The sequence below is a fragment of the Pleurodeles waltl genome, chromosome 9 (genome assembly GCF_031143425.1).
Source record: "Pleurodeles waltl isolate 20211129_DDA chromosome 9, aPleWal1.hap1.20221129, whole genome shotgun sequence".
NCBI lineage: Eukaryota > Metazoa > Chordata > Amphibia > Caudata > Salamandridae > Pleurodeles > Pleurodeles waltl.
This window is the reverse complement of record NC_090448.1, coordinates 585,693,452-585,765,540: the sequence shown is the minus strand read 5'-3', so window position 1 is coordinate 585,765,540 and position 72,089 is coordinate 585,693,452. Positions and strand designations below refer to the sequence as shown.

General features: G+C 47.2%; 1 pseudogene; it reads left to right on the top strand.

Moving 5' to 3' along the window:
- Positions 1-38,643: 38,643 nt before the first annotated feature.
- LOC138259707 (glutathione S-transferase P 1-like) lies at positions 38,644-40,833 on the top strand (annotated as a pseudogene).
- Positions 40,834-72,089: the final 31,256 nt, after the last annotated feature.

The window sequence follows — 72,089 nt, the reverse complement described above, 5'->3', positions numbered from 1 at the left end:
AGGAATCCTTGGAGAAGTGCACCGAAGCTGGAGCAGCTGCAAATCACACAGTAAACAGTTTGCAGTCTAGCGTGGGCAGGCAAGGACTTACCTCCACCAAACTTGAACTGAAGGATCACTGAACTGTGGGAGTCACTTGGACATAGCTCCTGTGTTCCAGGGACCACGCTCGTTGAGATGAGAGGGGACCCAGAGGACTGGTGATGCAGAAGTTTGGTGCCTGCGTTAGCAGGGGGAGACTTCGTCAACCCACAGGAGATTTCTTCGGGATTTCCAGTGCAGGGTGAAAGCAGACAGCCCTCAGAGCATGCACCACCAGGAAGCAGTCGAGAAAGCCGGCAGGATTAGGCGCTACAATGTTGCTAGTAGTCGTCTTGCTACTTTGTTGCGGTTTTGCAGGCGTCCTGGAGCAGTCAGTGGTCGATCCTTGGCAGAAGTCAAAGAGAGAAGTACAGAGCAACTCTGGTGAGCTCTTGAATTTGTTATCTGAAGAATACCCCAGAGGAGAGACCCTAAATAGCCAGAAAAAGAGGTTTGGCTACCAAGAAAGGAGGATTGGCTACCAAGAGAGGTAAGAGCCTATCAGAGGGGGGTCTCTGACGTCACCTGCTGGCACTGGCCACTCAGAGCAGTCCAGTGTGCCCGCAACACCTCTGTTTCCAAGATGGCAGAGGTCTGGGACACACTGGAGGAGCTCTGGGCACCTCCCCTGGGAGGTACTGGTCACGGGAATGGTCACTCCCCTTTCCTTTCTCCAGTTTCACACCAGAGCAGGGCTGGGGGATCCCTGAACCGGTGTAGACTGGCTTATGCAGAGTGTTGGAAAATGGGTTATTGGTAGGGCAGGTAGGTACCTACACCTAGCAACAAGCCACTAACCTCCACATAGGTACAGTTAGGTCTCAGTAAATTAATCCCAGCTCTACCCTTGGTAGCTTGGCATTGAGCGTCAAGGCTTAACTTAGGAGACAAAGTGTAAAGCATTCAAATATCACAAAACAGTAATTAAATAAAACACAGGAAACAGTTTAAAAATCCAAAACCAATTTATAAAAATAGTTTATATTTTTATCTTTAAAATGACACAAAAATGATTAAAATCGGTTCAGGGGAACCGGAGATATGAATTTTTAAAGTATTATTATTTTCTAGCGCTTAGAAACAAAAAGCGCCAATCGGGTCATATGGTTGCACCAGGACCGGGGCAAAGTCAAACTTTCAGGCCGACCGCGATGGAGCCCTGCTCGGCTACAAGTCGCGGGAGGCCTCGGTTAAAAAGTTACCTTCTGACTTAGTCTCTTTTTTGATGTTTTTCTTCCCCGGGACGAACCTGCCAGTTGGATCCGACCTCCTGGAGCCCTTGTCCGGATACGCGAAGTCGGTTTCCTCGGTGGTGATTTTTACCTTCGGACTTAGTCGTTTTTTCGAGATGAAAATCCTTCGACCGGGGTAAACCTGGATCTTGATCCGACGTCCGTGGAGCCCTTCTCGGATACGATGGCTGGAAGGTCCCGGTCAACTTTTTACGTTCGGACTTAGTCTCTTTTTTGGATGTTTTTCTTTACCGGGACGAACCACGAAGTCAGGCCGGGTCGCGGTTGAGGCAAGCCGGCTAGAATTTCCGCGGCGGGTCGGTCCCTCTCTGGAGCTTTTTTCCAAAAATTCTCAAATCTTTTCCAAACTTCTGGGGCTTCACCCAGATGTTCTTTTAAGGTTCTTTTGGGGTCCACAGCTCACCCCAAGGGTCCAGAAGTTCTGTGATGGTCCTTGGGAAGTGCGGACTTCAAATCCCAGAATGCACCTGGCGCAAACTCCTTTTTGGCCACTGGACAGTGGTCAGCTGGTCACTTTTTCAGGAGTTGGTGCAGGGGACTCTGGATAGCAATTTTTCACCTGTAGCAAACAGGGAGTCCCTCCTTGAACCAGTTGAAGCCAGGCAAAGTCCTTCTTGTGGTGAAGCCCAAGTGTGCAGCTGGTGCAGTCTTTCTGAGTGCAGGGTCCAGGTGCAGGCCAGGGGTCCAGCAGGGCAGTCCTTCTTCTCCTTGTAGTTCCTTCTTCTTGAAATTTGGTGGGGATCTGAGGCGTGGGTGCAGGTCTGCCAGTTTTATCCTTGCTCCTGGGTGAAAAGCAGGGGGGCCCTGGTTCTCCAATCAGGGACAGGGTCGTCCCCCTGTGATGACCACTTCCTGGGAAGTGTGGCAAAAATCCATCCCAGAAGGCAACAGTCTCTAAAAATCCAAAATGGATGAATCTGATTTTTGGAGGAGAGATCTGGCTGAGCCCACCCACTGGTGTGGCTAAAAATCATAAACACACCCCTCTCCTGCCCTCTCATAATCTAATCAAGGGGGCACCTAGCTGTCTGGGGTTGCAGGATGTGGGGGTGTTGCTGGGTGCTCCAGATGTCCTTCTCTGCCTTTGAAGACCAGTTTGGCAGCCCTCCCCCTTCCTGCCTCACCATCTGCTGAGGGGAGATTCTCTCCCCCAAGCACATTCCTTTGTGTGAAGCCAGGCCACTTCACACCTCATTAAAGTAGCCTGGCAGAAGCTTCTGCAGGCTGGCCAATCAGAGCACAGCAGCAAAAACAATGCAGAGCTGAAATTGGCAACTTTTTAGGTAAAGTCTAAACTTTTTACCTGAACTAGTTATATTAAATCCAACAACTGGAAGTTGTGGGATTTATTATAACAATCAATTTGATACCAAATTCTTGGTATGTAACATTTAAGGAGACTTTAAAATTTAAAATAAAGTCTGCCCATTCTAGCCTATGAAGGCCATTTACTTCAATGAGGGAAAAACAAATTTGGCTGTTTTTACCTCACCAGGGCTTATAAATCTATTTTTATAAAGTCCCTGCTTATAGTTACATGGCACCCAGCCCTAGGGGCACATAGGGCACACCTTAGGGGTGACTTATATGTAAAAAATAAGGTAGTTTAAAACTTTGGAAGTACCTTTAATTCCAAAGTCGAATTTGCATATAACTTTAATTTAAAAGCAGCCAGCAAGGCAGGCTTGCTTTTAAAATGACACTGGGCACCTCAGCAATGCACCTAGGTGTGCACCACCTATGCTGTGGTCCCTAAACCTACATGCCCTACCATATACTAGGGACTTATAGGTAGGTTAACTTAGCCAATTATAATTAGCCTAATTTGCATATTCATTTTACACAGAGCACAGGCCCTGGGACTGGTTAGCAGTACCCAGGGCACCATCAGAGTCAGGAAAACACCAGCATAAAGTGGAAAATGGGGGCAAAAAGTTATGGGGCCTCTGCAATCAGCCCCAGTTTCTCACACAACCCCCCCCAGCCCACACGCCCAGGAGACTCAGCCCAACCCTGGGAGAGTCTTCCTGGCTTGTTAGGCGAGGAAGACAGTGAAGAAAACTGGCTGTTCCTTTGCAGGGCCTACTCTGCCTTACATCCTCCTGTCAGGGTCTCTCCCTCTGGGTAGTGAACCCACCCCAACAATGAAAGGACCCATTTCAAACTGAAACTTCCCTCTAGGGGGGTCTTCCTCCTCTCTCTCTGCCAACTTGGGTAGTGAGGTGCCCACCTCCCCTACTCCAAACTTTGCTAGGGCAACACCTAGCTTACCCAAAGAGGTCACCCAACACTTGAGCAACCCCACCATGACCAATAGGGTCAGGGGGCCTACTTTGCTATTGGCCCTGGGGTCTGCCTCCCAGGCCAAGTACAGTGCTGCCAGGAAGGCTAGCACCCAGCAGAGGCTACTGACAGCTGTCAGTACCCAGAACCACACCCTAAGCTCTCCACTGACAGGTGGCTGAGCTGCTTTAGGGGCAACTTTGGGGTCCTGGCACCCCTCTTGCTGTCTAGAGTGGGGGGCTACCACCTCCTGTGGCAGACACCCTCCTTCCACTCTCCCTTTTGTCAGTGCAGGGGCAACACCTTGCATCTGGACAGCTGCCTGACTAATCAGGACTCCCTTGGGGTCAGGTGAGGCCTCACCAGTGCCAACTCTGGGCTTCCCCCCTACTGGGGCAGAAGGCCCTTGGCTCCCTGGAACTCTCTTTAAGAGTGGCCTACCCTTCCTTTTCTTCTTTCCTTTTCTTGGGGACCCCTGTCTCCTAACTGTAGGGACTGACTCCCCAGGACTTTGGCTTGGGGGGGCGCCCTGGGCGACCACCCCATCTGGGACCAGACTCACCTCTGGGAGGTCATTTCCCAGGATACAATCTAGGGGAAGGTCAGCACTGACTACCACCCTAATCCAGTCAAGGATACCCTCCCTCTCTAGGGGCACTATAGCTACAGGTTTGGAGGTGACCTCCCCTGTGGCTATCCTGACTTTCTTTGTCTTTCCTGGGACATACATGTCTGGGGTCACTAACCGGTCACTCACTACAGTGTGACTGGCACAGGTGTCTCTCAGGCCAGTGGTAGGGATCCCATTCACTTGAATGTGGTGGAAGTGCCTACTCCCACCCTCAGGGATCACCAGCTTACCATCTGGTCCTGTCTCCCAGCACAATGCTAGGAGGACTTCATCATCTGAGGAATCCTCCTCTATGGCTACACTGGACAGCCCAGTGTTAACCACCTTCTTTGGACAGGCTGCATCTCCTCTGAAGTGACCTGTCTGCTGCAAGTCAAAGCAAGCCCCACTGTCCAAGAGCTTTTTTAACCCTGGGTCTCCCTGTCTCTGCATGTCAGAGTGGGAGTGGGATTTACTCTCCTCCTTCTTAGGGTTCTGGGGTACAGAGGGAGTCTCTGTGGTGGGCTTACCACCTCCCTCCTTAGGTTTTTGGGGACCTGTCCCCCCCTTCTTGGAGTCTCCCCCCTGGGACTTGACAACCACCCTGGTTCTCAACCACTCATCAGCTGCCTCCCCTAGCTCTCTAGGGTTGGTCAGCTTAGAGTCCACTAGATGCTGGCGTAACCTTTCTTGGATACAATTGGTCAAGATGTGCTCTCTCATGATCAGATTGTATAACCCCTCATAAGTATTTACTTTGTTGCCAATAATCCAGCCCTCTAGTGCCTTTAGTGAGGTGTCTACAAAGTCAACCCAAGACTGGGTACTGACCTTCTGGGTGTCCCAGAACTTCATTCTATATTGCTCTGGGGTCAGACCAAACTTCTTGGCTAAGCACCTTTTCATACTAGGGTATGAATCTGCCTCCTCCCCCCTTAAGGTCAGAAGCCTATCCCTCCCTGAGTTGGGGACCAACTCCCACAAAAGGGAACCCCAGTATTGAGGCCTAACCCTTCTCATTTGGAGTGCCCTCTCAAAGGCCTCCAGCCACTTATCTATGTCATCCCCCTCTACATAAGCAGGAACCACCCCCTTGGGTAATCTGGGGCAAACTCCCCCACCCATGGACACCTCAGCTTCTTTATCGCTGCTTCCATCTCTTTTTTCTTTGTATGCCCACTTTTTCTTTTCTAGGGCCAGCTTCTCTGCTTCCAAAGCTATGTATGCTAGCTGGGCCTCCAGCTCTCTTTCTCTGATGGATGGGTTCTCTCCTCCTGAAAGGACCCCCTTCCTACCACTAGCTTTGGGTCTGCCCCTAGTGACTGTATCTACTGAGGACCGTTCTTCCTCTTCCTCACTTAGGCTCGGATGCCTTCCCTCCCCTGAGTGGTTAGAGTTAGCATCTTCCCCTTTTTCTTCCCCCTCTGGAGCTTCCTCTGTCTCTACCTCTTGGGCCTCAGCCCATGCTGTCAGGGATTTAATCAGGATTTGCTTCCTGAGATCAGGGGTTGCAGGCAACCCTCTCTCAATACACAACCCCCTAAACTGGACTACTGTCAGTGTGGGTAGGCTAGCCAGATCAAGCTCCATGGTTCCCTAGTTTTGTGTCAACAAAAACTTTTTGCAAAAATTGGTAACAAGAATTTAGAAAAATTACAAAAATTCAATAATTGAAATTAATCCAAATTAATAAAAAAAAAATTAAAATTAAAAACAATTTTTGCACTAGGACAATTTAAAGGATTTTTAATTTGTTTTACTCAAAACTGTAACGTGATATTGAACACAAGTACAGGATCCCGTCGCTGCTTCCAATTATGTTGGAAAATGGGTTATTGGTAGGGCAGGTAGGTACCTACACCTAGCAACAAGCCACTAACCTCCACATAGGTACAGTTAGGTCTCAGTAAATTAATCCCAGCTCTACCCTTGGTAGCTTGGCATCGAGCGTCAAGGCTTAACTTAGGAGACAAAGTGTAAAGCATTCAAATATCACAAAACAGTAATTAAATAAAACACAGGAAACAGTTTAAAAATCCAAAACCAATTTATAAAAATAGTTTATATTTTTATCTTTAAAATGACACAAAAACGATTAAAATCGGTTCAGGGGAACCGGAGATATGAATTTTTAAAGTATTATTATTTTCTAGCGCTTAGAAACAAAAAGCGCCAATCGGGTCATCTGGTTGCACCAGGACCGGGGCAAAGTCAAACTTTCAGGCCGACCGCGATGGAGCCCTGCTCGGCTACAAGTCGCGGGAGGCCTCGGTTAAAAAGTTACCTTCTGACTTAGTCTCTTTTTTGATGTTTTTCTTCCCCGGGACGAACCTGCCAGTTGGATCCGACCTCCTGGAGCCCTTGTCCGGATACGCGAAGTCGGTTTCCTCGGTGGTGATTTTTACCTTCGGACTTAGTCGTTTTTTCGAGATGAAAATCCTTTGACCGGGGTAAACCTGGATCTTGATCCGACGTCCGTGGAGCCCTTCTCGGATACGATGGCTGGAAGGTCCCGGTCAACTTTTTACGTTCGGACTTAGTCTCTTTTTTGGATGTTTTTCTTTACCGGGACGAACCACGAAGTCAGGCCGGGTCGCGGTTGAGGCAAGCCGGCTAGAATTTCCGCGGCGGGTCGGTCCCTCTCTGGAGCTTTTTTCCAAATATTCTCAAATCTTTTCCAAACTTCTGGGGCTTCACCCAGATGTTCTTTTAAGGTTCTTTTGGGGTCCACAGCTCACCCCAAGGGTCCAGAAGTTCTGTGATGGTCCTTGGGAAGTACGGACTTCAACTCCCAGAATGCACCTGGCGCAAACTCCTTTTTGGCCACTGGACAGTGGTCAGCTGGTCACTTTTTCAGGAGTTGGTGCAGGGGACTCTGGATAGCAATTTTTCACCTGTAGCAAACAGGGAGTCCCTCCTTGAACCAGTTGAAGCCAGGCAAAGTCCTTCTTGTGGTGAAGCCCAAGTGTGCAGCTGGTGCAGTCTTTCTGAGTGCAGGGTCCAGGTGCAGGCCAGGGGTCCAGCAGGGCAGTCCTTCTTCTCCTTGTAGTTCCTTCTTCTTGAAATTTGGTGGGGATCTGAGGCGTGGGTGCAGGTCTGCCAGTTTTATCCTTGCTCCTGGGTGAAAAGCAGGGGGGCCCTGGTTCTCCAATCAGGGACAGGGTCGTCCCCCTGTGATGACCACTTCCTGGGAAGTGTGGCAAAAATCCATCCCAGAAGGCAACAGTCTCTAAAAATCCAAAATGGATGAATCTGATTTTTGGAGGAGAGATCTGGCTGAGCACACCCACTGGTGTGGCTAAAAATCATAAACACACCCCTCTCCTGCCCTCTCCTAATCTAATCAAGGGGGCACCTAGCTGTCTGGGGTTGCAGGATGTGGGGGTGTTGCTGGGTGCTCCAGATGTCCTTCTCTGCCTTTGAAGACCAGTTTGGCAGCCCTCCCCCTTCCTGCCTCACCATCTGCTGAGGGGAGATTCTCTCCCCCAAGCACATTCCTTTGTGTGAAGCCAGGCCACTTCACACCTCATTAAAGTAGCCTGGCAGAAGCTTCTGCAGGCTGGCCAATCAGAGCACAGCAGCAAAAACAATGCAGAGCTGAAATTGGCAACTTTTTAGGTAAAGTCTAAACTTTTTACCTGAACTAGTTATATTAAATCCAACAACTGGAAGTTGTGGGATTTATTATAACAATCAATTTGATACCAAATTCTTGGTATGTAACATTTAAGGAGACTTTAAAATTTAAAATAAAGTCTGCCCATTCTAGCCTATGAAGGCCATTTACTTCAATGAGGGAAAAACGAATTTGGCTGTTTTTACCTCACCAGGGCTTATAAATCTATTTTTATAAAGTCCCTGCTTATAGTTACATGGCACCCAGCCCTAGGGGCACATAGGGCACACCTTAGGGGTGACTTATATGTAAAAATAAGGTAGTTTAAGACTTTGGAAGTACCTTTAATTCCAAAGTCGAATTTGCATATAACTTTAATTTAAAAGCAGCCAGCAAGGCAGGCTTGCTTTTAAAATGACACTGGGCACCTCAGCAATGCACCTAGGTGTGCACCACCTATGCTGTGGTCCCTAAACCTACATGCCCTACCATATACTAGGGACTTATAGGTAGGTTAACTTAGCCAATTATAATTAGCCTAATTTGCATATTCATTTTACACAGAGCACAGGCCCTGGGACTGGTTAGCAGTACCCAGGGCACCATCAGAGTCAGGAAAACACCAGCATAAAGTGGAAAATGGGGGCAAAAAGTTATGGGGCCTCTGCAATCAGCCCCAGTTTCTCACACAGAGATGGGGACCATCTGTGCCCATCAAAGCATTTCCAGAGGCTGGGGGAGGCTACTCCTCCCCAGCCCTTCACACCTATTTCTAAAGGGAGAGGGTGTAACACCCTCTCTCAGAAGACATCCTTTGTTCTGCCTTCCTGGGCTGGGGCTGCCCAGGCCCCAGGAGGGCAGAATCCTGTCTGGAGCTTCCTCTGTCTCTACCTCTTGGGCCTCAGCCCATGCTGTCAGGGATTTAATCAGGATTTGCTTCCTGAGATCAGGGGTTGCAGGCAACCCTCTCTCAATACACAACCCCCTAAACTGGACTACTGTCAGTGTGGGTAGGCTAGCCAGATCAAGCTCCATGGTTCCCTAGTTTTGTGTCAACAAAAACTTTTTGCAAAAATTGGTAACAAGAATTTAGAAAAATTACAAAAATTCAATAATTGAAATTAATCCAAATTAATAAAAAAAAAATTAAAATTAAAAACAATTTTTGCACTAGGACAATTTAAAGGATTTTTAATTTGTTTTACTCAAAACTGTAACGTGATATTGAACACAAGTACAGGATCCCGTCGCTGCTTCCAATTATGTTGGAAAATGGGTTATTGGTAGGGCAGGTAGGTACCTACACCTAGCAACAAGCCACTAACCTCCACATAGGTACAGTTAGGTCTCAGTAAATTAATCCCAGCTCTACCCTTGGTAGCTTGGCATCGAGCGTCAAGGCTTAACTTAGGAGACAAAGTGTAAAGCATTCAAATATCACAAAACAGTAATTAAATAAAACACAGGAAACAGTTTAAAAATCCAAAACCAATTTATAAAAATAGTTTATATTTTTATCTTTAAAATGACACAAAAACGATTAAAATCGGTTCAGGGGAACCGGAGATATGAATTTTTAAAGTATTATTATTTTCTAGCGCTTAGAAACAAAAAGCGCCAATCGGGTCATCTGGTTGCACCAGGACCGGGCAAAGTCAAACTTTCAGGCCGACCGCGATGGAGCCCTGCTCGGCTACAAGTCGCGGGAGGCCTCGGTTAAAAAGTTACCTTCTGACTTAGTCTCTTTTTTGATGTTTTTCTTCCCCGGGACGAACCTGCCAGTTGGATCCGACCTCCTGGAGCCCTTGTCCGGATACGCGAAGTCGGTTTCCTCGGTGGTGATTTTTACCTTCGGACTTAGTCGTTTTTTCGAGATGAAAATCCTTTGACCGGGGTAAACCTGGATCTTGATCCGACGTCCGTGGAGCCCTTCTCGGATACGATGGCTGGAAGGTCCCGGTCAACTTTTTACGTTCGGACTTAGTCTCTTTTTTGGATGTTTTTCTTTACCGGGACGAACCACGAAGTCAGGCCGGGTCGCGGTTGAGGCAAGCCGGCTAGAATTTCCGCGGCGGGTCGGTCCCTCTCTGGAGCTTTTTTCCAAATATTCTCAAATCTTTTCCAAACTTCTGGGGCTTCACCCAGATGTTCTTTTAAGGTTCTTTTGGGGTCCACAGCTCACCCCAAGGGTCCAGAAGTTCTGTGATGGTCCTTGGGAAGTACGGACTTCAACTCCCAGAATGCACCTGGCGCAAACTCCTTTTTGGCCACTGGACAGTGGTCAGCTGGTCACTTTTTCAGGAGTTGGTGCAGGGGACTCTGGATAGCAATTTTTCACCTGTAGCAAACAGGGAGTCCCTCCTTGAACCAGTTGAAGCCAGGCAAAGTCCTTCTTGTGGTGAAGCCCAAGTGTGCAGCTGGTGCAGTCTTTCTGAGTGCAGGGTCCAGGTGCAGGCCAGGGGTCCAGCAGGGCAGTCCTTCTTCTCCTTGTAGTTCCTTCTTCTTGAAATTTGGTGGGGATCTGAGGCGTGGGTGCAGGTCTGCCAGTTTTATCCTTGCTCCTGGGTGAAAAGCAGGGGGGCCCTGGTTCTCCAATCAGGGACAGGGTCGTCCCCCTGTGATGACCACTTCCTGGGAAGTGTGGCAAAAATCCATCCCAGAAGGCAACAGTCTCTAAAAATCCAAAATGGATGAATCTGATTTTTGGAGGAGAGATCTGGCTGAGCACACCCACTGGTGTGGCTAAAAATCATAAACACACCCCTCTCCTGCCCTCTCCTAATCTAATCAAGGGGGCACCTAGCTGTCTGGGGTTGCAGGATGTGGGGGTGTTGCTGGGTGCTCCAGATGTCCTTCTCTGCCTTTGAAGACCAGTTTGGCAGCCCTCCCCCTTCCTGCCTCACCATCTGCTGAGGGGAGATTCTCTCCCCCAAGCACATTCCTTTGTGTGAAGCCAGGCCACTTCACACCTCATTAAAGTAGCCTGGCAGAAGCTTCTGCAGGCTGGCCAATCAGAGCACAGCAGCAAAAACAATGCAGAGCTGAAATTGGCAACTTTTTAGGTAAAGTCTAAACTTTTTACCTGAACTAGTTATATTAAATCCAACAACTGGAAGTTGTGGGATTTATTATAACAATCAATTTGATACCAAATTCTTGGTATGTAACATTTAAGGAGACTTTAAAATTTAAAATAAAGTCTGCCCATTCTAGCCTATGAAGGCCATTTACTTCAATGAGGGAAAAACGAATTTGGCTGTTTTTACCTCACCAGGGCTTATAAATCTATTTTTATAAAGTCCCTGCTTATAGTTACATGGCACCCAGCCCTAGGGGCACATAGGGCACACCTTAGGGGTGACTTATATGTAAAAATAAGGTAGTTTAAGACTTTGGAAGTACCTTTAATTCCAAAGTCGAATTTGCATATAACTTTAATTTAAAAGCAGCCAGCAAGGCAGGCTTGCTTTTAAAATGACACTGGGCACCTCAGCAATGCACCTAGGTGTGCACCACCTATGCTGTGGTCCCTAAACCTACATGCCCTACCATATACTAGGGACTTATAGGTAGGTTAACTTAGCCAATTATAATTAGCCTAATTTGCATATTCATTTTACACAGAGCACAGGCCCTGGGACTGGTTAGCAGTACCCAGGGCACCATCAGAGTCAGGAAAACACCAGCATAAAGTGGAAAATGGGGGCAAAAAGTTATGGGGCCTCTGCAATCAGCCCCAGTTTCTCACACAGAGATGGGGACCATCTGTGCCCATCAAAGCATTTCCAGAGGCTGGGGGAGGCTACTCCTCCCCAGCCCTTCACACCTATTTCTAAAGGGAGAGGGTGTAACACCCTCTCTCAGAAGACATCCTTTGTTCTGCCTTCCTGGGCTGGGGCTGCCCAGGCCCCAGGAGGGCAGAATCCTGTCTGAGGGGTTAGCAGCAGCTGCAGTGGAAACCACCGAAAGCCAGTTTGGCAGTACCCGGGTCCTGTGCTAGAGAACCGGGGGATCATGGAATTTTCCCCCCAATACCAGAATAGTATTGGGGTGACAATTCCATGATCTTAGACATGTTACATGGCCATGTTTGGCGTTACCATTGTGACGCTATACATAAGTAGTGACCTATGTATAGTGCACGCGTGTAATGGTGTCCCCGCACTCACAAAGTCCGGGGTATTTGCCCTGAACGATGTGGGGGCACCTTGGCTAGTGCCAGGGTGCCCACACACTAAGTAACTTGGCACCCAACCTTCACCAAGTGAGGGTTAGACATATAGGTGACTTATAAGTTACTTAGGTGCAGTGAAAAATGGCTGTGAAATAACATGGACGTTATTTCACTCAGGCTGCAGTGGCAGGCCTGTGTAAGAAGTGCATGAGCTCTCTATGGGTGGCAAAAGAAATGCTGCAGTCCATAGGGATCTCCTGGAACCCCAATAGCCTGGGTACCTAAGTACCATATACAAGGGAATTATAGGGGTGTACCAGTGTGCCAATGAGAATTGGTAAATGTAGTCGCTAGCCTGCAGTGACAAATTTAGAAAGCAGAGAGAACATAAAGACTGAGGTTCTGGTTAGCAGAGCCTCAGTGATACAGTTAGGCACCACACAGGTAACAGTTACAGGACACATACTATGAGCACTGGGGTCCTGCCTAGCAGGATCCCAGTGACACAAGAGCTAAAACAAACATACATACAGTGAAAATGGGGGTAACATGCCAGGCAAGATGGTACTTTCCTACATAGGGACGCTGTGCACTTTAAAGGCATGTCTTTGAAGTCTCCCCCCTACTTCAAAGGTCCAAGTGGGTATACGTACTGGACCTCTGACACTACTGCTTCAGTACACTTCTGGTCCTGTGGATGCTCGGCCAGGAAAAAGAACTCCTATGCTACTGAAGGACTGCCACTCTGCTGGACTGCTACCCTGCTGGACTCCTGCTTTGCTGTGCTGACCTGCTGCCCTCTTGCCTGAGAGTGAGAAGGACGGGATCAGCATCTCTTCAGCCCAGTACCCAGACTGGCTCCAAGCGCTAATTGGCTGGCCTCCTGATCTAAAGTGTCAGAGACTTAAAAAATGTCCACCTACCCTTGTCCTGCACGTGGACTCTGCTATCTGTCGACGCATCGCAGCTACTGCGTGAGCCGGAAACAACACAACAGACTCATATCTTTGCACCTTGGGACCGACACATTGCCTTTCCCAGCGCAAACTGCTCACATCCCTTATCAACTGCAGTCTCAATGACAATACTACAGCTCCACACCTCATCCTCAGTTCTCATTGGAACTGATGCATCGCCTCTGCTAAGCAACACATCATTGGCCTTCGCATCAGAAGCTCTATCGATGGAATCCTTGATGATGGCACAACAGGACCTCGTACGGCAGCCTTGCGGCATCTTGCGTATCTCATCGGCTGCATGACACATCTTTGTTTTGGGAGCATACAATGCTCCCCAACCAAGATTTAAGGTCCTTTGGTTCAGCGGGCCAAACTGGGTCGCTGTAGTCAGCCCACGATCCATCGCGGTCAGCCTGCACTTTCGACTTTGTCCTGGTCTGGCGCAATCAGATATTTCCAGTTGGCACTTTTTGTTTTTAAGTGCTATTTTACAGGTTTTTCTTTAAAAATTTATAGCTCAAGTTCTTTTTATTTTTTATTTTTTTCATTTTGGTCTTTTTTTTAAATTAAGTTAAGTTTTAGTTTTCTTTGAAATGTGGGGTGGGATTCTTTTTAGGGTCGAGCCTGCGTTGCATGCGCTTGCGCATGCGTTTCGCAGCGAGACTCTTTTGTATTTAGAAAAGGGCTGGGAGCCCTGTCAACTTCACGTCAGTGTTTTTTATTGGTTTGTGGGCTTCCCTTATAAAATCTGCTTGCTTTCATTAGTCAAAGGCACGCATATGTCATGCCTTTTCCGGTGGCTAGCCCTCCTCCAGCACAGCAACCAAGTATAGAAAAAATGCGAGGCTCGCTGTTTTCCATCGGGCTCGTGGACTTTTTTTTCTCTAATTTAGGAGCCCGATCTCGCTTGGCAGAAGTCGAGCGCTTTACATACTTGATTTCACTTTTTAGGGTTATGTACATAAATGCACTTTTGCTGCATAGATGAAAAGTCGGGTTAGGAGTTTACAACGCGATCAGCTCTAACATGAGCAAACGCGAGACCCGTTGCATTGTAAATGCTCACATTAGCGAAGATGATGCGAGGTGAGTGTACGCCCCTGAACTTGCAGATATGGACACAGAAGGTGTAGCTCGAACCTGGCCCGAGGGCGTTGGACAACGGGAGAAAGCGTTGCGGATGTGCTCTCACAGCTCTGTTTTTTCTGTGTCTTTTCCTTGTTTTCCGGCATTGTTTTCTAACTTAAACACAGGCCCCATGGTGGAAAGTGGGACGGGTGAGCGTTCACATTAAAATGTGAAAATGTAGCGCAAACTCACATTTCCTCTTGCTGTCATTAGTTAAATCACAGCAGGGCCAGTTGTTTTGCAGAGTCCTAATTCTGTGCTGTAGCCTCAATCATGCGACACGGTAGGATATAAAGAACAGAAACTTCCTTTCAGGTTTATCACATCAAGTCGCTGGGAGGAGGTTTATTTAATGAAACCATTATTTTGCACTAGTTTCGTTTACACAACTCAGAAATTGAGACAATTTTAATGCTGTAATACATTTTAGCAATGTACCGTTTGTATTTTTAACTTCTTATTGTAGGAAAATTAGATAATTATTTGTATACATCCATGTGCATCTCTCTATCACATTCTCCTCTCCCTTGCCGAAATATTGATGCTTACCCAGTCCCCATCTCATACTTTGCTTTCTGGTACTTGTCTTTATACACTGCATGACTGACCACTAGAACCAGAATGCCAAGAAAATCTAAATAATAAGCTCCTTACTTCATGTCTGTCTAATGTTTTTCTTTGGACATACAAAGTTTTAGCTATGGTTCAAAGGTCAAAATCTCTAAAACACCAATCTTTTTGAGTTTCTCTTACATCTCTTAGGTCTTTGAGATGTGCCAGTGTAATCAGGCTAGGTCATGTTCACAGCAGTACTCCTAGCTCTATGACTATCGCCTGTCACACTTTTTTAGGTCTAGCGCAAGCGCTCTGGCCTGTCGCAATCTATCTGTGTCCTTTTAACCACGCCCATCACTATCACTCATTTATGGGGCTGCATTTCAAAAATCCTTTGTTATCATTGGTAAATGCTTTATGTTTGTCCCTCCTTGGGGCAGTTTTGTTACCGCCTTGGCCATCAACCCTGTTACATGGATAATTGCTAGTTTGCCGATACGTTTGACTGCAAGCAAACTTCTTTTTCCTTTTGTGTCTCTCATTCGCGCTCATGCTCATGACGGCCTTGGCACTTTGAAACAGCTTGCTTATATCAACTGTTTTTCTTTCCTTTTCATTTTATGTGGCAAAAAAAGTCCAGTTAGGAATTTACAACTCTAATAGCTCTAACTCGTTCCGATTTGCCAATACTTGTTTTATTAAAGCAGCTGATGCAGCCTTATTGGCTTCAAGTACAAAACACACTGGCTCATTCATTGTCTCGGAAACAATATCAATGAGCAGCGAGCATGCTTTGAGTTAGGCATATAAAAATCCTCTTCTTGGGTGCCACCGGTCCTCACAAAAGCCCGTCTGAGACTCCATTCAAAAAGTGCAGAATTAAAGGAGCCGACATTCTGGTGTGACCAGGGAAACTATTGTGGTGCAGCTTTTCCTGTCATGTGACCTAGGACTGAATTTACATACCCATAGTTCTGTGTAACTTTTGACTCCTCCAGTTGTTTCTTTTTGTGGCAAAAAGTGTTTTATCAATGTACCGGATTACAATAATTTTTAGGGTCGAGCCTGTGTTACATGCGCTTGCACATACGTATCGCTAGCAAGACGCTTTAGGAATTAGAAAAGGGCTTGGATCCCCGTCCACGTCACGTCAGTGTCTTTCATTGGTTCATGGACTTGCCTGTTAGAATCTGGTTGCTTTCATTAGTTTAAGGCACGCATATGTCATGCCTTTTCTGGTGGTTAGCCCTCCTCGAGCTCAGCGACCAAGTACAGAAAACATGCGAGGCTCGCTGTTTCCCAGCAGGTTTGTGGACTACTTGTTCTCTATTTTCGCAGCGCGATGTCGCTTGGCAGAAGTCGAGCGCTTTGCATAATATCGACCCTGTTACACAGTTAATTGCACTTTTGCTGGTTACGTACACATTTGCCGATAGGTTTCATTACAAGTGAACTGTAGCAGCGTGATCGCGCTGTTTTTTTCTTTCAACGTGGCAAGAAAAATCCGGTTGGGAGTTTACAACTGGTAATAGCTGTAACTTGGACAAATGTGAGACCCTAGTGCACAGCGTCACCTTTGGCTGAGGGTATAAGCCTGGCTCTTGGTGTTCAGGGCCTGTCGCTTCTGACATGGAGCGGTCTGAGGCTGTGCTCCAAGACACACATGTCTGCTCACACGTCTCTCTTCTCTCTCTCTCCCTCTGCAGACAGCCCAGCCCGCTTCAGCAACAAGGAACTCAAAGGGATGCTGGTTTGGTCTCCCACCCCTTGTGTCTCTGATAGAAAGCGTGAGTTTGCACTCCTCCCGCCCTCCCTGTCCCTGCATCATCTTCCCTCGGTGTGTGACTGATACTGTGGCTGCACTCCTGCCGGCCATCTCATCTGATATCTCACGTTACCTCCACCTCTCACCTGGTGATCTTGCGTCCTCGTTTTGTGTCTCTCGTTTCCTCCCCCCGCATCTTCGCCACTACTCCTTCACCCTCCCTTCTCCGCCACGGCTACCTCTGCTGGTTTGTACTTTCCAGACACTCGCATCTCTCCGGCTGCTCTTCTTCTCCGACTCCCCTTTATTCTTCTCTTGTCCCCTTATTTCCCTTATCCTGGGCGCCCTCGCGTTTCTTACTTAACTGGCGATGTATCGAAAAGGGGGTCAGGTTTCAGCGGGCACCTTCTTTTACTCCATGGATGCCGACTGAGGTAACGGTCTCTACCGCCTTTCTTCTACTAAAACAAGGCAAGATTTGGGCATCATGAGTTGAAGCCATGGCAGTGTCCCGTGCCCATGCGTGACTAGCTGCTCCAGCCCAAGTTTTTTTTCTTCCACTTCATTGGCCTTGTAGTCGTATTCGTTCATTTATAAAACAAGGACTACAAGTTACAGAATTCAAAATAAAAAAAAATACAAAACTTGGCCTGGGGTACCGCAACACGTATGGACCTGGGAAATTTGGCTATTACAGGGATTGCCTACTGTCTCAACTGGTTTCTGTACTAAGGTGGTCATTACAACCCTGGCGGACGGTGTTAAAGGTGCGGTAATACCGCAAACAGGCCGGCGGACAAAAAAAGGGAATTATGACCCTGGCGGAAACCACCAACAAACACAGCCACTTTAACACACCGCCCGCCACGCCGGTACAGACAAGCATCGCGGCGGTCACCGCCAACAGACAGGCGGAAGACAATGTACCGCCCATAGTATTACAACCCGCCAATCCGCCACCTTTTCCGAGGCGGATTCACCGTGGATAAAAACACGGCGGAAACAGTTGCTGCAATGGGAAAACGCTCACCTGAACACATCCCACGAGGAACGAGGACTCCTTGGAGCCGGAACTCCAAATACTCCCTGCGCTTGTCTTCCTGCTCCTCTACGAACACCATCTACGTAGGCGCCGAAGACAACGGTGAGTACTGCACTTACGACATGGGGGAGGCAAAAGTTAGGGGGGCACCCACGAAACACCCCCACCACCACCCTTGCATATTACAACATACACACCAATGCATTTCCAAACATCACAGTAACAACCCACAATCCCCCCGGAAGAATGCAAAGACAAAGCGAGATCCGTTCAAACATTGTAATGTTGCAATAAACAAGTTATGCAAAAATATACAGATATATACGAAATTCTTGCAGAAATATATACAGTACGAGAAGTAGTGCAGATATGAACATATCAATGTCCGTGCACAACTAATCCAAAAATGCATGGGCGAGGCCCACAAAAGATACCTGACCACAATCGGAGAGAACACTGCTGGGGCATCAGATAGAAATACAACAGGCACCTGAGGGGGAAGGGAAGGGGGGGCACCTCAGCCGGATGACTGCAAAGCCAGATCCACGACGGGGCTCCATGCCCACTGTGCCATCCTGGGGAGTGCAAAGCCACAGTCTCACAAGTTCCTACAGTGGGTGGTTTGCCCACTGTGCCATCCTGGGGAGTGCAAAGCCACAGTCTCTCAAGTCTCTACAGTGGGTGGTTTGCCCACTGTTACATCCTGGGGAGTGTAAAGGCTCAATTTCGCAAGTCTCTACAGTGGGTGGGTTGCCCACTGTTCCTTCCTGGGGAGTGCAAAGCCACAGTCTCTCAAGTCTCTACAGTGGGTGGTTTGCCCACTGTGACATCCTGGGGAGTGCAAAGGCTCAATTTCGCAAGTCTCTACAGTGGGTGGGTTGCCCACTGTTCCTTCCTGGGGAGTGCAAAGCCACAGTCTCTCAAGTCTCTACAGTGGGTGGTTTGCCCACTGTGCCATCCTGGGGAGTACAAAGGCTCAATTTCGCAAGTCTCTACAGTGGGTGGGTTGCCCACTGTTCCTTCCTGGGGAGTGCAAAGCCACAGTCTCTCAAGTCTCTACAGTGGGTGGTTTGCCCACTGTGCCATCCTTGGGGAGTGCAAAGGCTCAATTTCGCAAGTCTCTACAGTGGGTGGGTTGCCCACTGTTCCTTCCTGGGGAGTGCAAAGCCACAGTCTCTCAAGTCTCTACAGTGGGTGGTTTGCCCACTGTGCCATCCTTGGGGAGTGCAAAGGCTCAATTTCGCAAGTCTCTACAGTGGGTGGGTTGCCCACTGTTCCTTCCTGGGGAGTGCAAAGCCACAGTCTCTCAAGTCTCTACAGTGGGTGGTTTGCCCACTGTGACATCCTGGGGAGTGCAAAGGCTCAATTTCGCAAGTCTCTACAGTGGGTGGGTTGCCCACTGTTCCTTCCTGGGGAGTGCAAAGCCACAGTCTCTCAAGTCTCTACAGTGGGTGGTTTGCCCACTGTTACATCCTGGGGAGTGTAAAGGCTCAATTTCGCAAGTCTCTACAGTGGGTGGGTTGCCCACTGTTCCTTCCTGGGGAGTGCAAAGCCACAGTCTCTCAAGTCTCTACAGTGGGTGGTTTGCCCACTGTGACATCCTGGGGAGTGCAAAGGCTCAATTTCGCAAGTCTCTACAGTGGGTGGGTTGCCCACTGTTCCTTCCTGGGGAGTGCAAAGCCACAGTCTCTCAAGTCTCTACAGTGGGTGGTTTGCCCACTGTGCCATCCTGGGGAGTACAAAGGCTCAATTTCGCAAGTCTCTACAGTGGGTGGGTTGCCCACTGTTCCTTCCTGGGGAGTGCAAAGCCACAGTCTCTCAAGTCTCTACAGTGGGTGGTTTGCCCACTGTGCCATCCTTGGGGAGTGCAAAGGCTCAATTTCGCAAGTCTCTACAGTGGGTGGGTTGCCCACTGTTCCTTCCTGGGGAGTGCAAAGCCACAGTCTCTCAAGTCTCTACAGTGGGTGGTTTGCCCACTGTGCCATCCTGGGGAGTACAAAGGCTCAATTTCGCAAGTAGATAACATCCTCCAGTGGCTCATGAGGGGGACTGGTGCCCAGGCTGGATTAGTCTCCCCGTGAAAGTTCCTGTCCCGTCACTGTCCCAGCTGCACATGGGATAAGGATGCTTGATGTGGCGGTCTATTCATTCTTACCCGGTGCATGCCCTGTTCAGTGGTCTTCACCATGGCGGTTCGGGACTGTTCAGCGGTCTTCGCTATGGCGGTTCGGGACTGTGCAGCGGTGCTTCACCATGGCGGTTCGGGACTGTTTAGTGGTGCTTTGCCATGGCGGTTCTGGACTGTTCAGCGGTGCTTTGCCATGGCGGTACTGGACTGTTCAGCGGTGCTTTGCCATGGCGGTTTGGGACTGTTCAGCGGTGCTTTGCCATGGCGGTTCAGGTACGGACATTGGTGTGTGGCATGACGTTCCCTAGAATGGGCATTGGTGTGTGGCATGATGTTTCCTCATAGCCCACCTGGGCTGTGGCATTCTGGGCCCTCCTGACCAGTTACGATACTTGGGCCCTCCTGGGCTATGACTCCGGCGGTGGCGGTGGTCTCCTGACCAGTGACGATACTTGGGCCCTCCTGGGCTATGACTCCGGCAGTGGCGGTGGTCTCCAGACCAGTGACGATACTTGGGCCCTCCTGGACTATGACTTCGGCGGTGGCGGTGGTCTCCTGACCAGTGACGATACTTGGGCCCTCCTGGGCAATGACTCCAGCGGTGGTCTCCTGACCAGTGACGATACTTGGGCCCTCCTGGGCTATGACTCTGGCGGTGGTCTCCTGACCAGTGACGACGGTGCTGGCGGTTGGGTCTCGACCGCCGTGAATGATGGCGCCCTTCTCCGCCGTGATACACACAACATGCTGGCCAGACTTCCTCTGGGCCTTCCCCACCTTTGGTGGAGACACAGCTGACTCTCCAATCCTCTTGGAACCCATGTGAGTTGTTTTCCCACCAGGAGGCTTCACACGGTCCCGTCGTCCACTCTCCAATTTCAGAGCCTTTACAGGGGGTGGGCTGCCAGTGCCTTGGCTCCGGGTCACACTGCCTGCCCTGGTGGCTGGTGTACTCCACATACCTTGAACAGGCACCACTGGTATTGGAGGCTTTTTGGCTGAGGCGCTACGACAGGACTGATGAATTGGAGGGGGGGGTGGGGGCAAAAAGGTCAACTTTACAGAGGGACAGTTTCTGACGAACACTGGGATGGGTAGTTGGAGGGGGTCTGGGAGTGGAGGAAGAGGAGGTGGTTGTAGGAGGTGTAACTTTAGGTGATTTGGGTGCAGGTGCAGGTACTGGAGGCTGTCGTGAGGTGGATGGATGTTGGGTGTGTGATTGCCGGCGTTTGTGTACTTTGGGAGGGGGCGTCACAGACACACTGGGAGAGGACACAGGGGACGTGAAAATGGCAGTGGAGGTGTTGAGTGCAGGTGAGCGGCGTGTGGTGCTGGGTGTCCTTGTGCGATTCCTGGTGCCTGTAGATGTGGTGCATACAGGTGTGTGTTAAGACGAGACTGGGAGGGAGGAGGGAGAAGAGGAGGAGGGGGTCACAGTGGAGGCAGTGGATGTTGCTGTGTCTGTATGTGGGTAAGGCTTGCGTGAGTGCCTGTGGGTTGTGTGGTGCCTATGTTTGCTTGAGCTACTTGTGTGTGCTGACTTGTGCGCATGCTGGTCTGTAGGTATGCTTGGGATGGGCTGGGGTACAGGGGATTGGGTCTGGGTGGAGGAGGTTGGAGGGGGGAGGCTGGACACAGGGACAATGGCTGCCATCAGTGCTGAGGCCAGAGATTGCAGGGTTCGCTGAAGGACAGCCTGACCAGAATGAATGCCCTCCAGGAATGCATTACCGTGTTGCAACTCTCGTTCTACACCCTGGATGGCATTCACAATGGTAGACTGCCCAACAGTGAGTGACCTGAGGAGGTCAAAGGCCTCCTCACTGAGGGCAGCAGGGGTGACTGGGGCAGGGCCTGAGATGCCTGGGGCGAAGGTGATGCCCACCCTCCTGGGTGAGCGGGCACGGGGCGAACGCTGAGGGGCTGCTGGGAGGGCGGTGCTGGTAGGGGAGGTGGCGGCTGTACCTGTAGAAGTGGGGCACACAGATGGTGCCACCACCACACGGGAGCCCCCATCGGCGGACGAGTCCATGTCGCTGCTTGGTGATCCGGTGGCCGATGTGAAGCTCCCCTCGCCCTCCGTCCCACTGGTGCATTCTGAGTCTGTGGTGTGGCCCTCCATGGCCATGTGGGATGCAGCTCCCTCGTGCTCCGGTGCCACTGTACCTCCGCCTGATGATGCTGATGCACAAAAGAACAAGGAGAGCAGAAAAAGGGGGGGGGGGAGACCGAAGAAAGACAAATTGAGTGCATGGCATACCGCTACCGTTGGAAGACAAGACAGACACAGCAGCCCCCTGCATTACGCCGTGCTCCTGCCCTCTGCATATGCAATTTCTGGGATATGGCCTACATGGCAATGGTGGACATCTGCACACATGGATGCCACAGGGGCAACTATACCTCGACTTGCCACTCTACTGAGGTGGGCTAGAGTGCCACATGGGCTGCATTACAGAGGGGCCTAGTCTTCGTGTTTCTGCCTGGCGTAGGTACACCCACAGGCCTCCTCCCCCACCCAGACCCCTCTACTGCGCGCAAAGTCAGCAGAATGAGGTTGTACTCACCCCCTTGTGGCTGCTGTGATGCCCTCAAGTGCCCTTCCAACTCCGGGTAGGCCACCGGCAGGATCCGGAACATCAGGGGGGTCATGGTGCGACGGGCACCCCTCCCACGTTGGGAGGCCATCCCCAGCTGAGCCTCCGCCGTCTTCTTGCTGCAGCGCCGAATGTCCTCCCATCTTTTACGGCAGTGGGTGCCCCGTCTCTGGTGGGCCCCCGGGGTCCGGACCTCCTTGGCGATGGCACGCCAAATGTCCCTCTTCTGGTGGGCGCTGACCTACATGACATGCACAAAGGGAAGAGTAACAGTCATTACCAACTGCACCGTCGATGTGAGTGGCCCCCTCCCTACTCTGGCCATGTGGCCCATTCATTTAAATGCATTAATGTTCTATGAACTCTGCCCCCTTCCCTCTTACAGCCAGCCCTCTCCACCCAGGCCTAGCCCATACAACGTGCTCCCTGTGTACTAACCTGTTGGTCTGCAGGACCGTAGAGTAGCGTGTACTGGGGGAGGACCCCATCAACCAGTTTCTCCAACTCCTGAGCCGTGAAGGCAGGGGCCCTTTCCCCAGACGCAGCAGCCATTGTCGCTTCCAGACCGAGGTCACAGCAGCACCTGCAGTGTAGGTCCTCTCCTGTCGAAGGTCAGGTATCTAGTGATTGAACAGACAAAAAATGGCGGTGACGTCCGCGGCGGTGACGTCCGCGGCGGTGCGCATCATCACCGCCAGCGCACCTGTTCATTGTCTCCTGGGACCCATAGGGTCCAATGTTAACCAATAATACAAATTTAACAAATCACAGACTGACTCCAGATTGTTTTTTGTTTCAAGGGTGTTTATTGAAGTGCTCAGAAATGGGAGTGGGTTGTAATATGAGGATGGGTGATGGTGGAGGAATGTCCATGGCAGAGTCCAGTCTATTAGTCTCACTGGTGCAATGCCCATCTGGGCATAGGAAGTGGAGCTGGGGCAGTTCATGTATGGACAGGGTAACAAAGTGGGTCAGTGGGGGGACAATCAGGGTGGTGTCATTTCCTGGCGGGGGTCTTGCCATCTTGCTCTGTCCTGTTCCTGGCTCTCAGGGACCGCTTGCGTGGTGGTTTTCCGTCTGCAGGGGGTGGGGTGCTGGTGTGGTGGTCCTGTGGCGGGGCGTCCTGTCCACTAGCGCCGGCGGAGGTGGTGGGCAGTTCATCGTCCTGGCTAGTGTCAGGGGCCCCTTGGAGTGCTGCGGTGTCCCGCATGGTGTGCTGTATGTCCTTCAGCACCCCTACGATGGTGCCCACGGCGGAGCTGATGGTCCTGAGCTCCTCCCTGAACCCCAAATACTGTTCCTCCTGCAGGCGCTGGGTCTCCTGAAACTTGACCAGGACCGTCGCCATCGTCTCCTGGGAGTGGTGGTATGCTCCCATGATGGAGGTGAGGGCCTCGTGGAGAGTGGGTTCCCTTGGCCTGTCCGCCCCCTGTCGCACAGCAGCCCTCCCAGTTCCCCTGTGTTCCTGTGCCTCCGTCCCCTGGACCGTGTGCCCACTACCACTGCCCCCAGGTCCCTGTTGTTGTTGGGGTGGTGGGTTATCCTGGGTTCCCTGTAGTGGTGGACACACAGCTGATTGACCTGTCATGGGTACAGAGGTTTGGGCCCGCTGGGTGGGTGCTGCGCTGGTGTTACCAGAGGGTGGAAGGTCTGTGGTGGGCTGTGCCTGTGCAAGGGGAACCGACTGTCCCGAGGCCCACGATGGTCCGGGCTGGTCATCAGGATCCAGTAGGGCAGAGCTGCTATTGTCACTGTGGGCCTCTTCTGGGGGTGGAGTGGTGTTGTCTGGACCCTCTGGTGTGGTGACGGTCCTTCGGGTTCCTGGAGGGGCATAAGAGCATAATTATAGCATGTGTGTGTGTGATGGTGTGCAATGGTTGGGTGTCTGTGTACCCCAGTGCTAGCATTCCTGTGTGGGGGCTTGTGTGATTATGGTTAGGGGGTGTTCTGGGTATGTGCAGTGGGCATGCTTTAGTGAGGGGTGACCATGCTTAGTTGTGTCATGCAGGGCTTGGTGTTGGGATGAGTGGTTTGTGTTATTAGTACATTAATGAGGATTTGTGGTGATAGGGGAGGGTGTGAGGGTGGGGGTGTGTGATAGCATGCAGGTAGGGTGGGGGATATGATAGTTAAGATTTGACTTACCAGTGTCCCATCCTCCACCAACTCCTCCGAGGCCCTCTGGATGCATGATGGTCAAGACTTGCTCCTCCCATGTTGTTAGTTGTGGGGGAGGAGGTGGGGGTCCGCCGCCAGTCCGCTGAACTGCGATGTTGTGCCTGGAGACCGTTGAACGCACCTTCCCCCGTAGGTCGTTCCACCTCTTCCTGATGTCCTCCCTATTTCTTGGGTGCTGTCCCACAGCGTTGATCCTGTCCACGATTCTGCGCCATAGCTCCATCTTCCTGGCTATGGAGGTGTGCTGTACCTGTGAGCCAAATAGCTGTGGCTCTACCCGGATGATTTCCTCCACCATGACCCTGAGCTCCTCCTCGGAGAAGCGGGGGTGTTTTTGGCGTGACATGGGGTGGTGTGTGTGATGTGTGGGGCGGTGTGAGTGTTGATGTGTGTGGTGATGTGTAGTGGTGTGTGGTGTTTTGTGCGCGGATGTGGAGTGGATGATGGTGTTGTGTGCCTCTGTATGGTGGTGTTGTCTTGGCTGTGCTGTCTCTTTGGCCTTCGTCCGTGAATTGTGGTCGTAGGGGTTTGTGGGTGATGTGGGTGTGTGTTTTATATTGTGTTGGGTGTGTGGGAGTGGTGTTTGTATGTGTATCAGGTGTGTGTATTTGGAATTGTCCAATGTGGCGGTGTTTTGGAGATATGTATGTATTTTGAGCGCGGCGGTGTGTACCGCCAATGGAATACCGCGGTTGAAAGACCGCCACGTGGATTCGTGGGTCGTAATAGCATGGGCGTGTTTCTGTTGGCGTGGAGGTGGAGGTTTTGTTTTCGCCACTTTAACACTGACCTTTGGTGTGGCGGAGTTGTGTGTGTATCTGTATTTCGGCGTATTCCGGGATGTGTGTCATAATAGCTGTGGCGGACTACCGCCGCCGCCGCGGTGTATTGGCGGTCTTCTGCACGGCGGTAAGCGCCTTTTACCGCCAATGTTTTAATGACCCCCTAAGTGTCTAATGCGATCCATTTTTTTGGATAGAGTTTGTAAAGAAGTATTTTGCTGTAAGGATTCTTAAGACTGAGTCCATGCATGCCCCTATCCGGCACTTTCCTTTCCCCCAAATCAACCTACTTCTTGTAACTCCACAGTGGCAATGGGCTGGTACAATCCGTGCCATTACAAGCAATAAGATAAAATGGCAAGCGGCAGTGCATCTTGAGTCTTAATTGCCCAATAACACAATTTTCTTTCGGGCCTGGTTTTCCGTTTGCTTGGCAGTTATGCGACGGGCTGGTGCATTTCAGACTACAATCAGCGCAGGCTCTAGGTCTGGAAATCACGTACAATTATATAATGTAAATTTGATTTCCAGGGTTCCAGCAGGTCCGTGCCATTTCACAGGTGCACTACAGCACTGATTGCTCGCTAAGGCCTTAGACTGGAGTATCAACATCCCTTTCTTATTGTAAGACTCGCTTCCGCGCTCTTACTGCTCATGCCCTGGATTCATGCCATTGTGGATGCCCCAAAACCTGCAGAAGCCTACTTTCTGCCTTTGTCTGCCTGGTTTGTGCCATTGACTCTTCCTCACATTTAAACAACAAGAGGGCCTGTTTCATCCGAGGCCTCAGTCATATATATTTAGAATATCTGCATGCCGGGATATTTGAGTCCATATTTAAAATGTTAACATCGAAACTACACGTCATAGCAAACAATGTACAATTTGCTAAACACCATGGCCAGTCAAATGTCACTCAAAGGAAGTGGTAACTGTCCAGCTATAGATTGTCTTTTGTCTATTGCCGAGGTGCGCGTCTAATAACCCTACATTTCTACTGTCTGGTTTTGAGGTGCATGGGCTTGTCTCCCTCAAGCTGACATTGACACCTAGGGGCATATTTATACTCCGTTTGCGCCAAATTTGCGTCGTTTTTTTCGACGCAAATTCGGCGCAAAACTAACGCCATATTTATACTTTGGCGTTAGACGCGTCTAGCGCCAAAGTATGAGTAAAGAGCGTCATTTTTTTGCGTGAACGCCTTCCTTGCGTTAATGAGATGCAAGGTAGGCGTTCCCGTCCCAAAAAATGACTGCGACGCAAATGCGTCGTATTTATACTCCCGGGCAAAAATCACGCCCGGGAGTGGGCGGGCCAAAAAACCCTGCATTTGCGCCTCTTTTTAACGCCTGGGTCAGGGCAGGCGTTAAGGGACCTGTGGGCTCAAAATGAGCCCACAGCTGCCCTCCCATGCCCCCCTGCCACCCTTGCCCACCCCAGGAGGACACCCAAGGATGGAGGGACCCACCCCAGGGACATTCAGGTAAGTTCAGGTAAGTATACATTTTTTTTTTTTTATATATTTTTTTTGGCATAGGGGGGCCTGATTTGTGCCACCCTACATGCCTCAATGCCCAATGACCATGCCCAGGGGACATAAGTCCCCTGGGCATGGCCATTGGGCAAGGGGGCATGACTCCTGTCTTTACTAAGACAGGAGTCATGTAAATGGCATCTGGGCGTCGTTAAAAATGGCGCAAATCGGGTGGAGGCGATTTTTTTGCATCAACCTGACTTGCACCATTTTTAAGACGCCCTAACGCCATTTTTCCCTACGCCGGCGCTGCCTGGTGTACGTGTTTTTTTTCCACGCACACCAGGCAGCGCCGGTCTGCTAGCGCCGGCTAACGCCATTCAATAAATACGGCGCCCGCATGGCGCTTCAGAATGGCGTTAGCCGGTGCAAAACTTTTTGACGCTAAACTGCGTTAGCGCAGTTTAGCGTCAAAAAGTATAAATACGGGCCCTAGTGTCTTTTTAGGCGCGAGCGCAAAACGCTCCGTCCCATGCTGTAATCTCTCTTTGGGCTTCTAACAACGCCCATGTCACATCAGTCACTTTCATTGGTTTGTGGGCTTGCCTTTTAAAATCCGCTTGCTTTCATTTGTGAAAGGCATGCATACGTCTTGCCTTTTCCGGTGCTTAGCCCACCTACACAGCACCGGTAAACTACTGAAACCATTTGAGGCTCGATGTTTTCAGCATGGATTCCGGACTACTTTATCTTTTTATTTTCAATGCAGCGCGATCGCGATGTGGTTTACATAGCACAATCGCATTCGGTTTTCCCTTTTTCAATTTCAGCACGATCGCGCTGCATTTTACATAGAATGATCCCGCTGCATTTTACATAACGCGATCGCGCTGTTTTTTTTTCTTGTAATTTGTGTGGCAAGAAAAGTCCGGTTAGGAGTATACAACGCTAATAGCTCTAACTCGAGCAAATGCGAGACCCGTTGCATTGCAAATGCTTGTTATGTGGTGCATTCACTGTTTTACTTTCTAAAGTGTTGCACAAATACTTTACACATTGCCTTCGAGTTAAGTCTGACTGCTCTGTGTCAAGCTACGAGAGGGTAAGCACAGGCTAATTTGGGGGTTGCTTGTTCTTCATGCTGCCAAGAATCATGGTTGCTGCTTGTTAGATCTGACATGCTGAGGTAGTAATTCCCCAGAATGTATGCTCTTTCCTATAGGCTTTGCTGATTCTCTTTTGGTGGCCTTAGAGCCCTGGGCACATTCTCACTGTAAGTACATTGAGAAAGTGTGCATGCCCTTCCTAATTTTGGTAGTAAAGGGCGCTAACCGGCGTGTGCTGAGTAGTGGCAGCTGCCACAGAACAGAGGAGGCGGGCGCGAGAGGGGGATATATATATATATTTTTTAAAACACTCACCTGCTCCGAACAGAGACAGGTTTGTCTCCTCCGTCCTCTTCTGGAAGCACACAGGCTCCCATACTCCCCTAAGCCAATCACAACGCTGCTGTCATCAGCATGACAGCAGTATTGTGATTGGTGTGAGCAGCCTGCTTTGGTGCTCACACATGGAGTGGGACCCTGTACACCTTCTGCTCATGGCTGTGCAATACAGCCAGGAGGAGAAATTCAAAGTGTGCTTGTCTGTTTGGTCTCACTCCTCCTCCAGCCACCTACAGCCCTGCCCCACCCTAACCTGGCTTAGCTAAACATAAAATTATAATAACGCTCCTTTATTATCTTTTTATTTTTCCTTCTGCTGAAAGTAGTGGGGCGACACTCCTCTGCCTTTGTGAAGGAGCTGCCGCTGGTGCTGAGCCTGTCATTGCAGGCCAGAGTGTGCACAATAGTGTTTTAACATGGGTCCAACCTGCCACTGCAGGCCAGTGTGTGCACGCTTGCACACTGCTGTTCTAACAGGTATCCAGCCTCCCATTCCAGGCCAGTGTGTTCGTGCTTGAACAATGGTGCTTTAATATGTCCAGCCTGCCATTGCAGGCCGTAAGTGCGCGCTTACACAATGGTATTATAACATGTGTCTAGCCTGCCATTGCAGGCCAGTCTGTGCACACATGCACCAAGGGTGTTTCTAAACATAGTGAAGAATACCCATGTGTGTCCTCACTACCTCAGAGGATTGCGCTCCCCATAGGCTAACATGGGGAAATTATTGAAATCACTCACAACTACTGAATTTGCATCTTTTTGATTGTGTGTGATTGGTAACTGCCTGGTGCGACTCATATCAACACACACCAGGCATTGTGCCTAACTACTCGGGAGGAATGGGATTGGTAACTCTTCATCGTAAGTGATCAGAACTGTGTGGTGCAACCCGTATCAATGTTTACCAGGTATTGTGCCCCATTCCCAGGGAGGCAAAGGATTTATAACTCTTCGTGATGTGTGACCGGAACTGTCTAGTATGACTCATATCAATGCGCACAGGGTGTTGTGCCTCATTTTTCAGGGAGGCCCGTAATTTGCAACTCATCATTGTGGATGAAGCCAGAATTGTCTGGTGCAGCTTGGATCATCGCGTATCAGACATTGTCTGCGGTTTGCCTGGTGCACCTCTGATCAACGTGTACCTGATAGGGCAGCTCTGCCTTCTGAGAGGCTCCATTGCTACTTTACCCTCTTCATCGATCATTCCCTTTGAGCCTTCTGAGCAGCAAACTACCTGCCCTCGCCTCACCCAGCCCCAACAACAGTATATGCCAAATAGTATTGCCCGGACCAGGCCTGGGTTGTGAAAGTAATTGACTGGGCTGGAGGATTGCTTCCAAAAGCGATCAGAAGCAGGTCAAGATATTGTGTAACCTCTTCTGCTCTGCATCCTGTGGGTGAACGTCCTAAGTGGTGGCCAACACCTTTTTGTTGGCGACAGCCTCCTAATCAGTTCTGCTACATACCCCCCACAGTCTTCCCTGGGACTTCAACTATGTATAAAGGTGGCTGAGGGCGGCCTAATCTGGGGGTGGAGTGATCTCTTGCTAATCCGTGGGTGTGGGGTAGTCAGGGTGAGACAGAAGGTGGAGGAGGGTTTGGACATTGTGCTACCAATTGACCTGCCAGATATCAGTTGCACTGCATTACGGTGCTGCATGCGTGTGTGGGTGCAACTGTGCTCCATATGGAGCTGCCTGATATCTGTAGCACTGGGTAGTAGTGTTGAGTGAACGTGTACGTGTGGGATTGCCCTGAATGAAGCCTGCCTGCTTGTGACTGCATCGACTGTAAGACCTGCTTATATGTTGATTTCTCACCAACTAGATACTACATTTGTCATTGGTTCTGCCCATATGGCCTTGGCCCACAGTGCTAATAAAAGTGTTCTTATTATCTGTGTATACAAAGTCTTGATATCATTGAGATCTGAGATGCATCCTATAACTGTGTGTGGTATTGCATTATATTAATTCCCAGGATGGGCCTACTTTTGTCAACATTGCGCACCACATGAGGATACTGGGGGTGGGGTAACGTAGGATTTCTTCCAAGTGTACGTGCTACTTATGTCATTTTATTGTGGTTGGGCTAGTAATATTACCAAGTATGATTTATTCCCAACAGTTCATGATTTTTGTGCTGTGTTAATTAATGTGTGAAGTCTCTTTTGTGATTCTCAGTATATTTATTGCGTGAGAGTGCTGTGCCAATGCCTTACACATTGCCTCTGTGATAAGCCTGGCTGCTCAATGCCAAGCTAACAAAGGGTGAGAGCAAGTTATACAGTGAATGTAATCAACCGCCCCGATGGAAGTTATAGGTTCTGTTTGGCTGGGGCCCCGTCACAGCCAATCAGAACGTACTGCCTCCAACACTCCTTGACCACAGCTCACACCACAGTTAACCAACAGCCCAATTTCTCACAATCATTAACTCCCCCACCATTAAACCTCCCTTCATGTCTAGCAACTGTCCAAACAATTAACAGTCCACTTAGCATCTGTCTGACACTATCCTTTCATAGGACCTTCATCTTCTTACACGCTGTCAGAGTCTCATGGCTCAATACTACCCCCAACCTAATCAAAACCAATCAATCAAAACATTCCACCTCACAAAGAACTTGCATCTCCCATTAATCTTCCTAGGTACATGGTCTATGGCCTCCAGTCTCCCATTCTGCACATGTGTTTCTCGGCCCCATCTCTCAGACTCAAGTCACCACTAAACTGTAGATCTCAATGTTGCTGCATGATGAACCTGGACCACACCAGTCTTCTTTACCACCAAAAGTACTGAACACATCCAAGGCTGTGTTTGGTGCTGATAGTGATGAGGTGATGGGGAATGGATGAGAGAGAAGGCACTCAAGAGATGTCATTGGTTCATGCAGTTTGTCTCGTCGGATGGATGTTTTCTTGGATTTTCTACAATCTAAGTGACACCGTTTTTAGCTAAACAGATTTCAAGACTGCTGTTACTGTCTGGTCTTTCATCAACTTGAAATATACACCTATTTTCCTGTAAATGAGCATTAAATGAATGGTATCATAAACCAGATTTACTCTAGTAAATGACACACTATGATAAACATTCAACATATCAATGGGACAGTACCTTTATCTTGTTGGAGCCAAAAGATTATTATCATTAAATATAACCTGGTCCAATATGGGGACAAATATAAATAAATACAAACAGTAGCCCAATATAGTTGCACTTTTCTATTAGACAATAACTTATTTACAAACTATCAATTCCAAATCTTCACCCACCCATCCCAGCACAGATTTAAGCCACTCATGCATATTTATTTTACAAAGAACTGGTGCATTGTATACATATTCATTTATATCAATCTTTTCATCTCTTTTCTTCATTCATTTTAATTCATACCACTACATACATGTTTATACATAGGAATAGGATATCTACATATATATTTGTGACAAAATGGTAAACATTTCTTAACAAACCTTGATTTTACATGAAACAGAATATATGACTTTTGTCTCTCACTGAGCAATTTCCAAGATATGGTGTGAGTACCATCTTTCTTGGCATGTTACCCCCAATTTCTGCCTGTTTGTCAGTATGTTTTGCCTGTCTCACTGGGATCCTGCTAGCCAGTACCACAGTGCTCATAGTTTGTGGCCTAATGTGTGTGTTGTCAGTATGCTTAACTGTATCACTGACGTTCTGCTACCAAAACTCCAGTGCTTATGCTCGCTCTACTTACCAAATTAGTCACTATAGTTTAGTGACTCAATATTCCAATTCCAATTGGCACACTGGACCCCCTTTATAAGTCCCTAGTATATGGTACCTAGGTACCCAGGGCATTGGAGTTCCAGGAGATCCTTATGGGCTGCAGCATTTCTTTTTCCCACCCATAAGGAGCTCATACAAACCTTTCTCCATGACTGTCGCTGCAGCCTGAGTGAAATAGTGCCTACACTATTTCACAGCCATTTTCACTGCACTTAAGTAACTTATAAGTAACCTATATGTGTAACCTTCATTTACTGAAGGCTAGGTGCAAAGTTACTAAATGTGAGGGCACCCTTGCACTAGCAAAGGTGCCTCCACGCTGTCCAGGGCCAATTTCCCAGACTTTATGAGTGTGGGGATACCATTACATGCATGCACTACATATATGTCAATACATATATGTAGCTTCACAATGGTAACTCCGAAAATGGCCATGTGAGGTGTCTAAGATCAGTCATTCAGTCAAAATAACTTTATTTCGGCTACAAGAGCCACAAAAGCACAGCAACAATAAATAATTACACAGGATTAAATAAAATATATACAGTACATGTGATTAGATAAAATAATAAAATTAAATTAAATTAAATGCACTCCCAGAGTGAATTAATTCATTTTTACTATAACCATTATACAGATAAAAGTTTCCCTCTGACAATCCAACTTGCCCCAAGGAATTTGGCAACAGCAATCACTAGCATCGGGCGAGTGTCTGATCTGAGAATTCGGAGGGCTGAGTCGGACCTGCAACCTCCCAGCAGTCTACAAGCCGGGGCCAGCCATTTCCTGCATGAAGCAGTGTATGAAGGGCTAACAAATAGGACGTGAGGGAGGTTTTCAATGGGTGCTTTGCAAGCTGGGCAGATGGTTGTTTTATCATGTGACCAGAGACTGGTAAGTAGTCTTAATGGCAAGGTGCCAATGCGGAACTGGAAGTACAACTTCCTTTCTCTTGGCACCATGATTCTGTCCCAGAAAACCTCGTATTTGCACGTCTCTTTTAGGTTGGCGAAGTCACATGATAGTGTAGAGTGAAGTGCAACCCTTATGTCTTCAAAGTCTACCATGTGCCAATATAATTTTTTGAGGTCACTTTTTGAAGGGAAGGTGGTAGTGGTTGGAAAATCCCAGAGTTCTCTAAGCCCAAGCGTGTAAAGTAGCCCCTTGATGTGTCTGAACAAGGGGGTACTATGAGAGGGGTCTGCTTCTAAGATGACCTGCAGGGCTATAGTAAAGGAGGCAAGCTCTGGGGTGGTCCAAAGACACCACCAATTCAAAAGGGGAAGTAGGCGGGCTTTGTGGTCAATGCGTTTCATGCCTAGGCCTTTAAAAAGGGGGAACAGTGGAGTACTTGGCGGGAGGGACACTAGATTTCTTAAGAAATTATTTTCAGAAATCTTTATTTCTTGGTCTTTGGCATAGCCCCAAAGTTCAGCCCCGTAAAGGACTGAGCTCACTGCCTTGGTTTCATATATATCTGGATTGCAGGGCTTATTGGTTTAGTATGTGACAGGTTAAAATCCTTTATTAAAACCCCCATTGTTTGCTTCAATTTTAATGCTTGCTTTGCAATATGTGATTTCCAAGACATTTTTTCAATTAACGTTATGCCCAGGTTACTAAAGGTGGCAACCTTTTCAAGTGGGGTTCCCTCGAGAATAAACTTTCCTCTAAAGGGTCTGTGGGGATTAAGCGTCATCAATTTCATTTTAGAAGCATTGATTTCAAGTGCCCGTGTGGAGCAAAATTCCTCAAAACACATGAGGAGTTTACATAATCCACTTGGGGTCTTGGATATCAGGAGTGTGTTATCTGCAAAGAGAAAGACAGGAATTTTCTGTGTGCCTAGCAATGGTGAATCAGCCTCCAGTCTGTGTAAAGAGGGGACGATATCATTAATGTACAGGGAGAACAGGGTGGGGGCAAAAACACACCCTTGCCGCACACCCCTTGACACCTGAGTTCTGTCAGTTAGCTGCCCCCTGTCGTCCCACCTGACACGTGCATAGTTACCCCCATGCAGCAGAGTTAGTAGTACAAGAATGTGCTCGGGGATTCCCATTAGGAAAAGGACTTCCCACAACTTGTTACGGGGTACTAGGTGAATGCGGATTTCAAGTCCACAAAAGCAACATGCAGGTTCCCTTTACCAATAAAAACGGGGTTCCAATATAAAAGCAGAAACCTGAGGGCTTGCTCAATGGTAGATATTTTTTTACGAAAACCTGCCCGGAGGGGACTAAAGATGTTGCGTTCCGTCATCCAGTCTTGAATCTTGCTCAGAAGGCAATGACAGAACACTTTCTGCACACAATCTATTAAGCTAATTGGCCTATAGTTACAGGGGAGGCTTCTGTCACCCTTTTAAAAAATTGGGACAACAATGGCCCCCTTCCAAGACTCATGGATTGGCGTCCCAGATGCTATTGCATTCGCTATGAGGGTCATATAGCTTGACCAGATTGCTATATCGGTTAAGAATAGGTCTGCTGGAACACCATCCGAACCAGGTGCCCTACCACGCTTTAGAGTACCTAAAGAATATGCTATGTCCGCTTGGGAGAATAGTTGCAGCACTAGAGGGGTGGGTGTTAGGGTAATATTTGAGCAAGTGTCCTGATGTCCAGAGGTTGAGCTGTCATGGTCGTAAGAGTACAACCCACTAAATTGGTCTACCCAGTCCTTTGGTGCAATATTAGATGTAATGTTTAATTTGCTGTTTGCTGGGCCGCGCGCTACCAGGGACCAAAATGTGCTACAGTTCCTCTCTTGTGCAGCATCACTAAGTGCTGCCCACCACCTGTTGTCTTGTTCACACTTAGCTTTGTCGATAGCTGATTTATAAGATTTTCTGTCTGAGCGAATTGCATTTACATCCTTAGATTTGATAGCTCGGATTAAATGCTTGCTTGAGGAACGGCACTCTTTGTTAAACCAGCGATGCGTACCCTTAAGCCTCTTACTATCAGAGGCTATGTCTACAGAGAAGAGGGCTGCAATACCCTTGAAGCATGAGGTGTGAGTTAAGCTTATTTCCTCATTGGGGATTGCGGAACCCACCTCTAAGCCCATCAATGTGGTCCTCAAGGTATTGTTAGCAGCGTTGATGAGTGTAGGTCAGGCCAGAACCTGGCTCCTCTTTAGGTGGCATTTGTCATTAACCAGACTAATTCACTCTGGTGCTATTACTGAGGTGTTGATCATGGGCAGGTGGTTGCACAAAGCTGACATATGGACTGAAAGAGGATTATGGTCACTTTCAGATCTCTCAATAACCATAATGTCAATGACTAGGGGCCATAATCTTATGTCGGCTAGACAATGATCAATTCTACTAGTATAGTTGACTTTGTTATACGTGTGACAATCCTTTGCGTCTGATTTGGTCCTGCCATTAAGTGCCCTGAGTCCGAATTCCATCGTCAATGATTTCACTTGGACAGCAACCTGTGACCACCTTTTAATGGGTGGGATATCCAGGGCAGGGATAGACCATATCTGAACCTCCTCGTGGGTGGACCCAAGATCATCCTAGTCAAGAGGTTCAAATGTGACAATTAAGTCACATGCCACAATGATTTTATGATGCTGGGGACAGTTTTGCAAAAATGCCTCCAGAATACAGAGGGTTTTGGAAAGCCATCCCCTAACCACTCTGGTGTACATGTTAAAAATAATCACAACTGTATCAGCCCTGAATGATAGGTAAAGACCTAGCAGGTCGGGGGAATCAATGGATAGCTGTGATATGCAGCAGTTTAGTGATGTTCTAGTCCAAATGGCTAGACCACCGGAGGGATATAAAAGTTTGAATAGCCAGTACGAAAGAGTGCGTCAGTCGACCATGTCTCCTGAAGAAGACAAATGTCATGTTTCTCAATAAAGGAGGTAACGGACGGAAGGGGGAGGATAGATCTCAAACCTGCCACATTCCATGAAACAAGCCGTACTCCGGTGGTTGGAAGGACCGCCCTGTCCACTGACATATTTAAAAGTTTAGTTACCAGAGGTTGGTTTGACAGGTGGGATTGCTTGAGAGGAGAGGGGTCGTTATCACTATTGCCCAGCGAGTCCTGTGTTGAGTGATGATATCCAGCTGGGTGCCCTGACCTGGTCCTAGGTGAGGTATTCTCATCCTTTGCTATCTGTTCCTGGATTAATAAGTGATGTTCATGGGGGAAGGAATGTACAATGTTATAACAGTCGGCAATGGGTCACGGGCGGTCTGGTGGAAACTTTTAGGAGAAGAAACGTGAGTGCTTATGGTGGCAATATTGGGGACCACAGCCAGACCAGGGACAGTTGTTTCATGTAAGTCAGAGGGAAGTTCAACATGTATTTCAGATGGTACTTCAAGTCAATCATTCTCACTGAGAGCAGATAGATTACCTGTTGGACAGTGGTTGGGGCAAGCCCTATAGTGCACAGGTGGACTAGGGTATTTGAACTGGATACAGGATTGCCCTAGAGCACTTGTTCTTGCGTCTAGGGCCACCAGGTTGTCCACCATGCTCATATCCCTAAATGTCAACTGTAGAATGTCAAAGTGTGTGCCTAGGTTGGGCCTTCTGACTGCATCAATTATATCCTCACGTATTACAGAGTAACAGCCTCTTACGTGCGAATCCAATGAATTGCCTTATTTCTAAGAGTCTTCTCCTTCTCTTTGTGCCAGTGGGTGTAGCTTGGGAAACATTAGAACAGTGCTTTTAGATTGGAGTCGATCAACAGCGGGTTGTGCAGTGTATTTAGGGACAGTGTTGCTTGTGGATTTTGGGATTTGATAGCAGGCATCGACTGCCTTCCCTGCGCATAAGCTGTTGTGTGGGGGGGCTGATCAGAATTCTTGATCTTAGCACCAGCTAGAGGTTGGTCAGCACAACTGGTTGCTGGCATCGTGGGCAATTTCGTCATGGTACCTAATTGATTTGGCATTGGGCTACCGATATGATTTAAGGAGGTCGTGGCGTCTGAAGGAATTAGCTGCTTGACTATTGCAATTAAGGAATTAACCATAGACTTGAGTTCTTACACCTCCCTCTTTAAATCTTGTATGCATTACATGTGCTGTGCATTTGACTGGGCTGAGTGCTCATTTACATCTACTGACCCACCCACCCTAATGCCTAGGTCGGGGTCGTCATGTGGGTCTGAGATATTTATTAAAGGAGTAAAGCGGTTGATACACTGAATAGGGTCGCTGGAATCAGTTGGAGACTTATCTGCTGATAATGGGGGAGCATGGGTGATGACATTCATACCCTTCCCCTGCCCTGTGGAGGCTGTGACCTATTGGCCACGTTTTCCGAATATGTCAGCGATTTTCTTGTGACCAGCCCACTTCCTGACTGGGCAGCACTCGCCCCCAGTTCCGTTGGGGCCATTGTCCGGGGAGGAAGTTAAAATTCCTTCGCATTCACCAAGAAGGTTATCAATTCTGTCCAGAACACAGTTATTAGCTGCATGCATGTGTCTTTTCTGCTTAGTTTTTAACACCGCCCCTGCCCCACCCTCTGTTGCTTTCCTTTTACCCATTAAAACTATAATTGATGGATAAGTGTTCTATAGAGAGTTAGTTCAATGGTACACCTGCAAGAAGATACAATAGTAGCAAGAGTCAACGGTGCCTGCTTAGAAATAAATATTAGGGGGATGGTCCAGCCCAGCCTCCTCTGGGCTTCGCACGGGTGCGGCCTGTGTGCATCCCCCGCTGCAAAGTGCCCCCATGCGCTTTATAACGCTCGTTGGTCTGGTCAAGTGAATGCAGGTGCTGGTAAGATGGCTGCCTCCTGGGGCCACAAATCAGTGTGGGATACGTAGTCCCTTCAGAGTTCCTGACGTGTCTAAGATCATGGAATTGTCCCCATACCAAATCTGGTAATGGGGGGTCAATCCCATGCATCCTGGGGCCTCCACCATGGACGCCCAGTACTGCCAAACCAGCTCTATGAGGTTTCCACTGCAGCCCCAGCTGCTGCCACCTCACAGATAGATTTCTGCCCTCCTGGAGTTTGAACAGCTCAATCCCAGGAAGGCAGAACAATGCATTTCCTTTGAGAGGAGGGTGTTACACACTCTCCCTTTGGAAATAGGTTTTACAGGCTTGAGAGGGGTAGCCTCCCATAGCCTCTGGAAATGCTTTGAAGGGCAGAGATGGTGCCCTCCTAGCATGAGCCAGTCTACACCAGTTCCGGGACCCCCAGTCTCTGCTCTGGCGCGAAACTGGACAAAGGAAAGGGGAGTGACCACTCCCCTGTCCATCACCACCACAGGGGTGGTGCCCAGAGCTCCTCCAGTGTGTCCCTGGTGTTAGCAATCTTGGATTCCAAGGTGTGGAAACACTCTGGAGACCTCTGAGTGGCCAGTGCCAGCAGGTAACATCAGAAACTGCTCCTGATAGGTGCATACATGAGTAGGTAGCCAATCCCCCTCTTAGGGTTATTTAGGGTCTCTCCTCTGGGTGGTTCCTCAGATTCAGCTTGCAAGACTCCTCAAGGAATCCTCTACATCCTCTGCTTCAGCTTCTGACCGCCGGATCAACCGCAGACAGCTCCAGGAACCACTGTAACTGCAACAAAGCATCCAGGATGACTCCTGTGACCTGCAACTTCAGCTCCAGCCAGCATTTGCAACAGTTTCCAAGGTGTGCATGCTCTGAGGACTCCCTGTCTTCATCCTGCACCAGAAGAACCAAAGGAATCTCCCATGGAGTGATGGAGTCACTTCCCTGCTCCTGCAGGCTCCCTTCTGCGACAACGACTGGTCCTCTGGGACTCCTCTCCTGATGACGAGCATGCTCCCTGAAATACAGGTGGTAGACAGATATGACCCAGACTGTCCTAAGGTCCAGCTGTCCAAGTTTGGTGAAGGTAAGAGCTTGCCTTCCCCGTTTGCGACAGTACCCCTGTGCACCGGGTCATCTTCAGCTCCTTGGGCTTCTGTGCATTTCTTCCAAGAATTCTTCATGCACAGTGAAGCTCATGTCCCCAGCACTCTATCTTGCGATGCACAACTCACTGAGTTGTTCTCCAGCGGCGTGGGACCTTCTTTTGTTGTGCTGCACCAACTGCACTTTGCATCTTCATGTCCTGGGACTCCCGTGGGTGCTGCCTGGTCTTCTGTGGGCTCTGCCCAGTGCTGAGTGCCCCCTCTGCCTCCTCAATCCAAGTTGAGGCCCTGAGGTCCCTCTTGGGTCCAGGCAGTGCCATTTTGACACAAACTGCGACCTTGCTTGAACCAAGGCTTTTTGGATGAATCCAGAGATGCAAACAGCCTGCATCCAACATTTCGATGTGGGACATCTCCTGCACCATGCAGGAACCCGAAGCCATCTTTGGTGCTCTTCTGCAGACTTCTTCTAACTGGAGAATCCACTTTTGCACCATCTTCTAGGTTGGCAGGGGCTCCTGTATTTCCTGGCATCTTCTGCGATTTCTGAACTTGGTCTCCTCTCTTCACAGGTCTTCAGGTCCAGGAATCCACCGTTTGTTGATATCAGTCTTGCTTGGTTCTTGCAATATCTCTTATCACGGCTTGTAGTGTGTCCTCAGGAAACTTGCAGTATTTTACTCCTACTTTCCGGGGCTCTGGGGTGGGGTACTGTACTTACCTTTGGTGTTTTCTTACACTCCCGGAGCCCCTCTACACACTACAACTGCCTAGGGGGAATTCATGATTCGCATTCCACTTTCTTAGTATATGGTTTCCGTTGCCACTAGGCCTATTGCATTCTATTGTATTTTCTACTGTTTGCACTATTCTATGACTATTTACTTACCTCATTTTGGTCTCTAGTGTATATATTGTGTAAAACACTTACCTCCAGAAGGAGTATTACTTCTAAGATATTTTTGGCCTTGTGTCACCAAAATAAACTACCTTTATTTTTGGTAACACTGAGTATTGTCATCTATTGTGTATAAGTACTGTGTAACTATAGTGTTATTGCAGGAGATTTGCATGTCTCGTAGTTCAGCCTAAGCTGCTCTGCTACAGCTTCTTCTAGACAGGCTAAGCTGCTAGAACACTGCCTACATTTCACTAATAAGGGATAACTGGGCCTGGTGTAAGTACCTTAGGTACCCACTACAAACCAGGCCAGCATCCTACATGGTGGTACAAGAGTTTTCTCAAAGTCTGATCTACTGACAGGAAGGCCATGCATAAACAAGTGAAATCAATGATGAACAGTCTCTCAAAACAAAAGTCCTTCAAACACTTTTTCCATAACCATTTCATTTATCATTTTCCATTGATCAGCTTCTGCGTATAAGGGTCTACGTATTTGGCCCCAATCATTATTGGCCTCCTCAGGACCACAGAAAGATAAAAAAGTTATCTGTATAAATCAAATGGCTCCTCTGGTCTCCTCCTTTCCAGTCTGCTGGTGCTGCAGCAGAAATGCCACCCACCCCAGCCCTACCTGCCTCAGCAGTATCCCCAGCGTAGACACCCTCACAAGCAACATGCACGACTACACCTTCATCTACTTCAGCGTTCAAGGTGTATGGCCAGCTCCTGAGCTTTAAAGATGGAGACTTCGAGCTGCACCAGTCCAAAGCCCTCCTGTGCTACCTGGCCCGGAACCACGATTTGTACAGAAAGGACAACCATGAGGCCGCCTGCATTGAGATGGTCGCCGATGGTGTGGAGGACCTGCGCATACCAAGGTGATCTACCTGAACTGCGAAGATAGAAATGGTCAATACATTGAAAACCTACCTAAGATCTCTGACCCTTCAAGTGTTTCCTGTGCAGTAACCATCACAGGAAAAGGTTTGTTGTCGGAAACATTATATCATACACATACTATGTTCTCCTGGATTTTGTGCTCACTTACCTGGGACTTGTTCCAGACTGCCTGAAAGACTTCCCTCTCCTCCACGTGTACGGTGAGTGCCTCTCTGCATGACCTAACCTCAAGGCCTTCCTAGAGTCAGATGCCTGCAAGATCCGGCGGATCAATGGGAATGGCAAACAGTGATCTCCAGTCGAGTTTGAGCACTGGTGTGAGGTGAACCACCCTAATCTACTGGCTCTTAGTTTAGAAGATGTACTTCTGACACCCACTTGCCTCTTCTACCCAACTAGAAGTAGCCTTTACGCCCAAGTGTTTGGCCGCAAAGCACCCTTTATCAACCTGCATCTGTAAGCTAAGGGCTCATTCACCAGCACGTTGTTTAATCCCCAATTTTATTAAGAGCCACTTAGTTTCCTTACTCAAAGCACTACTTGCACATAGCCCGAGAGGAAACCCTGCAACTTAATTATATATATCAGTTCCAAGATACTTCGAAGTATTCAGGTCTTCCTCATGACCATGACTCCACCAACTAGTTAAATTAGTAGTGGTAGTTTAATATCCAAAGCTTCTTGCATCTGTCCATGATACTCACACACATCTCCAGCCGACTGAACTATACATCATTGCGGGGTATATTCACAGGGCAAATCACCACATATGTTTGTTAGGACCCAGAAGTATACATATAACAAAACTCTCATGATTTATACCAATATAGAATCCCTTTACCATCACATGGTGTGTACACCAAGTGCAAAACGCCATGTGTGTTAGAGCCATATATAAGTACTTACCCACCATGGCGGTCAACCCCCAAACTTTTCAGGTTACTAACAAGGAGTTTGCCAGGGACAACGCTTGCCTATTACAAATACAAAATACAAGCAAGTAAACCCTCTCTGCACAAAGACCAGAACTGACCCAAATCAAACCGAGAGACTGCATCACTCTTGGACCACTCTTGGTATGGAAGAACTGAATTTGGCATGGAACCCCTCAAAATATAACCAACATCAGAGCTCCCTCTGCCTCTTAAACTCACCAGTGAGGAATTTAAGCATGCTTTCAAAGCATGTAGAATAATTTCAAGATCACCAAATGAATGTATGCAACAGTGGCGGCCATCTTGGAAAATAATATCTCAAGCATAGTTATGGTCATACAATGAAACTAAGCCCATAATGGCATGTCCCAAATTGAACTCATCAGAGGGGAGTTTAGCATGGTCATGAAACCTATAAGGTAATTGAATGTCCCCTCCGTCAAAGCATGCACCAATGGCGGCCATCTTATGATGTGCTGATGTTTTAGGGTTTATACAGAAGCTCTTACATGGAGAAAGTCATACAAACAAAGTGTGCCTAATATTTTAAAATAATCTTCATTTTCTTCAATGCAAAGTTTTCGTTTGGAAAAACCCATCTTATTAATGGGTATACTCCAATTACACCAATTACATCCCATTGATTGGAACACACTGTATGGGAATTATGCTTCTCCTGGAAACTACCCAGGGAGCAAGTACATACAATGTAGTCCTTGACAGCCAAATTTGTCTGCATGTATACAGTATAGATATGCCTGGAAATATGTACTTATTTGTGAAGACCTTAGCAACATAAATTGTCTATATGTTCAATACCGGTTAGGCCCAAAGGATGTCCTCAACATGTACCAAGTTTACTGGGAACACATTATGGCCCAGATTTAAGAGGGCCTAGCGCCATTCCATCATGTTTTTATGCTAATGTAGTGTTGGAAGGCCAAAAACGCTGCACCATATTTACAAAGTGGCACAATGCTTGCATTGCACCACTTTGTAACCCATTGCACCACATTATGTATGCAAGGGGGGCGTTGTGGTGTGGGGGGCAACAAATGGTGCAAAGAAATCTTAAAGATTTATTTGTGTCATTTTTATCAGCATTTTTAATGCCTGCTAAAAGCAGGTGTTAAAGGGATGCTCCCATTGTTTACAATTGCCTCGTCAACATTTCTGATGCCAATCCTGCAAAATTCTAGACTGGCGTAAAAAATTATGACGCTAGTACCCCGACTCCTGCCATAGTGTGCCGTATGCGAAATATGGCACACAAATGGTGGAATTAGAGGGGTGCAAGACAAGTGGCGCTGCACTAGGTGCAGCGCCACTTTTCATAAATCTGCACCTATGTCTCATATCTATTAAGTTAATACATGATTTACTGAATCTGAGACCACATTTCTCCAGTACCATTCAGACCCTAAGAAGTGTGAAATCTTTCAATCATTTATTTTGGAGGAAGCCAAATTCCCTCATTGGTCCTGTTTTGCTGCAAACAGGACTGACCATTGAAAGTAATTTTCAGAATGTTTATTCTTTAGAACATGTTGAATAATGGAGACCCAGGAATGTGGCACTTTATTCTTGATTTATGTTGAAATATCATAGATTTTATTGGTTGTGTTGCATGGCCTATATGTACCTTATCACACAGGCATTTGATACAAAAAAATCGCATTCTTCGTGTTTCAGTTAGAAAAGTGTGTTAGTGTGAGTGACATGCTATTGATTACAAGATTTTTAGTGTTGTTAGTGAATTTCAATGGCAAACTATTCCGGCATCTAAAATAACGTACAGGTTTAGGTAGGCCAAACATATGGGAAAGGTTTTTTGTCTGCTGTGACCTCGTGGCTTTTACTAGGGAGTCTTTCAAGTTTTTCCATCTTCTAAAAGAAAATAAATTCTGTGATAGATCGAAATTAGAAAGAAGTTTCCAGTGCTTCTTGATGATCTCTTTAATCTTGTGCACTTTGGGATTAAATGTCAACACATCAGTGGATTAATATTTTCTCTGACTTGTGGCTTAAGTAGTGTTCCCCCAGGAATATACTATGCTCTTTTTTTGACAGATCAAACTAGTGTCTTTGGGTACTCCCTTTGCAACAATTTCTTTGAGAGAAAATTAGCATTCTCAAAGTAATCCTCCTTGCAGGAACAATTTCTCCAGATCCTCAAGAATTGGCCAGATGGCAAATTCTCCTTTAGGGAGAATGTGGATGGCCACTTGAGAAATGTAACCGATTATTACTGATTTGGTAAACAATTTCACCATCAGAGTATGTTATGTACTTAAACAGTTATTAGACTGATCTTATCCCGATGTCCTTTAATAGTTGTTAATGCTCCACAACTTGAGACACCAATCTAAACAAAGTTTCACGCAGGACCTGCTTATAACACCGAGGAGGCTTAAGAGACAGTTGTTACAGCACAACTTTGAAGACATGACAAAATTACCGTATGTGGCCCAGCCAGTGTCACATAGTCCTAACAAGTGATATCTAACTCCTCATAGCTAAAGCTAAACTGAGGCCTCTGAAGTCAGCAGTGGGAGAGGTTGAATTATTCTAAGGATGCAACAAAAGACTTTCAGGTGATGCTATGAAGCGAATTTCAAAATGCACCACAAGCAGGAAACATCTGGGAAGATGTTCTTGATTTCCGGTTTGAATATAAACTTTACAGGAGAGACAAAAACACACGTACGAGCTGAGCCCATGTAAAATAACACAGGTGAAGAAAATACTCCAAAAAGAGGTTTTGTTTCTTCAACAAGGAGGAAAGCCTGTGGCTTTTAAACTCTGTGGGATCCTCATATCATACAGTCGATCCTTAAATCACAGGAAATTAAATTCTATGTAGACCCTAGAGTTCATGGATCCTCTAATCCTGCAGTTGATTGTCAATTCCTGGGGTCCTTGAATTAAAAATAGTAGAATTTCAGATCCTGCTGTAACCTGCCACTTAGAAGCGACATGGTCGCTGCCTTTGCATTGCCCCCGTGGGGACAGGATTGACTGTGCACGTGATGGGAAGGGGGTAATAACTGGGCAGCACACATGACAGCCACAATTCTGACATGGTGACATCCTGAATGGCAATCCCCTCAGCAATGGTTGGAATGGGTAGCCAATAATTTCAGGAGCAGAGAAGGATGTCAGTTTGAGTGATTGCACACAAGCCATCCGATGCACCACTTGTCACAAAAAGCCAAGATATCAGCTCTTTTTAAACTACTGAAGTTTATGACCACTGCCTCTTCAGCTTCCTCAGACCCATCCTCATCTGCTTCTATAGCACTACTCCTGGTAACTGAACCACATCTTACACACCCAAATGCACCATCAACATTGTCTCGACAGTCCCTTCCCTTTTGCAACTCTGGCAATGTGGGTGCAGCTGCCCCATACACATAGCCCTTTTCCCAACCATTTTGCTCTCAATCTACCAAAAGCCCACTTCTCCACTTGACAAACTGATGATGTAATGAAAAAATGTCTGCATATCCACACCACAGTGTTGCAGCCCTCAGTACTGCTAATGTAACCTGCATAATAATCAAAAGCAAGAAGCATAGTAAATCAATGTCCACAATTTCTTATTCAACCCCTTATAATACTGCTGAGCACCTTAGCTTTACATATCTGGTCAGGCATGCCTATCTTTACCACACAATGGCCCTGATTTAAGAAAAACTATCTTGCGTCCCTTAGCGCCCTCCTAACATCACTATGTGTGCACCGTATCTAAGCTGTACGTTGTCCCTGGAGAGCGAGTTGTTTGAGGATTGTACACAGTTGTGTCCTAGGTCTCTGGGCCAATAGGCAATTCAAATCAGTATACAACACATGACATATCTACACAAACAATTACTCATCTACTGTGTTATACATGGCTCATCCCTAATTGTCAGGGGGAGCTGTCAGAACCTAACACATTCACTTTGCAATGTAACAGGCAGAAATATACCCTGTACTCAACCCCTTGTGGCTGCTGTGCTGTCCTCAAACATCTATCAATGTCTGGGTAGGCCACTAACAGAATGCGGGCCATTAGGGACATCATGGTCCAACAGGCATCCCACCCCGATGGGAGGACATCCCCAGCTGGACCTCTGCGATATTCCACACACAGCATCTCATGTTCTCCCAACTCTTCCGACAGTGGGCGATCTTCCGGCTGTGGACACCCAGGGTCTGTCCACACATTCTTGGCTATCGCTATCCATGGTTCCTTTTTCTGATGGGGGTTGACCTACATGAATCAAAAAACAAATTAAGAGATTATAATCACAAGTTTTATCACAAATGGTTGAGTCACATACATGTCATTAACAGCAAGCTAGAACATTTCTCTTTGTTAATACTCTCCAAGTGGGAAACACACAAGCCAATAAGTCCCAGGACCTGACTACAGACACACGTATTTGCATCCGCAGACTAACCCACTACCCTGCTCATGGCCTACAATGACTAAGCAAGCTGACATCAGGTAGCCCATGCTCTAGACACCTGACTGTGATGTGAGCCACAATGAAACACTCCACACCCATGTGGCTTCTGAAGGGTAAACTCCTTAGGCATGAATGGACCAGCACATTTACATTATGTGAGAATGACTCACTGCATACAGTCCCTACAGGCAAATGCCAGAGTACAAAATTCAACATTATACATGAGTAACAATCAAGAGGCTGCCATTGTCGGTACAGAAAGTATCTTCCCTGTCCATATGTGGACATGTAGAAAAATAAATGCAGACTCATGGGTCATCAGGGTGTGGGATTCTGTGGTATGTACTTGTACCACAGAACACTCCTTTGGACATATGTGTCTATCCTACAGAGATGGCATCCAACAAACAAAGGCATGCATTATACAGTTTTTGCTATGTGACCAAGCTACTGAGTCACATGTCATGGTCTACCAGGAATCAAAACACTGCACTGTGGGACTGTCAGTTATGCAATACACCTGTACAGGAAAAATATGACCTCTGTGAATGTGACAACAGAGCTGTGGGAGTAAGGGACGTACCATGAGTCTAAGACACACAATGACAATAATGCTAAATGCACACATGGACTAGATTAATGTTTTATCGTGTACCTGTTCCTAATCTAATGAAAGGAATGAGGCATTCAGACAGGTTTTGCCACCAGAACATGAAATGAAATGAAATGAAAAGGGGATTTATAAAGCGCGACTGCTGCCCTAAGGCGTCCAAGCGCTAAGTAGAAAAACCGGTTCACTGAGGGAGTCAATGGGGAATTAGCTCCTGAACAGGAAAGTTTTTAATTCCTTGCGGAAGGAAGGGAGGATGGGATTGGATCTAAGGGATAGGGGAAGTGAATTCCATAATTTGGCGGCGTTGAGGGTGAATGCCCTGCCTCCTGCTCTTGACCTCTTAATTCTAGGTACGGTGGCTAGAAATGCGTTGGATGAGCGCAGCATTTTCCCGGGGAGATAGGGAGTGAGAAGAGAATGATTGATCTCTGGGTTTGCTCTGTGAAATGCTTGATGGGATATGCATAGGGCTTTGTATTTTATTCTATCCCTCACCGGGAGCCAATGGAGTGATCGAATTCCCGTTTTGGCAGATTCTCTTCTCGGTATCTTAAGTAGCGTACGTGCAGCATAGTTTTGGATTTGCTGTAGTTTTTGCAGCACGAATTCAGGGGATCCCAGATAGAGAGCGTTGTTGAAGTCTATCCGGGACTGGATGAGGCCCTGAATAACCACCTGTTGGGCTTCGAAAGGTAGGAGAGGCAAAATTTTCTTCAGCATCCGGATGATGCCGAAACAAGTTGCTGAAGTTTTAGTGGCCTGGGTGTTCAGAGTGAGTGAGTTGTCAAGCCACACTCCCAGGCTTTTAATATTCTCCTTCGGAGTAGGTGGAGGGCCTAAACTAGGGGGCCATAGCCGGTCGAAGTCAGTGAGGGTGGAGGGGCCGAGGAGCATGACCTCGGTTTTATCCCCGTTTAATTTTAATGAGGATGCTGTCATCCATTTCCTCACCTCTTCCATGCAGGCCGCCAGATTGTCCCGAGGGGACCCGCTGTTCTTCTGTGCCAGGGAGACCACCAGCTGGGTGTCGTCCGCATAAGAAATGATTTTAATACCATATTGGCGGACAACCCCAGCCAGCGGTCTCATGTACACATTGAACAGAGTGGGGCTTAGGGAGGAGCCCTGGGGCACCCCACAATCCAGGGATCTACTGGTGGAGCAGGAGTCGCCATCGAAGACCTGAAAAGTCCTTCCGCTCAAAAAGGAGCTCAGCCAGTCAAGGGCGGCCCCGGCGAGTCCCAGATGAGATAGCCGGCAAAGAAGAGTTTTGTGTCAGACAGTGTCGAACGCGGCGCTTAAGTCCAGGAGGACCACTGCCACTGATCCCCCCTGATCCAGGATCCTCCTGGATTCCTCCGTCACGGCTAGGAGGGCTGTTTCTGTGCCGTGTTTGGGACGGAATCCGGTCTGGGTGGAATCCAGAAGCTGGTTCTCTTCAAGGAATTTAGTGAGGTGAATGTTAATATGTTTCTCCAAAATTTTGGCTATCCAGGGTAGCAGGGAGATGGGACGATAGTTATTTGGGTCATTCGGGTTGAGGGTAGGTTTTTTGAGTAGTGCTCTCACCATCGCCTGTTTCCAGGTTGGGGGCACTACGTCCTTTAATATAGAACCGTTGAGGAATTCCAAGATAGTGGGGAAAATGACTTGGCTAACCATGTTCATCATACGGGTGGTACAGGGTCACGGGGGGAGCCAGACTTTATTTGTGAGGCCAGGGATTGAAGTGAGTCTGAGTCCATTAGTGGGAATTTGTTTAGCATTGCTTGCGCTGGGGATTCATTCAGCGTAGGAGAACAAGGTTCAGTGGCTATGGGTTCAGGTACAGGGGTTGAGAATGACGCATAGATTTTATTTATTTTTTGGTAAAAAAATTCAGCTAAGTCGTTGCATCTATCTGTGGGGTTTTCGGCTGGAGCGGCCGGAGCGGAGATCTTGGAAAGGCTCTTAACTATTTGATAGATTTCTTTTGGTTTGGACTTGGCGGACATAATCTTCTCTCTAAAGTAGATGGATTGGGCTATATTGATTTCCAGTTTATAGGTCCTAATGGCTTCTCTATACCTGATTTTTTCGACGGGGTCGTATCCCATGCGCCATTTTCTTTCAGATTGTCTACACTGCTGTTTTTTCTTCCTAAGCTTGTCTGAATACCACGGAGCGGTTGCTCGTGCTCTTTTTAGAATGGTTCTCCTCATGGGGAGAATGGAATCGATGGAGTCCTCGATCCATTTGTGGACTTTGCTATTGTCAAGTATGGGGTCTTGGGATAGAGACGGCTTTGTGTCAGATAATAGATTTGACCATTGTACCAGTGGAAGCTTAGACCATTTCCTCATTTTACGTGGTGTAGGAATGGGAGGAGTGAATTTGTGGATCTTCCAGTCAAGGGGGATAAGAAAGTGGTCGGTCCAGGGAAGATGTTTGATGGTGCCGACCGAAAGGTTGGGGCAATTAGTGAAGACAGGGTCAAGCAGGTGGCCCTTGTCGTGGGTAGGAGACTGGATTAGTTGCTCCAGTTGAATCGCAGCCAGGCTTCCGACTAGCTCCCTAGTGGTGCCGTCATTGATATTATCAAAGTGCATGTTGAAATCTCCAAGAATCGTAAAGTTGGAGGATGACATTACGTATTCTGCTGCTAGCGGAGGGAGTAGGGAGTGAAAGTCGTAAAGTGAGCCTGGGGGACGATACACGAGAACTCCTGTTAGACTGTCATTGGGGGTAAATTTCAGGCAGAAAGCCATGCTTTCGCAGTCCTGAAGTGGGTCTGGGGTACAGTAACAATGATACTGGAATTTATGAATAATTGCAATGCCTCCTCCCTTACCTTGCGTGCGATCTCTGCGTGAGATCTTGTAGCCAGAGGGTAGTGCTTGGATCACGTCGGGGTCACAATCCGGAGTCAGCCAAGTCTCTGTCAGAAAGATGGCATCAGGTGCCCGGTCTTCTATTAATAGGGAGATATCTGCACTATGTTTTGGCAGAGATCTACAGTTTAAAAGTAATAAGGAATAATTTTGCTGGTCCGATGTCTGCTGAGTGCTGTTTAGTCTGGTATTGCAGGATTGGCAGACGGATGGAAGGCTTAGGGGGTGGTAGCGGTGGAGGCAGCGCGCTTCCCTGGGAGGATTATGTTTGAGAAGGTCAGCTGGATTATATTGAATCATGGGGCGAGGGACAGGGGGGGTGGCCCCTGTCCCCGTCCGGCCGCTGACGGGCGCAGATGGGCTTGCCTTTAGCGCGCCTTCGGCGCGCCGGCGGCGCGCCCGCAGCGTGCGTCCGCTGCGCGTCCGGGGGTGGCACATGATTTTATAGGGAGGAGGGGGCATGGCCTCCAGGGTGTGGGCGTGGCCAGAGTTGAGTGGCGAAAAGGCGCCAAGAGATTTCAAACCCGCGTCAGCCCTTAGCTCGACTGCCCGGGGAATCCCAAAAACAGGAAGGGCTGGGGAGTGCTCAGGGGGAAGTGCTTGTCAGATAAAAACACACAAATCAATACAATTCTATTTTTTTTTTAAAAGCGAGCGTGCTCCCGGCTATTCGCCTCAGGAGTTAGTATCTTCTACTGCGGGCTCTGGCTTCAGCGTGCCTTATGTAGAGGATTCAGTGGGCGTGGCCTCTAGGGTGTGGGCATGGCCAGAGTTGAGTGGCGAAAAGGCGCCAAGAGATTTCAAACCCGCGTCAGCCTTTAGCTCGACTGCGCGGGGAATCCCAAAAACAGGAAGGGCTGGGGAGTGCTCAGGGGGAAGTGCTTGTCAGATAAAAACACACAAATCAATACAATTCTATTTTTTTTTTAAAAGCGAGCGTGCTCCCGGCTATTCGCCTCAGGAGTTAGCAGCTTCTACTCACATTGACCACATGACAGGATCTACTGGGGTATGGGGAGTGGGCATAGTGCCACAGTTGTATAGCCACAGTGACTTTCCCACAGCCTAGACAAGGTCTCATGCTGGGAGAAACATTTGACAGGCCCTGATCTCTGCAGGCTGAGCAGACATAACTTGCATAACACTCCATTCCCATCATGTTCATGCATGACAGTACATCATGTAGCCAACAGCAAGTTCTCAGGTGGTGTGTGTGACAACTTGACGGGCATAGTAACTTATGGTATGCCTTCCACACAACAGTTTAGCAAGGCAAGATGTCATTTGAAAGATCTGTGGCACTATACACATTGCTGACATGACTCTCTAATGACACATACAACATGCATACACAGCTCACACTGTCATGCACATAAATGTTGTCTGACATTTACAACAATCATGAGGAAAGAGATGGCAGTGGATGGCAGTAATGCCTCCTTACCTAGTTATGTGCATCAAACACAAGGATAATCTAGGACCCCATAAAGCTCACACAACACAATTTGGCTGAACTTAACATATGACACTGGCCACCAACACCTGCACATTGTCCATTCTATTGATGTCACACAGACTGCAACAAGAGGCACATAAGTAGTCTAACTGGCACACTTGGGCACATTCTAGCCTGTGAGGAGGGAAAGGATGGTGAAGTACAGAGACAAGTGTGCACATGAGGTATTTACCTGCTCCTCTTGGGAGCCATAGAGCTGTTCATATAATGGTAGAACCTCAGTAACCAGCCTCCCCAGCTCCTCTGGTGAGAAGGAAGTGGCCCTATCACCTGTTGGACAGGGCATGGTTGCTTGCAGAGGCAGTACACAGCAGCTTAAGTAGTGGAAGTCTTGCTGGCAGCAGTGTCAGGAGTCAAGTGAGTGAATCTGCAGAACATGCCAGTCACATCTGCCACGTGCGCTGTTGTCACTGCTGGCAGACACAGCCATTGGCCAGCGAGCCCCACTGGCAAGAATGTTAGCCCATGGCTGTGTCCACTGTGGTTGCAACCACCTAATGCAATGATGAATTCAGGTGCGGTTCCTAATGTCCAGTGGAGTAGGTCAGGCAGCCACCATTTTGGCAGCCTGAAATGCTGTAGTGGGCTTTAGAAACTGCGTCACACCTGCAAAAAAGGATTTGTGACCTCACAAACATCGTTATCCTGTCTTGTCATGTAAGTCCTACTACTGAAACACCATTGTAGTATGTTGTAGGACACAGATGGCATTTAACAGTGGGGCACAGTCCACCGCCAGCAGTCATTTTGGTGATTAGGATATAGAGACATATTTCATGGGGCAATGGCGTTGCGCCTCTTTGAGTTTGGTCCATATCCATGTTGTAGATATGTGTTGAAAACCATGAGGGGGCGCATATGACCCTTGTGTTATTTGCAGCTGTGGTGTTTTCCGGGTGCCATGTCTATCAAGTCAGAAATGCCTTGTCACATGATATCATTGACATACATCATGTATGTTGCTGTGGACACAGTGACTATTGTTAGAAATCATGTCTTGTCATACATAGGTAGCTAGGGAGAGGGAGGATGTGACAATCTCCTGTCCACTGTCTAATGCCAGACCTTCCGACCATAGAGCAAAGGTACACAATTACATGCCTGGATAGGAAAACAATAGTGGACTTACGTCATCATTTGAAGCCAAAGCTGATGCCAGCTAGTAGTTATCCATCCGTCATACCACCCATTGTTCAAGTCATGCCAATATTGCACTTATTAGCCGCAGGGTCGTTCCAACATGCAGTGGCCCTATCTGTTGGTATGTCCCAACCTATGTTCAGTGTTGTGTTAAAGGATGTCTTGTCAGCAATGTTGAATCACCTTGACAGCTATATCCGGTTCTCCCAACGTGAGGATTTAGCCCATGTGAAGGCTGACTTTTCTGGTTTTGCATGCATCCCACGTGTGTTGGGGGCCATTGATGGCACAATGTTGGCTTGGTCCCACCGCAGGCCATTGAACAAGTTTATCGTAACATAAAGAACTTCCATTCCATCAACATGCAAGTTGTCTGCTAGGCAGATCTCTACATTTCACATTTGTGTGCCCGTTATCCAGGTTCAGCTCATGATTCCTTCATGATGGAGAACACCACCAAACCCCAGCTGATGTCACAACTGTACCCAGAGAGGGCTTGGTTGCTTGGTAAGTCACATCTGTCCTGTTTGTGTGTGTGCAATGTCAGGTGCTACAACCATGAACTAAGTGACTCATTGTTGACCATATGTCCCAGTCCTTAACTGGAGACTCCGCATATCCCAACCATCCTTGGTTGTTGACACCACTAAGGAATCCAACGATGCCAAGGGAAATCCGCTTCCATGAGGCCCATGGAAGGACGCAGCAGGTAGTGGAGCGGGCTTTTGGGCTCATGAAGGGCAGATTTAGGTGTCTGGATTAGACTGTTGGAGCCCTCCTCTATTCACCCAGAAAAGTGTGTCAGATCATTGTGGCATACTGCATGCTTCACAACATTGCCCTACGGAGGAATATCCCATAAACCCCAGAGAAGGGGGAGCCTACAGCTCCACTGGGTGAGAATCCTGAAATGCCAAGTGAGGATGTGGTGAACAAGAAGGAGCTGACTTGCAGAAAGATCTCATCAACAGCTACTTATCATGAGTGCAAATATATCATGTGATGTAATGACTGTGACTATACAATGAACTGTAGTTGTGAGAATGTGTGGAGTTGAATGTTTTAGCAACAACTAGGGAGCTGATACTCTGCAGTATTCATCCAAAGGCTGCTGGAAGTCTTACCCTTTGACATATCCCCACCTAGATGATCTTGCTTTGTTTGTGTCAGTTTCCTGGCAATGCAAATACATTTCCAGTTGCTTGCTATGTGATTTGTGTAATAGGTATGTTTTCAAGCCTATACTCCTTGCTTTGTCTTGTATGAGCATGTTCACCATGACATCCTTATGTGCGCATGTCAGAGTTGTGACATTGGCAGGTATCTGATGTTGTTCTGACATATAAAGTGGTCATGGATTCTTCCAGGTAATATAAGTCACAGATTGGGGTGCATGAGACCTGTGTCAAGGCAGCTTACACAGTGTGTGGGTGGAAGGTCAGAAGTGCACATTGTACTTGTGTTATGTGCTGTGTTCGGCCGATTGTATCATATGTGTCATCAAGTGGGAATGAAATATGTAGTCATAGATTGCAAACAAGTTATTTACCCTTCACATTGGCTAAACACTATTCTTGTATGACCTATATCCCTCCTTGCACAAGTAAGCCATTTCTTCATCATATGGTTCACATGGTTTTACATCTCTACATAGTAAAATGTTGAACTTCAGCAAGCAGACAATAAGTTTGTGATGGGTGAATTTATTTAAAAAATGCTGATGCAGTAAATGCAACATGGGCCGAAAAAAACAAAAGTGAAGGTGTCAGTCGTGATGAATGATATCATTGGAGTAGATGCCCCACCATTGGGAGTCCAAAGTCCAGAGTACTCCTCCCATTTGAACTCAAGTGGATGAGGATCAGTCAACAGAGTGAATGTGTGGCACACAAAGAAGTTGCTTTAGCAAGAGGTCACTTGCTGGCAGTGGTGGGTGTCTTGCCATTCACACCTCCTGGATACTTCGTTGGACGTCCCAGCTTGTGTGGTGGGGGAAATCTTCTGCTACAGAGGCAGGGGTGTCTGGGGTGGCTTCTTCCACTGGCAGGCCTCCTTTCCAGTGGCTTGCACCAATGAAGATATGCCTGGTGTTGATGGGCCACAGGAAAAGTAAGACTGGTTTAGGTAAGCCCGGCTCAGAACAGTGTGAATATCCCTCACCACACCTGTTAGTGAGGCCATTTTGCTATTGTGGGCCCCATCTGTTTGTTTATGTTCCTATGCATGTCCCTCTGTAGCTGCTTGATTTCCCGGAGTTCGGTCACTACCTAGCCCATTACGCCTTATAACTCCGGATAAACTTCCAAGACATGACGGATTGAGTCCTGGGTAAGAGCAGCCCCAGTGGCTCTCACCATGCTGGCCCACAGCATCCCTCACACACACTCTACCTCCATGGCCCTGTGCCCTTGCAACAGAATACCCTCTCTGACTGGTTCCTGGACCCTCATTGTCCAAAGTGTTGTGCTCCAACTCAGGATCCAGGACTGCGGGGCACCAGAAGGTAGACACTGTTCTCTGTACACAGGATGGAGGGCGAGTGGTTGCCTGTGATGTTGAGGCAACCAGGCTGAGAGGTGTTGATGTGGCCACAGTGAGACACACTGTTGGTGTCTGCCCAGGATGGACCAGAACCATCCTCCACATCCAGAAATCTAGAAGTGTCTTCTTCACTGAGGGCTTGATCCAGGGGGGCCAGAGGCAGTCTCTTCTGTGGCCTCTGTGTGCCCAGTGGCAGCTCGTCCTGTTGATGTGAAAGTTACAATGTTAGCGGTTGTATTAGGACATCTACCTCCAAAAATGTGTTGTTACATTAAGCATTGACCTTGTACAAAGTTAAATTGCAGTTAATCCTATTGTGGCAAGTCCCTATGGTTTTGGTTGTTTTGTTCTGACATTGCTTAAGCATGCCAAATCCATCAAAGTGAAGCAACTGCTGAAATGTGCAGATCATTTGCACTTGGGAGGATGGCCTGAGAATGCCATCTTGCCACCAGGGAAGGGAAAACAGTGGCTAGGCAATACATGTCTTTGGCTCTTTTGAGGCCTAGTTGATTGTGATGCAGGCAGACCCTGGAGTTTGTTGCATATGTGACTGGGGTCATCATATGTTCAGTGCATTGTGAATGTGTCCGCTGACAATACCATTCAGGTTATGCACTTTGAGACCTTTGGGATCATTGTTTTGCTCACTGGGCAACCTGCCCTTCCTGTATATTGGTCACTCCCAGATGAGCAAACTCCAATTGAGAGTTAGCAGTCAAGGGTATTTGGAAAAGTGACCACTGGTCTGGTGTTTGGAGCTACAGAAAAAGTACCTACTGTGAGTTGCAGTCAGGTCACTTTCCATACTACACACACTTGACAAATGTTATCCTTCCAGGTGACTAAACTTCAATTGGGAGTTCATATATAGATGGAGTTGGGCAAGTGAACATTGTTTTTGTGGTTGGAGTTAGAGACACAGGGCCTATTGGGCTTCGCATTCCGGTCTCTCCTCTACTTCAAACCACCATACAGATGTTATCCTTGCAGATGAGTAAACCTTATTTGAGAGTTAGGACACAGGGGTATTTGGGCATGAGAATATTGAGCTTGTGTTTGGGATTAGAGAGACAGAGGGCCCTGGCATTAGCAGTTATATCTCTTCCTTCACTTCATACACTTCATAAATGTCATCTTCAGAGATGAGTACACTTCATTTGTGAGTTTCTAAAGAAGGGTATTTGGAGAACTGAACACACTGGACTTGTGTTTTGATTTAGTGAAACAGGACCTCCTGGGAGTTACAGTCATGTAACTCCCTGTATTACACACACTATACAAATATTATCCTCCCAGGTGAGTACCCTTCAAATCAGAGTTAAGACACAGGGGTCTTTGGACAAGAGAACACTGGTCTGGTGTTTGGAGTTACAGAAGAAGGGCCTGCTGGGAGTTGGAGTCATGTCACTCTCTCTAGTACACACACTACACAAATATTATCCCCCAGGTCAATAAACTTCGTTTGTGAGTTCCCAAACATGAGTCTTTGGAGTTGAGGACACTGGGCTGATGAGTGAAGTTACAGTGACGGACCCTCCTGGTCTTAGCAGTCATTTCAGTCCCTCTACTACACACACTATACAAATGGTATCCTCCCAGCTGAGTTAACTAAAATTGAGAGTTGGCAAACAGGGGTCTTTCAGCAAATGAACACTGTTCTGGTGTCCTGAGTTGCTGAAACAGTGCCTCCAGTGATTGAGTTGCAGTCACGTTATTCCATCTAGTTCACACACTTTTCCAAAGTCATCCCCCCAAGTAAGTATTCTGCATTTGTTAGTTGACACACAGGGGTATATGGGCAAGTGGCCACTGTGCTGGTGTTTGCAGTTACAGAAACAGGGTCTCTTGGGAGTTGGAGTCATGTCAGTCCCTGTACTACACGCACTAGACAAATATTATCCCCCCAGGTAAATACACTTCATGTGTGAGTTACCAAACAGGAGTCTTTGGAGGAGAAAACACTGGACTAGTGGTTGGAGTGACAGTAACAGAGCCTCCTGGGAGTTGCAGTCATGTGACTCCCTCTACTACACACACTATAAAAATGGAATCCACCCAGGAAAGTACACTTCAGTTGAGAGTTAAGACACAGGGTTCCTTGAACATGAGTACTCTGGGCTGATGTTTGGAGGTACAGATACATTGCCTGCTGAGATTTGCAGTCATGGCACTCCCTCTAGTTCCCCACACTTGACAAATGGTATACTCCCAGGTGAGTGAATAGTATTGAAGAGTTTACAAACATGTGTATTTGGGCAAGTGAACCCTATGCTGGTGTTTGGAGTTACAGGCACAAGAGCTGCTAGGAGTTGCAGTTATGTAACTCCCTGTGCTACACACACAACACAAATGTTGTCCTCCCAGGTGAGTCCACTTAATTTGAGAGTTATCAAACAAAGGTATTTGGATAAATTACCAAACAAAGGTATTTGCACAAGAGAACACTGGGCTGGTGGCTTGGTTTACAGACACAGGGCCTTTCTGGACTAAGTAGTAATTGACAAATGGTATCCTTCCAGCTGAGTAAACTTACATTGTGGCCCTCATTACAACTTTGGCAGTCGGACGAGGCCGACCGCCAAGGTTGTACCGCCAGACGGTCGCCCATGCGGCCGGAAACCCGCCAGCCGCATTTGGACATCCCCGCTGGGCCGGTGGGGATGTCGGCCGTAACATCCTAATGGAGCCGGCGGCAATGTGGTGGTTTGGGGGGTGCAGCAGCACCTGTTGCGCTTTTCAGTGTCTGCCAAGCAGAAAGTGAAAACCACTATGGGCTGTGCCTGGGGGCTCCTGCATTGCCCATGCTAAGTGCCGTGGTCAAAATATGGCAAATTGTACTGCCAGCCTGTTGGCGGTATGATCGCCACTTCAACCCTGGCGGTCTTTGACCGCCAGGGTTGTAATGAGGGCCTGTGAGTTGCCAGACAGTCGTCTTTAGACAAGTTATCACTGTTCTGATGGTTGGAGTTGCTGAACCATTGCCTCCTGTGATTTGTAATCAGGTCACTCTCTCTACTACAGATCCTTGACCAATATTCTCCCCCCAAGTGAGTACACTTCAATTGAGAATTACCCAACAGATGTATTGAAGCATATGACCACTGTGACAGTGTTTGTAGTTACAGGAATAGAGCCTCCTGAGAGTTGCAGTCAGGTCACTCTCTCTCTACTTCTCACCTCACACTTGAGAAATGGTATCCCCCCAGGTGAGTGAAGTTCATTTGTGATTGGCCAAATAGCGGTATGTGGACAAGTGACCACTGGTCTGGTATTTGGTGTTGTAGAACAGTGCCCGCTGGAAGTTGGAGTCATGTCAGTTCCTGTGCTACACACACTATGTAAATGTCATCTCCCCAAGTGAGAGTTGCCAAATAGAGGTCTTTAGACAGGTGAACGCTGGGCTGGTGCGTGGAGTGACAGTAAAAGGTGAGCTATGGGCATGCATGACATACCATTTTGGTGACATTTTAGTGCTGTGACTTACCAACCTCCACTCCCACAGGTGTTCCTGTCAAGCCCTTGAGGGTGCAGGGTGGTCAAGACCTTCTCCTCCCAGGAAAAGAGATGTAGTGGGTCACTGGGACGGCCACCACCATTATTCTTAGCCAGCAGCTGGTACCTGGAGAACAGGGAACAATCCTTGCCCCTGAGGTCATTCCACCTCTTCCTAATGCCTTCTTTTGTGTGCAGGGTAGTGTCTACACCATTCACTCTGTCCATGATCCTGTCCCACATTTCCATTTTCCTACTGAGAGAAGTATGCTGAAAATGTGCTCCAGACAATTGTCGCTCTACTCGTGTGATTTCATCCACCATGAATCCTAGCGCATCTTCAGGAAAACTGGGATTTTTGGAATGTGACATGGTGCCACAAAAAAAGGGTAACAGTGACTTGCTTAACAGGGGAAGTGCAATAGGGTGTGAATGGACGAAAGTGTGGGCAGGGTGCTCAATGGGATGGTAAAACAAGGGGTGCCTAATATGTGTAATAATCGATATGTGCTGATTGTGGTTCTTTGGCTCAGAGTGTAACTACAAAGGATTATGGTCTGTGAATGGGTGTATTTTATAGTGTCCTTTGCAGCTGTATCCAGTGTGGCAATGTGTGTCAGCTGTATTTTTTTCAAATTCATCCAATGTGCTGTTGAGTATTACTTTGGTGACTGTGGACCGCCATGGATGGACGTCATTAGCTGGGGGTTTGCAATGGAGACTTTGTGCTTGTACTAAGGTCAGTGGTTTGTCACGGTGCTGAAGACGCTGGAAGTCGGACTGCCTCTTTCCAGGCCTCCTCACGGTTGGTGGTCTGTCTTTTTTGGATGAAAGTCATCAGTCAGTCTGTATAACTCATATTGGCCGGTCTGAAAGACTGTCAACATGGTGGTCTTTTTTAGGACCGCCAACATGGCGGTCTGGCGGTCCGACCACCAAACTCATAATGAGGCTCTAAGTTATGGATTTTTATAAGAAAGAATGAAATGAACTATGTATGTCAACATTGCAATAACAACTCCTACCTAAAGCATTGTAGAGAACCTTCTAAACACTAAGGCCCATATTTATGAAAAATGGCTCACAACTATTGTAACACAGTTGTGTGTCATTTTTTTTATGCCTGCTTACGCCATTCCGTAAAGCCATCCGTGGGGCATATTTATAAAATGGCTCATGATGGCGCTAAGGAATAGCTAGTTTCTCAAAAAAAGACAGTAGCACGTGGGGGATGGTGTTAGGGGAAATTGTGCTAGTGGATCAGAAATGACGTTAGGCTGGTTAGCGGCAAAATATCTGCCGCCAGTCAGCCTAGTGTCATTTTTTGACACACAAGCATTTTTAGGAATCGAACTCCTACCTTGCATCTCGTTGACACGAGGTGGGTTGACGCATCCTAAACATGTCGCTAATTCCAATATTTTGGCGCTAGACGGGTCTAGTGTCAAAATATAAATATGGAGCTAAGATAGCACCACTTTAGCGCCAGAATAAATGGCGCTAAGGCAACGCTAAGCTTCCATAAATATGGGCCTACATGGGTTGCATTTACAAATCCCTCACCCACCTTAATCATTACATAGGTGTTGGATACTAAAGGTGATACTTTCACTATTCCCACTCCCACCTAAGGAATGTTAGAGAAGGTGTGGACACTAAAGGGTAGATATTGACTATTCCCACTGCAATCTAAACCATTCTATGAAAGATGTTGGACACTAAGGAGCTTATACTAACTATTCCAATTCAAATTTCAACCATTTTGGGGAAGATGCTGGATACTAAAGGGGTTACATTTGCTATTCTAACTCCATCCAAATCATTTTAGAGAAGGTGTTGGATACTAAAGGGTTTATAGTTACTATTCTCATGCAAATGAAAACCATTTGTGTGAATTTATTGGATGCTAAAGGGGCTAGATTTACTTTTCCCATTCTAATCTAAACCATTTTTGGGTAGACGTTGGACACAAAAGGGTATATATTGAATATTTCCACTTCAATCTAAACCATTTTAGGAAGCTGTTGGACACTAAAGGGGCTATAATTATTATTACTCAGCGGGGGCTCCTCCGCAATGGCAGAGGAACGTCGCCCCACTGGCTCAGAGCCAGCACCTGAAAAATAAAACAATATTTTATTATTGTTTTATTTTTCAGCTGCTGGCTGATCCAACGTGTGCAGGGAGGGCCGGGGCTGGGCCATGGGAGTGGAGTAGTAGTGTGCACTTATGTGCGCAAGTCAGTTTGGCCTGCCATTCTAGGCCGGCCAAACAGACATACGCAGTTAGGTTTATTCAACCCAGTTTTATTGCACAGCTGGGTTGGAGAAACAGCAGAGACTCCCTGTGCCTGAGCAAATGGTAAACCAGCCTGCTCAGGCAAATCCCTGTGCTGCTCTCATGCTTGGTAATAGCACGAGAGCAGCCCGGGGATTGCACATGGAGTCTCTGATGCCGTCCCGGGGACTGCTGGAACCAGGAAGCAGAGGAGAGTAAGGTGGCTGGCAGCACCAGGTAGGTGTTTTATTTTGTTTTTTATTAACCTCTCCACTTTAGCCCTGTGTCCCCTCCACCTGCCCCACCACTTTTAAATTGTGTCAGCCGCCACAGCTATTACTACTCCTATTTAAACCATTTTGAGGTTGGTTTTGGTGTTTGAGGAAGGTGTTGGATAGCAAAGGGGTGACAATTACTATTCTCATTCCAATCTCAACCACTTTGGGGAAGGTTTTGCAAACTAAAAGGATTATTTACTATTCCCACTCCTATCCAAACCATTTTGGGTAAGGTGTTGGATAGTAAAAGGCTTATATGTACTATTCCCACTTCAGTCTAAACCATCTTGTGTAAGGTGCTGGACACAAAAGGAGTTATATTTTCTGTTCCCACTCCAATCTAAACCACTTCAAGGAAGTTGTTGGATACTAAAGAATTATAATACATACACCATAATAAAAATAAGATACAATAGCAAATTTAATTATTACATAAATAAAACATTATACAAATGTTAACCTTAGCTAACAAATCATTTGAATCACATTAATAGTACATATTATCATTTTAAATGAATATTTACGAGAAGAATATTGAGATATGTGTGTGTGGGTGTGTCTGTGTATGTATATATATGTGTGTATATATATATATATATATATATATATATATATATATATATATAGGTCAAAATATTATATCAAGAAATTGAAAAATAATGCTAGAAGTAAAATTAAGACATTTAAAACATTAATAAATGTGATATATGTATCCATTTGAATATATGTAACACATTTGTATGTAGTATTAATCAAACATTTATGTACATTAACTTCAATATTGCCTGATTTATAAATAATAGCATGTTTTCCATAATTAAGAAGAAAAAAAATAATGTTTGAAAATATACATTCTACATTCCAGCTCCCTTTTTGTCATTGTCTAGAGGGGATTCACAAACAGCCCAACTGTCAGTCTGACCCAGAAAGGGAATACACAAGCAGTCACAGAATGGTTTAAGCAAGAAAAGGCCCACTTTATAAAAGTGGCATTTTAAACTGACAATCTAAAAACCAATGTAAGAAATTGGGTTTTTGGTTGGCAGTCAGGTTACCCCCTGTCCAAGCAAGGACCCTCACTTTATTCAGGGTAAGTCACACACAATTCAAATTATCCCGTGCCCACCTTCTTGTAGCTTTGCACTGAGCAGTCAGGCCTAACTTAGAAGGCAATGTGTAAAGTATTTGTGCCATAAATCGTGCAATAACACAGTAGAATACCACAAGAATACACCACACAGTGTTTAGAAAAATATATAATATTTATCTAGAGAAATTCAGGTCAAAACGATCAAGATTCAATAAGTATACATTGGAATATCACTGTAAAAATTATATAAAGTGTCTTTAGTCTTTAAAAAGCAACAAGTGTCTCGGGCAAGCACAAAGTACCTGCTTTGCGTTCAAATTCTCCACAAGGGACCGCAGAGGAGGAGTTGCATGGAGGTGTGCGTTGATTTTTCCAGTGCACACAGACGATGCGTCATTGAGTTTTCACACAGGGCAGGCTTTGCGTTGATTTCGGGTGCGGAGACTGGGATCCTCTGCGGGTTGCGGGGTTTTTGGACGCCCTGAGGACGATGTGTTGAAATCCTGGGCGTGCAGGATGAAGTCCCAAGGATTACGTCAATCTGATGGACATTGCATGGAAACTTCTACCGCATGGCAGACGCTGCGTCGATCTCCTCGTCGGGAAGTCGGGCTGCGTCGCTCCAGTTCAGCGTGCAATGATTTTCTCACGCGAGGCAGGCTGTGTGTTGTTTCTTGCAGGCTGTGTGTCGATTTTCGCTGTACAAGGAGTTCTTTTGCAGAGGTGAAGTCTTTTTGGTCCTGAGACTTCATGGAACAGGAGGCAAGCTCCATCCAAGCCCTTGGAGAGCACTTCTCAGCAGAGCCAAAGAACAGCAAGGCAACAGGGCAACAGCAGGGCAGCAGTGCCTTGCAGAAAAACAGACAGGTGAGTCCTTTGGGCAGTCAGACAGTTCCTCTTAGCAGGTTGCAGGTTCTATTTCAGGGTTTCTTCTCCAGTGATATCTTGTCCAGAAGTGTCTAAGTTGGTAGGGTCAGAGACCCTGCTTAAATACCCAAATGTGCCTTTAAAGTGGGGGAGACTTCAAAGAATGGCTTAGAACTGCACAAGGTCCACTTTCAGTTTCCTCCTGTCTGCCAGGGTCCCAATAGGGGATGTGGCAGTCCTTTGTGTGAGGGCAGGCCACTGTCCTTTGACATGTAAGTGTCAGGCCCTCCACCCTCCCAGCCCAGGAAGACCAATTCAATATGCAGATGTATGCATGTTTGACTGAGCTTCCTGTGTTTTGGGTTGTTTGAGTGAATGCACAAGGGATCTGTAAACTAAACCTAGCCAGACGTGGATTGTACGGCACAGAAGGATTTAAGTGCTAAGAAATGCTCACTTTCTGGCATTTCTTAAACAGTAATATTAAATCAAACTTCACCAGTCAGCAGTATTTTGTATTTACCATTCTGACCATACTAAATATGACCTTGTTACTCCTTTCAGATCAGAGGCTCCCACTCAAACAGTATATGAGGGTAGCCCTAATGTTAGCTTATGAAAGGAGCAGGCCTCACAGCAGTGTAAAACGAATTTAGGAGTTCTACACTACCAGGACATATAAACTACACAGGTATAGTTCCTGCCTTTTACCCTCATAGCACCCTGCCCAATGGGTTCCCTAGGGACTACCTTAGGGGTGACTGATATGTAGAAAAAGGGAAGTATAAGGCTTGGCAAATACTTTTAAATGCCAGATCGAAGTGGCAGTGAAACTGCACACACAGGCCTTGCAGTGGCAGGCCTGAGGCATGGTTGGAGGGCTACTTAGGTGGGTGGCACAATCAGTGCTACAGGCCCACAAGTAGCATTTAATCTATAGGCCCTGGGGACATGTAGTGCATTTTACTGGGGACTTACAAGTAAATTAAATAAGCCAATTGGGTATAAACAAATGTCACCATGTATTTAAGGGAGAGAGCATATCCACTTTAGCACTGGTTAGCAGTGGTAAAGTGCGCAGAGTCCTAAAACCAGTGTCCAAAAAGTGGAGGGAGGCAGACAAAAAGTTAGGGGTGACCACCCTAAGGCTGTCAGGTCTAACAACCAACTTTACCAACAGATATATTTTTTAATTGTGTGTTCAGAGACCCCAATCTCCATATCTCCATCTGCTCCCAAAGGGAAACTGCATTTAAAAAGTTATTTAAAGGCAGCCCTCATGTTAACCTATGAGTGAGATAGGCCTTGCAACAGAGAAAACCAAATTTGATAGTATTTCACTGTTAGGATATGTAAAGCACATCAGTACATGTCCCACCTTTAACATACACTGCACCCTGCCCAAGGGGCTACCTATGGCCTACCGTAGGGGTGCCTCCCATATGTAAAAAGGGAAGGTTTGGGTCTGGCAAGTGGTTACCCTTGCCAGGTTGAATTGGCAGTTTACAACAGCACACACAGACACTGCAGTGGCAGGTCTGAGCCATGTTTACAGGGCTACCCATGTGGGTGGCACACGCAGAGTTGCAGGCCCACTAGTAGCATTTGATTTATGGGCCTAGGCACCTATAGTGCAGTTTACTAGAGACATACTAGTAAATCAAACATGCCAATCATGGACAAGCCAATTACACATACAATTTACACTGGGAGTACTTACACTTTAGTACTGGTCAGCAGAGTTAAAGTGCCCAGAGTAACAAAAACAGCAAAAACCAAAGTCCAGCATACAGTCACAACATGGAAAGCAGAGGCAAAAAGATAGGGGAGAACATGACAAGTATGCCAGGTCTAACAGGGGGGCTGTGAGGTGGAGGTGCTGGGTGATGTGAGAGTGGTGGCTGTGTGTGGGTGTTGGGGTGGTGTCTGGAGGTATGGTGGATGTGGTGGCTTTGTGTTTGTTGGGATGGTGTCTGGGGGTATGGTGGATGTGGTGGCTGTGTTTGTAGGTGTTAGGGTGGTGTCTGGTAGATATGGTTGCTGTGTCTGTGTGTATTGAGGTGGTGTCTGTGGGTATGGTGTCTGGTTGTGTCGGTCTGTGGGTGTTGAGGTGGTATGCTGGGTATGGTGAATGTGTCAGTGGTTGTTGGAGGTGTCTGTGGGCATGGTGGTTGCGGTGTGTGGGTCAATTAGGGTGGGCTGCTGTCTATGGGAATGGTGTGTGTTTTGTGTGTGAGTGCTTGCATGCTGGTGTGTCTTGTGGTGCCTATGTTTAAGTGTGCTGCTTGTGTGCTGAGGTGGGTGCATGCAGATGTATCTGTGTGCTTGGGACAGGTAGGGAAAAAGGGAATCTGGATGGGGAAGAGGATGGGGAGTGGATTGCTGCCATCAGTGAGGAGGCCAGAGACTGAAAAGAGCTTTGTAGGCCAGACATGGCACTATGAATGCCTTCCAGGTACACAACTATCTGCTGGAGCTGGCTGCCCTGCACCTGGATGGCATTCAGAATGGCAGTCTGACCAACAGAGATACTTTTCAGCAGGTCAATAGCCTCCTCACTCAGGGCAGCAGGGTAAGGGAGTGGGGGGCGAGGTGCCTGGGGCAAAGGAGATGCCTACCCTCTTGGGTGAATGGGCATCATCAACTGGGCAGGGAGCAACAGGGAGGATGGCCATGGAACTTGAGGTGACACATAAGGGTGGCACAGGAGCAGGCCCTGGTGGGTCTGCCACCACTAGGGAGTAGCCACTGGAGGAAGAATCTGAAGGTGATGACATTGATCCTGTGTCCTCCATGGTACTCCCTTTGCCTTCAAGATCACTGGGTCCCTCTTTGTGTTGGTTGTCTCATGACTGGGGGTACAGTGGCCAGCTGCTTCCCCACTTGGTTCCGCCCTCTCTCCTCCACTTGCCTGGGATGATGCTGAAATTACAAAGTCAATTAGGGTCACTACATGTTCCTGATCACACCTGAACAACAGCTGTGACTAGCAAATATTACTATGATGTACAGAAGCCCCCAGCCACAAGCACCAGCAAAGTGTCTCCAACATTTGCAACACCATTTGCGTGCATGCTACATGAACTGTCAACAGTTGCCCACAGGAAATTCAGAATCGCAGACATCTCCAATTGCATGGGTGAAGTTGTGCAATCACAGCACTCATTAAACAAGTAGGAGACCTTATCACCTTCAATGTTTTACCTCATGTAGCATCCCTCAGTTACCTGTTGTCATACAATAGTAGGGCAATGCAAAGTTAATTTACACAGATCCCACAAAAGGTCATGCATCCAACTAGTCTTCATATACCCAATGCCACATCATGAAGAAACAATGGCCAAATAACCCAGCTATGTTGCTGACAGAAGTACAGTAGCTGGAAGAAGGTGACATTGAAACACCCACATCACATTCGAAACAAATCAACAATGGTCACTTCACTATTTGTACATTGACTAGCTGGACTCATGGAGGTTCTAATGTTGCTCAGGTAGATAACACATCTTGCACAGAATTGTACACTAAAGGCAAGTTGGGGAAAATGTCAGGGAGATTTGTCTACAAAGTCCACATCATAATGAATCAGCTAGCTCCAAAAATAACACCTCTCTTGATTGATACTCCTGAAAATACCATATTCAGTAGAAGCCCATAGTCCTTTGAATGTTGTCCAGGCCCAGGGATTCTCCAGTGCTTGTGGAATGCCCTTAACATATTGCTCAATGGAAAGTTACATCACTGTCTCTTTTTGTCATGGAAACACAGATTCACTTGGATGAATGGTTGTATACAACCACACACAATTCCCGCATTACTGCAAACCACTCTTAGGTAACAAACCTTCCCCATTTAACATGTGCAAAGCACTTACCTACATGCTTCTACATCAAAGTCATGGCTATGCACATTGGGGGCAAAAACTCTAGTCCTTCCTGCCATTGCCTTCATTGCTACTGCAGGTGTACATGCTAAATTACATGCAATGATGGGTAAGGGCGTGTGTGAGCCACCAATAAATGGTGACACACTCCAGTCTGTGGCACCACATGAACTGTAGCCCCATAACATATGTCCAATTAAAAACACATTTTGGCATGCACAAATATGTGAGGGAATTCAGACATCATCCCATAAAGACAGGTAGACCATGCATGAACCAGCAGTGAAAATGATATGGCATAAGTGAAAGGTACACATGCTAACATGTAAGCACAAGGAAAGATGGCAACAGTGATGTCACCAAAATCATGCCAATGGACATTCACCACTTACCAAGGGAAAGTATTGCTCTGTGACTGCACCCAAAGAGCAAGCTATGCTCTGCCACACGTAGGATGGCCACCTTCACATGAGAGACAGTAGTGAGGTACCAGCACTCATGACACACTGAAGATAAATGGCCTATGGAGAACAGATGCCAATATACTCACTTGAGCAGACATATGACTGAGGACAGGGATCTATTATTTCATGTTGTTGGCTGTCACACTGAAGAGAAGTGGACTGTTGTGAACAAAGTGCACCCACAACAACAAACAAAATTACCTGATTGGTCACTGTACTCAGCCATGTGTTGGCCCTGAAGAGTTCATTGGTTGTAGACTGTACTCAGTTGTGTCCTAGGTCACTGGGCTAATAGGCAAGGCACATCAGCATGCACCAATTCCCATACCTACACAAACAATAACTCATCTTGTGTGTCACACATGGCCCATCACTAATCTTCAGAAGGAGATGGCAGAACCTAACACATCGACTTGGCAATGTAACAGGCAGGAACATTCCCCAGACTCACTCCTTTGTAGCTGCTATGTTCTCTCAAATGCCCTCAAGCTTGTAGTATGCCACTGCCAGAAATTCGGACCATTAGAGGGGTCAGGTTCTGATGTTTGCCCCACCCACATTAGGAGGACAGCCCCAGCTGGACCTCTGTGATCTTCTGGGCCCAGCAGCACATGTCCTCCCACCTTTTCCAACAGTGGGTGCTCTGCACACTATGGACCCCCAGGGTCTACATCTTCTGGGCTATGGCTCTCCAAATCCCCTTCTTCTATTGGGCGTTGACTTGTATGGATGCAAGAGACAGATCAAAAGTTTACAAATCATTTTTTTTTGCCCAAATGGTTATATCACACACATTTCAGAAACACCAGCCACAAAGGTGTTGTAATTGTAAACACAACACAAGTGTAAAGCACACATGCTAATACGTACAGGGACATGACTACATACTTTTAGAGTTATCTGCAGACTAACCCACTACCCTGCTCATGGCCTACACTGACTAAGCAAGCCAATTGACATCAGTTAGGCCAGGGTCAAGCAACATGCAATGTGATATGAGCCACAAAGATACACAACACACCATTGCGTCCTTTTGAAGGTTAAAGTCATTGGGCCAGACTGGAAAAACACAGGTACACCTGGCTACATTGACTCAATGCCTACAGTCCATCCAGGCGACTACCATAGTACAGACCTCACCCTAACACTTAAGTGACAATGAAAGGGCTTCCATGGGTGGCATGGTAAGTCATTCCCTGTGCATGTGTGAACATGTGGGCTACCCAATGTTAACTCATACCACTTCAAGGTGAGTTTGTGTGGTATATACTTGAGGCACAATACACACTTTTTACCATGTGTGGCAATCCTACAGAGTTGGCATCCAACATATGTCAGTCAGTTTGGTCTGAATGAGTCAAATGTCATGTCTTCCCTGGACTCAAGCAACTATCTGCACTGTTGGTTTGGCACTAGTGCAATACTCATGTACTGGACAAATATAATTTATGTGAAGATTACGACAGAGCTGTGGGACTAAGGGATTTCTCATAAGCCAATGACACACATTAACAATGAGGAAACATGCACAAATGTACTAGGTCATGGAGTGATCTCAGTACCCATCCCTAATGTTGTCAATGGACAAAGGTCTTCAGGCCAAGTCTTGCCACTGAAGACACATTGTGGCCGCCACATGCCAGGATCTGTAGGTGTACAGGGAGTGGGTATGGTGCCATAGTAGCATAGCCACAATAACCCTACCCCAGCCTGGCCTATGCCCTCTACTGGGGGATACATATGACAGACCCTGGTCTCTGCATACTGAGCATGCAGAACCTACATGACACTCACATTTCCATCGCTTCCATGCAAGACAGTACATCATATGCCTATTCTCTATGTAGGTTGTGGCTTGTGTGGCACTCTGAAGGGCACAGTGAATTTCATACGGTTCTCATACAACAGTTTACCAAGGCTAGATGTGGCCTGAGTGCTTTGTGGAAATATACACATTGCTAACAAGATCCTCAAATGACTCAATATACATTCCCTCATGCTGTGATGCACATATATGTCAATTGACATTTACAACCATCATGTCCACTCATATGTCATTTATGGTTGTAAAGTCTCCTGCCTAGATACATGAATGCAACACAAGGATGATCTAGGCCTTATCACACATCACAATGTTAATCTGAAGTACATAGGTACTCTTATACACTACCTGCACAATGTACACCACATGTATGGCACACAAAATGTGACAACAGGCACCCAAAAAGTCTAACTGGCATACAGAGGTACTTTGTAGCCTATGAGGAAGAAAAGGATGGTGTTGGACAGAGTCAAATATGCCTACTGGGTTCTTAGCTGCTCCTCTGGTGAGCCATAGACCTGACAATACTGGGAAAGGACCACCTCAACAATCCTCTCCAGCTCCTCAGGAGAGAAGGCAGGGCCCCTTCCCCTGCTTGGCTTAGCATGATTTCTACCAGAGGTGGCACACAGCAGCTGAAGTGATGGAGGTGTTGATGGCAGCAGTATCAAGAGTCAAGTGAGCGAATTTGGAAAACGAGGCGTACATGTATGTTATGTATGCGGTCATCACTGCCGATGGCCACAACCATTGGCCTGCAACCATCAGCAACGTTAGCCTATGGCTGTGTCTGTCGCGATTGGAATTGCCCACCACGTAGTCAACTTCCGCCGCGGGCTGTTCCTAATGTCCATGAAGTATGTCAGGCATACGACATTTTGGCAGTTGGAACTACAGTATTGGGCCATGATAAATGTGTCACAACACCAATATATATGTCGGAACATCACAAACATTCTAAAGCAGCCTTGTTGTGTAGATCATACTACACAATCACCAGCGTAGTGTGTTGCTGGGCACAGATTGCATGTGACGGTGGTGCACTGTCTACCAGCACTGACAGTATTTTTGGAAGTCGGAAAAGACTGTTAGATTTCGAGAGACATCTGAGGAGCAGATAGTTGGGTGTTGCCCAAATCCATGTTGTTGACACATGTCGACAACCATGGGGGTCACATATGCTCCTTGTGTAGTTGACAGCTGTGATGTGTACTGGGAGTAATATATTTCCAGTAAGAAATGCTTTGTCACATGCATCATATATGTTGGTGTGGACACTGTGACTAATGTTCCAATTCATGTATTTTCACACATAGGTACCCTGGGAGAGGGAGGATGCAACAAATTCCAGTGTACCATCCATTGCCAGACCTTCAAACTATGGAAGAACATCACATCATCAAGCAGTTCTATCTGAATGAACAAACAATTGTGGATTTATGTTGGAGCCAGATCTGATGCCTGAAGACACAATCCAACATGCATACCACCCACTGTTCAACTCATGGCAGTATTACACTTCCTGGCCACAGGGTCCTTCCAATATACAGTGGCCATATCTGGAGGTATGTCCCAATCTATGTTCAGACTTGTATTAAGAGATGTCCTATCAGCAATGATTAAACAAATTGAGAGCTAGCTCTGCTTCCCCTGATGTGAGGATTTAGCCAATGTGAAGGTTGACTTTGATGTTTTTGTTTGCCTCCCACATGTTGTGGGAGCCATTGAGCACACATGTTGCCTTGGTGCCACCACAGGCCAGTGAAAAGGAAAAACTTCCATTCTATCAACCTGCAACTTGTCTGCTTGTTAGATCTCTACATCTCAAATGTCTGTGCCCAGTTTGTTAGTTCAGTCCATGATTGCCTTATAATGCAGAACAGCACCATCTCTCAATTGATGTCACAACTGCAACCAGAGAAGGCCTGGCTGATTGGTAAGTCACAACGTCATTTTGTGGGAGCAAAGGCAGGTGCTTCAATTATGAAGTGAGTGACTAATTGTTGCACTTCTGTCTCATTCCTAAGCAGGAGACTCAGCATATCCAAACCGTCCTTGGATACTGACACAGCTGAGGAATTCAACTCTGCAAGGGGAAGTCCACTTGCGTGAGGACCATTGAAGAACATGGCAGGCAGTGGAGTGGGCTTCTGGGCTCCTGAAGGCCTGAATTCACTGTCTGGACAGGACTGGTGGAGTCCTCCTCTACTCACCCAGGAAAGTGTGTCAGATCATTGTGGCATGCTTCATGCTCCATAACATTGACCTGCAGAGGAATATCCCTTGCATCCCAGAGGAGGGGGAGCCTGCAGTGCTATAGGGTGATAATTCTGAAATGCTAAAGGAAGATTATAGTGGCGAAGAGGAAGGAGATGACTTGTAACAAGATCTCATTGACAGGTTCTTCTCATGAGTGTATGTATGTCATGAGATGTCATGACATTGACTGTACAATGTACTGTAATTGTGATAATGTGTGGAGTTAATTCTTGGAAATAGTTATGGAGCAGGCAAAATCAGCCAAAGGGTATTTTATGACGTAGCTTTTGACACATCAACATCTTGATGATGTCACTTTGTTTGCATCAGATTTATTGTAATGTACTTTGTTCCCCAGATACTTGCTACAGGACTTGTGTCAAATGTATTGTTTCATACCTATACTCCTTGTTTTGTTCTTTGTTTCAGTACCTTCACCATGACATCTTCATGTGGGCATTTCAGAGTTGGCAGGTATGTGATGCTGTTCGGGCATACAAAGTGGACATAGATCGTTCCGGGAAATGTAGATCACAGACTTTTGATGTAGAAAACCTGTGCCAAGACAGCTTTCACAGTTAAAGGATGGAAGAGCTGAAGACTCCACTGGACATGTTCCTTGTTGTGTGGTGGCCCTGATGCATCATGTGTGTCATCATGTGCTCAGAAAATATGCAGTTATAGGCCAATTTATTGTTATTTTCCCTTCACATTGACTAAACACTCTTTTTGTATGAACTGTATGTAGCTGTTAATCTGTTTCATCATTTTAGGCTGAAGTGCCTGTGGCACATCACTGACATTTGTTTGTCATACCACCAGATGCAGACGCACAGGATTATAATGACTCTGTGATCAGAAACTGTTGTACTGCCATTTGCCTGAGTCTTGCATAATATGATGTAGGAATGCTTTTGTGAGGTAGGCCATATGGCTCCAGCTGATGACATCAACCACTTTAATGTTAGCCTGTTCCACAGGGCAATGTCTGATAAATCCCTTCCTTCAGTATTCTAGAGGTCTGTACCTGTAGATTTGATCGTT